Source organism: Gorilla gorilla, chromosome 2, assembly GCF_029281585.2.
Source record: "Gorilla gorilla gorilla isolate KB3781 chromosome 2, NHGRI_mGorGor1-v2.1_pri, whole genome shotgun sequence".
NCBI classification, from domain to species: domain Eukaryota; kingdom Metazoa; phylum Chordata; class Mammalia; order Primates; family Hominidae; genus Gorilla; species Gorilla gorilla.
In genome coordinates, this window is record NC_086017.1 from 157,672,919 (window position 1) to 157,736,569 (window position 63,651).

The 63,651-nt window shown below is 37.5% G+C and overlaps 1 protein-coding gene and 1 pseudogene across 4 annotated transcripts; one reads left to right on the forward strand and one right to left on the reverse strand.

The window, feature by feature from the left end:
• Positions 1-3,326: 3,326 nt before the first annotated feature.
• On the reverse strand, positions 3,327-33,081 carry PLSCR1 (phospholipid scramblase 1). Of its 4 annotated transcripts, XM_004037810.4 has the most exons (9): positions 32,574-33,081; positions 24,663-24,688; positions 21,593-21,673; positions 16,739-16,956; positions 13,741-13,783; positions 9,974-10,194; positions 9,685-9,846; positions 5,146-5,307; positions 3,327-4,240 (listed from the first exon to the last, which is right to left on the reverse strand). In XM_004037810.4, the coding sequence occupies exons 2-9, from the start codon at positions 24,673-24,675 to the stop codon at positions 4,184-4,186; spliced, it is 957 nt and encodes a 318-aa protein (XP_004037858.1). In that variant the 5' UTR covers positions 24,676-24,688; positions 32,574-33,081; the 3' UTR covers positions 3,327-4,183. The 4 variants fall into 4 exon arrangements, with proteins under 4 accessions (XP_004037858.1, XP_063560356.1, XP_063560357.1 ...); XM_063704286.1 differs by lacking the exon at positions 24,663-24,688 and having other exon boundaries at positions 32,574-32,969; XM_063704287.1 differs by lacking the exon at positions 16,739-16,956 and having other exon boundaries at positions 32,574-32,962.
• Positions 33,082-59,551: 26,470 nt separating this feature from the next.
• Positions 59,552-59,665, forward strand: LOC115934087 (uncharacterized; annotated as a pseudogene).
• Positions 59,666-63,651: the final 3,986 nt, after the last annotated feature.

Below are 63,651 nucleotides of genomic sequence, written 5' to 3' on the forward strand. Positions count from 1 at the left end.
TTGTCACCCAGGCTGGAGTGCAATGGCGCGGTCTCGGCTCATTGCAACCTCCGCCTCCCAGGTTCAATCAATTCTCCTGCCTCATCCTTCCCAGTAGCTGGGATTACAGATGCCTGCCACCATGCCCAGCTAATTTTTGTATTTTTAATAGAAACAGGGTTTCACCATTTTGGCCAGGCTGGTCTTGAACTCCTGACCTCAGGTGATCCACCCGTCTTGGCCTCCCAAAGTGCTGGGATTACAGGCATGAGCTACTGCACCCAGCTATTGTTCCTCTCTTAAAATAGCTTGCCACATTTTGACACTATAAAGCTAAGATTAAAAAAGGCTCTAACGCAGAAGCCAGAGACTGTGTTCCTCCCTGTGCCTTAATTTCCCTTAATCTACACTTCTGTGAGATGAACATCATTCCCTAGCTTGGCATCTTGCATGGACTTTTTTTTTTTTTTTTTTTTTTTTTTTGAGGAGATAGTATTCTTGCTAGGGTTTAAATGGATTTTACTTGCTATTCAAATCACAATACAGAAATTTACTTTAGGCCAAATATTCCTCACTGGCTTTGAGACACTTCTCTGTGTTCTGAAAACCATTGATCTTTACCAACACATAGCCCTTTTCATTTTTTACACTGGTTCTACTGCAGGAACCTGCTCAGGTCTCTGAACCTGCATTAGAACACTGAATCTTCATACTGACCTTATGAGGTAGATAACATAATCAATTGACAATGATACTATTGACAACTAAGGGAAATTAAGGCACAAGGAGGAACACACAGCTTGAAGGAGACAGTACCAGGTGCAGGAACATGGCCCTAGAAACTCAGGCGGTGTATGCTGGGCTAGAGACAGTAAGGGAGAGAGGCAGGACACGGAGGGAAACCCTGTACACTTATGTGGCACTTTAAGCTCTAGGAGCACTTCATTGTGCCCAGAGACATTTTAAATCATTCCATTCTTAACTGATGGCAGGGATTCTCTACAGAGGCTTTTCTAGTTACCCTAAAGTTACAGTTGTTGTTTTTGAGCCCAAATGCAATTAAAGCTTTAGTACTTACGCATAGAGTAGCTAGCTAACTTGATGCCGGGAGCCCAGACACTGACTTTCTGGCAATTTAATTGCCTGTGGCTGGTGCTTTTTGTTTTTTCCTCTCCCAGCCTTGTCTCTACTTTCACTTACACTCCCCTCACTCCTCAACCCTCCCCCCAAGAGGTACATAGGAGAGGTACTGACATCCCTTAATCTTGTCTTCCTTCCCTCCCTCCCCTCCTTCCTCCTCCCTCCTTCTCCCCCTTCCTCACTGACCACCTACCTAGAACTTCCTTCCCAAGATCAAAAATATACCTCCATGCCCCATCCATTGCAGCTTTTCCTCCTGAATATTTTCCCTAGTCAGGGACACGCAGTGACTTTCCATTCACTGTTATAACTCACATGGTAGAAATAAAAAAATATGCAACATTTCCTCAAATCTCACTGAGATTACAAATTAAACTTTGAAAAACAATTCCTGGTATTTTCTTAATTAAATATCGAATTTTTCATGTGTGATTATTTTCTGTATGTAATTATGTAATAAGATATTTGTCTAGTATTTAAATAGGTTCTGCAGAAGATATGTGGGGTTTTGCTCAGATCTTCTTTGCAGAGTTGAAGAAAGAAAGAAATGTTTAGATCAGTTTAGTTTTATTTTGCTTAACCAAAGATCCAGAATCCTGTTGAGAGAGTGAGAAATAATGAAAGTAAAATTTAGCTGTCACAGAGATAATGTCAGTACTCTAAGCCTTATTTTGGGTTAGTTTTGGCACATTATGGCCAGTTTGGAAATCCTATGCCCACCCTCTTCTGTAAATGGCATAACAATGCCATTGGGATTCAGCTATGCAAGTACCTCCACTTTTCTTGGCATGCCATCTGTACCAAGCACATGCTTTAGGTGAGTTCCATGGGTACACTTCATCACTGGAACTTGGCATCTGGTGAATTGTTTAGACTTGTGGGAGATCATCTAGACTTGACTTTTCCTGAAGATCTCCTGCATACTAATGTTCTCACCGCTTGCCATTTGGAGCTATTGAGGTCTAGGGCACTAACACCATGAGGAGAGCTGCTGTTACAAGAATTGTGCTGAATATGAAAGAGGGACTCTTCCACATGCCCTTATTGCTTAAGCATACTTTTCCATTGCATGAAGAATATCGTGGGTTGTTCATGTCATCTTTCAACTCAATCTTCATTACAAAAGAGATTAACTAAATTCTTATAAGCTTCTGACAGGTGGAAATCCTAGTTTCCAACACTGGTACAGATTTTACTACAAAGTGTCATGTACCTTTGCTCATTTTTAAAGGAGATTTGAAAGGAAAAGTCAGTTAAATATGATGGAGACAGGAGGCAGAGAAATTCTAGGTAGAAAAGGGTGAGTCCCCAGTGAAAACCCTACCCTCAAGCTGAAATGCCTGAAACCCCGGCCCAAAGTGAGAATTTATATCCCCGTTTTCCTGCTTGAATGTTGCCTTTTCCTAAACTGCCCATGGCCCGCCCTGCCTGCAATCCTGTGCCTATAAAGACCCAAGACTCAGTCAGAGAGGAGTGGAGACTATGGCTGGACATTGGAGAGAAGCAGCTTGACTTCAGAGGGGCAGCTTGACTTCAGAGGGACAGCTTGACAGTGTAACTTCAGAGAAGAATCCAGCTGGAGATGGCCAGACTTCAGGGGAAGATCACCTACCCCACTGTCCCCTTTTCAGCTCCCTTTCTCACTGAGAGCCACTTTCATCAGCAATAAAATCCCCCGCATTTACCATCCTTCAGTTTGTTTTGTGACCACATTTTTCCTGGACACCGGACAAGAGCCTGGGAGCCATGAGTGCCGATATAAAAGGCTCTCACATTCGACCTTTGCCCTTGCTGGTGGAGGGCAGCTGTCCCACATGACAAGGCAAAGGGCCCACTGAGCTGTTAACACTTAAGCCACCCACAGACAGCAGAGCTAAAAGAGCACTGTTAACACATCTTCTGGGGCTTCAGGAATCGCAGTCAACCCCACCTGGTTGCTACCACAGGGCCTGCACAGAGTTTGTTCCTGCCCATGCCAAAGCGGCCAGCCAGTTCCAGTGCTTGTGCACTCCAGTTCCTGCCTTGTTTGCCTGTGCACTCCCTCCCAGGAGGAGTTGAGAGTGGCAGGCTGAGTACACAAGGCACCCCTGTCTCGAGTCCTGTGAAGGGGTCAGGGAAATATCCTGCTTTGAATGTACCATCATTTAACTGAATGAGTGCTCAAAATACCATCTGAACACATTTCGTTTAAAAACAAAAATCAAATATACAAAAAAATCAAGTTTTTATTTCAAATATTTGAATCTAATAGATCATTATTTAGGTTTATACTCTGTGAATATATATATGATATTGTATTTAATTAATATCTGAGTAATCTCAATTACCATTTTCTAGGAAGGATAGAGTGTAAGAGCTAAACATTTCATGTAGAAATATTAACTTTCAAAAGTTATAATACCAGAGTTTTAGAGTGAAGGAGTATTTAAAATGTGTCTTTCTTTGGGAGAGATTTTGTTCTTTACTAACAATAATTTGAAAATTGGTAATTTAATATCTTGCGAATATGAAAATATTATGGTATAGATTAGCTTCTAGAAGTTAAGTGTAGCATGATTTCTTGAAGATTAAAAAAAATTTAACTTTTTAAAGATAATATGCATATTGAATATTATTTGAACATAATAGTAAAGAAAATTATCTTTGAACTTTTTTGAATATATGGCATTTGCAAAATAACATTAGCTCTTATGCATGAAATAAATTGTAACTAGATTTAATAGGACAAGATATAATTTATATAAAAATTAATAAGGCCTTAGTTAATATTTGGTAGTAAAATGGACAATGAATCAGAGATCATAATTCAAAGCAGTTTTTCATAGGAAGTTTCATTAATAAATGCAAAAACTCATATGTCCTTTTTCTCAAATTCACAATGAGTATTAAAAAATGTACAAAAACCTTTATAAATCAGTTATACAGAAGATAAACTATAATTTGAAAAGCAAAAGTATACAACCAGAGCTACAGGCATTACAGCTTAATTCATACAGGTATGAGTTTAGATAGTCTCAATCAATATACAGACTTCAGATTTCCTGAGGAGACTTTCACTAATCCACTACCACACTCCTGATTTTTGTTCCTGGCTGCCAGTGCTTTCAAAAAACATGAAGTCCTAGATAAAAACAAAAGTATACAAATGAATTTTCAACAACAAGACAGAGATCAATTATCAGATGCAGAAATACTAAGGGATCTAGTGAAACACAGTAACATATCTGTTAAAAAAATTAAATGTAATAAGTAAATATACAAAAGCTCTATAATTATAAAAGTTCTACCTTTGGCTTTCCATTTTAATAATAAATTCTATAATTCTATTCATTTATTGATACCTGTATGAATTTAATTAATCTTCCAGTCATTTTCTCTAAATGTTACTTTTTCTCTATCCCCATAATTCTCATCTTTGGCTGCATACTGGAATCACCTGGAACACTATATGAACTTCGAAGTTTCTGATTTAGTTGAACTGAGGTATGGACTAGTCCTTGGGGTTTTTAAAGGTCCCTAGGTGGTTCTAATGTGAAGGCAATTTCAGAATCACTGGTATATCCAATTATTTCCTGTAATTTGGTAGTTAGGTCTACACACTTGAGTGACTGTACACTCTTATTGTACTTCATACTCCTATATTAGATGGTTTAATTTAATTACTATGAGTCGTGGTAAAGTTTCCTTGTTTCACTAAATTTTTTCCACATATGCCTACTTTCAACTTCTTCCTCAAAGCATCTAGGAGATGCCTGATTTAAGGGGAGACTAAAATCTCTCCTTAGTACATCTCCTTAGTCCCCCTCTTGCCATGTGAATATTCATAGACTCTTCAGGTGGAAACTAGTCACCTGTGACCCCAGAGTGTCAGGATCAAATAGAATTTCAGAGCTAGGATTAAATGGGAATCCTGATTTAAAATCTATAAATTTTAAAATGTCATTTTGAAATACACACTTTACTGAATCATTGCAGAATGAACCTAGAGAAAGCATCTATAATCAAGATTAATAAGAACAGACTTACAATGAGGAAACAGGCACCAATCATTACAGCTTTCATTTTAACATCAAGGTCTAAAGGGAACTGGATTCCAAAGTTATCAGCGTCTGTAAATGCCTCTCTCAAAATTCCAGTCCAGTGCTTGGAAATTTTGCCAACCACACACTGTTCATCAAGAGATTTAATCTAAATTGAAAAAAAAAAAAGTATTAAATACTTTTACGAAACTTATAGCAAAGGTACTTTCAAATTTGAAGTAAGATGAAACAAATATGGTAGTAAAATTATGCACCATATGTAACCCTCATTAGATAACTGGAGGCTCCTGTATCTATTTATAGATATATGAAAAAAACTGTTTCATTGTATGGAGAAATTATATTTCAGAAAGTTTTTCTGAAATATTTAACAATTTCTATTTTATATTAATATAGACATTAATAAATTATTTGAATTGGCCCAAAAGAAAATTTAAGCAAAAAAGGATATAAATATGAAATGTTTCTTTGATGACATTTCTAGAAGCCATCAGGAAGTTAATGAACAAGACTCCTATTAGACTTCTGCTTTAGGAGAAGCACAGTTTACACAGACTGAAAGATTAAATATGATGAAAAGGCTTATTACCACCCACTGTGAGTTGCCAAACATGAAATACTAAGCACCTAGAAAAGATTGGCAGTTTGGAGTAAAGGCAAATACCAATAAGTAACTTGATGAAATGCCCCACGCCAAGGGTTAAGGTTAAGAGTGAATAACTAGTGGGGTGTGAATAATAAAAGATGAAGAGTGTATGAACAAATGAGCTCCAAAGTAGAAGTTTCCTAATTTTACAATTCTGCCTGAGGAAAGCCCAGGGCCATCATATAGGGTTGAATGGACTTTGCTCAGACTAAGGCAACTCCTCTAGGAGGGCAGGTGGGGACTGAATGTAGCTGAAATTCACAAAACTATGTACACATATAGTTGTATTAACAGAGGAGTGTCCTTTTCAGCTAAATAAATGTGGGGAATCTAAAAATACTTGACTCATTTTATGTGAGTACAAGTGGATAGTTTGTAAAATACTAGAAATAAACATCTAATATGAAACCGATAGCATAATACTGTTCATCAAATATTCATTTCATTCCCTCTCCTTCTGTAGGGCCAGTATACTTCCTGTTCCTTCATAATTAGGCTTGGCCATGTTACTTGTTTGAACAATGGGTGTTAGCAGATATGACAAGAGTAGTGTCCTTAAACTTGGCTAAGTGCTTTGGCCTGGCTTATGATCTTCAGTGACAAGCCACTAGAAAAGCATGACTCAGGTAGCTGCTGCTGCTACAGCCATACAACAAATCTACCTGGAGCAGACTGAGGTTAACATGCAGCCTAAGTCAGTGCTTAAATACATCCACTGAAACACAGTTGACCTACACACCCATAAGCATGAGCATAAACACTTATTGCAAGCTGCTGAGTTTTAGGGATTATGTGTAATGAAATACTACTGTGGTGAAATAAACTAATACAAATCCTTTCTTGTACATGTTAGTATTTTTCTGCTAATAGCTGTCATTGAAGCATTTGAAGCTAGTAATGAAAACTCTTATGTTTTATTTTTTAATTCTGAAATTTAAAAAAATGAAAAATGTAGCTGACAACTTACTAGCCACCGTAAACTCAACACTATACAGATAAAGATATTAACATTTGCCCTTTTTGATTACTACAGCAAGAAATTTAACAAAGTAGAGAATACATTTTTTATGGCAAGGATAAGAAATGCAAATAATGATCTTCAACCAATAAATTAGCAGGACTAGATAATTTTTAGCTAAATTGTAGACATTTTGGAATAGAAAATCACTATAATAAAATGTCAACATTTGGAAATAATAAATTGGTATTGTATAATGTTAAACTTTCAAATCCATGAGTGCAATACTAATTGGTAAAAGCATTCTAAAAACCATAGATTCATCTCACGATGCAAATATAAATGCAAAATACTGAAATATAATGACAGCATATAGGATCTAGGTATGTAGCAAAGAAATATAAAAAGTGTATCATGAGTATATTAATAGTTGCTGGTAAGCTATTTTATTTACTTACTAATGATTTATTTATTTACTGTTATTACAGCCAATTTTCATGTAAAAAAACTAAAGCAAAGAGAAGTGAAAGAATTTGTTAAAGTCACATAGATAAGTGTTGGGAAGATGGGTTTCGAACCTGGGCATCTGGCTCCAGTGTCTATACTCTTGACCATTAGGATTGTCTGCTTTTTAAAAACATATTTATTGAATACTAATGAAAATCTAGTTGAGAGGGCAGGAAAAAAAATCTGTGGGCTATAGTTGACCATATAAAATTTATCACTACTCAGGATCAATTTCTATACTTTGAGATTCCTGAAACACAACAGTGGCAGGAATTCAGATTTCAAGCTCATAGACAGAGCTGACTTGGTATGTCAGTTTCATGTGGCCATATCTTTTCCCCCTACCAAGAGTCCTTGAAGGAGACAGACTCTCTTATCACCTATATTGGATAAAAGGTCTACTAGGCTCTCTCTTACTCACCATTAAGATAACCTTCTTAGAGATTCAATTACCATCTGTTTGCTGAAAACTCTCCATTCTTTTCCTCTGCATAACTAAAATCCAACATGACCTTAATTCAAGTCATTAACTTCCCATATATATTTTATATAATCAACTACAGCTCATTGATTATATTTTGCTGATCCCTGACCTAGATGTGTATTAGTATTTGATACCTTACTTTTTAAAAAGCAGACTATCATAATGGTCAAGAGGACACAAATCAAGTGTTTTTCCTCCAAGATTCTTAACTTGGCCAATGTAATATCAGAATAATAACACATCAAGTTTATCTCCAAAATTTTTTTCATCCTCAATTGATATCAAATCCATGAATTAGTTCCACATAGTACACCTATGAAATGCCTCTTGAGTTATTCTCTGTTTTAGAATGACTCCTGCCCCTGCTGTGGAACAGGCTTTTATCTCTTTTATTACTTCAAGTTTCCATGCCCAGTGACACCCTGGTGGATTTTATGTTCCTTAGTGGTCCCTCATACTGATAATTTCTGCTTTGAGGTGTCAAAGTTTCCATTGTCAACTCTATGGAAAATTCTTCAAGTGACTATTTCTCAGTTCTTTCCATGAGAGTACCTTGATATCATCATTCTAGATAAATAGAAGAAAAGTTAATTTATTACATGGAATGGATGCTTTAAGGTATCCATCAAGAAAGACTGCCAGATGAAACATAAATTCTTTAGTATCAAATACAAGGATTACACAATGTTTTTCCAGTGTTTTCATTTATTTACTAAAAATAAAATATATGCCAGCCAAACTTCTGTTAACATTGTTCCTTGAATGAGAAATTACTTTTCACTTCTCTGGATGTAGGACAGAGATTCCATCCCTTACATGAAGAACTGCTATTATGCATACCCCTACATAAAATTTTTATACATGCATATTATGCACACATATACATACACGCATTATATAATCCCCTTATAAGAGCCTTTTTAAAGTTTCTATATCACATCCTCCTTAGAACTGCAAATCTCTGTCATTAGATTATGAAGTCAGTGGGGGAAAGGATTCATCTTTATATAGCTAAGGTCTGACGGAGGAATAAAATACCATGTGATTAAAGAAGGCAGGCAGATCACATAAATGAATGACACTGGATATTGAAAAACCTCAGTAAGGGGTGGAGACAGTGGTAGAGTTCCCATGTCATTATTACAAGGGGCAGCCCCACACATCTTTGGTAGATTTTTACTCTTTTGTTGGAAAGGTGGGCCCAGTTAACCCAATTTTCTGATTTTCCAAGAGAAACAAGAAATCAAGATTAAGTTATAAAACCTTCTGATTTTTAAACATTTGCAATGAAAAAATTTGGATTGTAAAAGTAGACCATCTGTTGTTGAAGAGCTACTCTAATGAAATTCTACAATGTATTACAGTAAATATACACATATTAATATGTTGCAGCTTCTAGTGACCTAATTTAATATAGGGAAAAGGAGAGACCACAGAGAAGCATAATTGGGTAGTACATATTATACTAATTTTCTCAAAACTATCTTTGCATAATTGGGCTTCTTGTAGGAATTCAAAGATGTCAGACATTCTGAACATGGCCTTGAGCACTGGCAGATGATATTTCAGATTTAAGAAGGATCCATATGCTTTGGCAATCAGACTTAGATGGCAAGGTTAACGTTCTGTTTAAAATGGATAATATACAGTATCATCACATAGAAACCACCACGTTTAAGTGAGGGATGATTTGCTTATTTTTATTTGACTACATGGGTCTGCTTCTTTTTTTTCCATTTCTCATGACCAACAGTGACCTTTAATCAGAGTGATAACTACCACTCTGCCCAAAGTTAAATAAATGAGAAAATCATCTTGCTATTGAGACATTGGCACACAACACTTATTTAATGCATTTATAACGTCCTGCAAAATTACATTCTTCTTATATTAGGAAAGCAAATCTTATAAACATTATGACATCTCTTACCTCAAAATTAACATCTCCACAACAGCTGCACACAACACATGGACCACTTATTTTTAGTACATCCTCTCTTTTCTCATTTTGAATTGTAAACTTTGGTAGACATGGGTGCCAGGTCTGAATAACATAACCTATTGGTACACCAGGAGGAGCTTGGATTTCTATCTACAAAGGCAAAATAATATATGTAAATGTAATAATCATAATGCCTAGGTTCGATGAAAGGTTCAATGACAGGGCAGAAATTCTTGCTGAACTATTTTACAAAGTGCTCTGGTAATTGATCACAGACCTCCTGAAGGCAGCAGGGACAACAACAGCTGCTACATCTTAGTGGTCTCTCCAGAGTTATGACTTCTTGACCCATATTATCAATAATCCTCAAGGTAAAAGGTCTAGATGGCCCACAGCAATTTCGGGTACAGCAATCAGTATCTTCCGCTGCAAAGTAAACCCTCTGTCCAAAGCTGTTCTTAATTTCATATTTGTTATTAGTTTCAAAACCTGTTAAAACTAAAAACATAAAAGACGAAATCATAATCACCTCTATGTTAAAAATATTGAATCTATCCAGATATTATAATATCTAGCTATGCCAGTTTTAGATGATACCCCAAGTGGCATAAGGAGAAGGAGAAGAAATGATGTTTAGAGATGATCCAGGCAGAGAAAAATGGCAAAAAAAAGGAGAGATTACCAATGTATAGAGAAATTAAGTCCTTATGCCGTGGGGAAAAGAAAGAGAGATCAGATTGTTACCATGTCTGTGTAGAAAGAAGTAGACATAAGAGACCCCATTTTGTTCTGTACTAAGAAAAATTTTTCTGCCTTGAGATGCTGTTAATCTGTAACCCTACCCCCAACCCTGTGCTCCCTGAAACATGTGCTGTGTCAATTTAGGGTTAAATGGATTAAGGGCTGTGCAGGATGTGCTTTGTTAAACAAATGCTTGAAGGCAGCATGCTTGTTAAGAGTCATCACCACTCCCTAATCTCAAGTACCCAGGGACACAAAACACTGCGGAAGGCCACAGGGACCTCTGCCTAGGAAAGCCAGGTATTGTCCAAGGTTTCTCCCCATGTGATAGTCTGAAATACGGCCTCCTGGGAAGGGAAAGACCTGACCGTCCCCCAGCCCGACACCCGTAAAGGGTCTGCGCTGAGGGGGATTAGTAAAAGAGGAAGGAACGCCTCTTTGCAGTTGAGATAAGAGGAAGGTATCTGTCTCCTGCTCGTCCCTGGGCAATAGAACGTCTAGGTGTAAAGCCCAATTGTATATTCCATCTACTGAGATAGGGGAAAACCGCCTTAGGGCTGGAGGTGGGACGTGCTGGCAGCAATACTGCTCTTTAAGGCATTGAGATGTTTATGTATATGCACATCAAAAGCACAGCACTTTTTTCTTTACCTTGTTTATGATGCAGACATTTGTTCACGTGTTTACATGCTGACCTTCTCTCCACTATTATCCTATTGTCCTGCCACATCCCCCTCTCCAGGAAACGCCCGATAATGATCAATAAATACTAAGGGAACTCAGAGGCCGGTGCTGGCGCGGGTCCTCCATATGCTGAATGCCAGTCCCCAGGGCCCATTTTTCTTTCTCTATACTTTGTCTCTGTCTTTCTTTTCCAAGTCTCTCGTTCCGCCTAACAAGAAACACCCACAAGTGTGGAGGGGCAACCCATCCCTTCATTATGTGAGACACCGGAAACAAGTTATATTTTCTTAATTCCATAAATGTCTGTCAGAAGAGAGACTTTTCTGCTGAGAGTTGGGGCAATGCTGTGGGTGGGCACTGTGGTGCTAGGTGTATAGATAAAACGTCCACTAATGCAGGATAGTTTTTGTGTAATGTGGAGGGGAATATAAGAGGATTGCTGTTTATGTGCTATGAAATTTTATATTAAATCAATTGGTTTGAGACTGTCTTATAAACCTTACTTATGTCTTATTTTTTTGCAATGCTTTTGAAAGAAGGCAATGTACACGCATAAAAACCGAGGGAGTAAAAATGAAAGATGAATTAGAATGTCACAGTGGATCCAGGGCATCCTTATTCAACTCAACAGTAGTTGTTCAGAAGTGGGAGGTGGGTATTAGACAAAGGTGTTCGGCAACCAAGACTTCAACTCACAGAATATCTAGACCATGGGAATCCTAAGTGAACTCTGCACCTTTGCTGGGCTAATCTCTTCATGAGGGAAACAGATGGCTGCAAAATGCTGATGCTCACATGCTTTGTGTCAAGGGCTTTCCATATCTAACCATACATTGGAAACCTCTCCATATTTAAAGCCAGAAAGGAGCAATAACTGTCCCATTTGTACATAGCCCTCAGTAACTGGGGTCATAGATGTCAGAAGCCTGGCTGAAATAATGAGTGATTAAAATAAATACATGGAGGAAAAATCACTCTATAATGCCTATGTGGAAAGACTCTTGAGTCGGATAAAGACGGCCTTCACAAGTCTTACCACCATGAACTCCTTTAAGTGTCCTTGGTGGGACACAGACAGACCCTGTACTCTGCATTTATAGGAACCACCTCTGATTTCAACATCTGAAATAGTCAAATGTTTGATGAGAAAAAAGTTAAGCTGATTTTGAGAGGACATTCATTATCTAATTAATTGTTACATTAAGTAGCTTAATCTCAAAAATCTCCAGCTTATTTGTAAAACAACATTGGTTTACATAACCTTTAAGTTTCTTTTCATTTACTTTAAAAATGTAAACAAATTGTTTATATTTTTATTGTCTTCTGTGTTTTGAATTGAGAAAAAAAAAAGTAAGTGCCTAGTTTATGCTCAGATTCTAAAAAACTGAGTAATCTTCATCTTTTTTATACCACTCATGAAAAAATAACATAGACTTTCAATTTTGGAGAAAAAGAAACAAAAAAAAACTGGAGACATTTCTTTTTTGAAAAATAAGCATAATTAAAAACTATTAGATTTGGAACTTTCTATTTCATAATTAACACATATTTAACAAATATTTATAAAGCCTATAAATCTACAAAAAAAGATAAATAGTGTGCTGTGTAATGTTTGGTTATATGTCTGTTTGGATTTCATAGCCTTACTAATATATACTATAAAATGTTAAAAAATTCAGAATACAAAGCTCTCTTCCAGAGAAAGCTTTGTTTAGATACACTAAAAAAAATCAAGTAAATTATAAATAATAATGTGCTTTACAAATAACTTCAATGTAATAGATGACAATTGTATATTTTAGCCAAATCCATTATTCTGCTTATACAATTCATGTTCTAATTTTTACCAGTGGAAAGAAACTTTGGAGACAGGTGAAAATGAATTTAGCAGACATATTCCTAAAAACTGGAGAGTTTTTATTAAACCTTTTTTATCTAGAAGGAAAACACTATGGTCCATAAATCTATCCGGGGTCTTCTTCCCCTGGCAGCCATTATAAAACATTAATTGGCTTCCTACGTTTATTTTTGCACCTAAGGAGCCCTGGACCCAAGGAAATGTCAGGCCATTCAGCAGGAGCAGGAGTGCTCTTCTGTGAAGCCAAGCCTGCAGGCTAGTTGGTCAGCATCCTCCAACACTGCAGTGGCCTGCATCTGACCTCGTATACAAAGGTTTTATAGGGTTCATCTTAACTCCCAAGAGAAACTGTGGGCACAAATGATAATTTTCCCAAACTTCGTCATCCAAATAAAAAAGATAACTTACTTTGGAATGTGGCTCTGTGCCATTCTTAAGCTGATCACAATTATGGAGAAAATAGCTTAAGTGGTAGAAGTCAGATAAAAAGTGATGTATGAAGAGAGGAGCAAAATAAGGGTTTTGATTATTTTCCTACTAAGTTAATGTCAATATCCTGAGGGCAGGTGCCCAACATAACAGCATTTTACCTTTCGATTCCTAAATTTTACAAATGAATTGCTGATAACGTTTATTATTGTAAATAACTGGTTTAACTGTCCTATATAAGTGAGAGTGTTATATTTGTGGAGGTCAATGTGCCTTTATCTGCATAAACTTCTACTCTTTATAGAAACAAGATTAAAACAATGAATACATACCTTCCAGAAGTTCAATTTGCTGATGAATCAGTATCTGATCTATCTATAGCAGGAAAAAAAAATAAGTGGTATGTATATGTCAAATGAAGGTTTTTATAAGCTAACCAAATTAAAATTCATGTATTTATATTTTTTAAAGTACATGTAATCAATTATCAATATTTAACAGCTTATATTACTTTTTAGTGTAAAACTGAAGTTAATATTTTTAATTAATAAAATATTTATTGCGTTCATTATTAATGTGGAAAAATTTAGGTCAAATGAAATTGATTTATACTGGAGTACCTTTAAAAATCAGAAAATTGAGGTGGCTCATGCCTGTAATCCCAGCACTTTGGGAGGCCAAAGTGGACAGATCACGAGGTCAGGAGATCGAGACCATCCTGGCTGACATGGTGAAACCCTGTCTCTATTAAAAATACAAAAAATGAGCTGGGTGTGGTGGCAGGTGCCTGTAGTCCCAGCTACTTGGGAGGCTCAGGCAGGAGAATCGCCTGAACCCAGGAGGCAGAGGTTGCAGTGAGCTGAGATCGCGCTACTGCACTCCAGCCTGGGCAACAAGCGTGAGACTCCATCTCAAAAAAAAAAAGAAAATTGATACAAAATGGCCAGTAAGTTTATGAAAAAATGCTCAACATCACTAATCACCAGGGAAATGAAATTCAAACCACAATGAGATATTATATTAGTCCAGTTAAGAATTTTTATCAAAAAGACAAAAAAATAACAAATAATGGTAAAAATGTGGAGAAGGGGAAATCTGTTGATGGGAAAGTAAATTAGAGCAGCCATTATGGAAAACAGTGTAGCGGTTCCTCAAAAATTAAAATTACGGCCACCATATGATTCAGCAATCCCACTACTGTTTTTTTTGAAACAGTATTTTTTCAAATTTTTCAAAATTTTCAAAACAAAAATTTTAAAGGAAAGGAAATCAATATGTCAAAGAGGTATCTGCAATCTCATGCTTATTGCAGCACTAACAGTCAACATATAGAATCAACCTAAGTATTCATCAATAGATAAATGAATAAAGAAAAATTCATTCTTAATACACACAATGGAATAAAAATCAGCCATAAAAATGAATGAAATCCTGTCATTGGCAGCAACATGGATGAGCCTAAGGGACATTATGTTAAGTGAAATAAGCCAGGCACAGAAAGAAAAATACTGAATGTTCTCACTCATACGTGGAAGCTTAAAAAAATTGATTTCTTAGAAGTAGAGAGTAGAGGCCGGGCGCAGTAGTTCACGACTGTAATCCCAGCATTTTGGGAGGCCAAGGGAGGCGGATCACAAGTTCAGGAGTTCAAGACCAGCCTGGCCACTATGGTGAAACCCTGTCTCTACTAAAAATACAAAAACGAGCTGGGTGTGGTGGCAGGCGCCTGTAGCCCAGCTACTTGGGAGGCTGAGGCAAGAGAATAGCTTGAACCCAGGAGGCGGAGGTTGCAGTGAGCCGATATCGTGCCACTGCACTCCAGCCTGGGTGACAGGATGAGACTCCATCTAAAAAAAAAAGTAGATACTAGAATAGTGGTTACTAGAAACTGTGAAGGGTAGGGAGGAGAGGTATAAAGAGAAGTTGGTTAATGAATACAAAATTACAGCTAGATAGGAGGAATAAACTCTAGTGTTCTATAGCTATGTAGGCTGACTATAATTAACAATAATTTATTGTATATTTTCATATAGCTAGAAGAGAGGATTTGGAATGTTCTCAACACTAAGAAATGATAAATATTGAAAGTGATAGATATGCTAATTATCCTTATTTTTCATTACACATAGTACATGTGCATTAAAATGCCAGACTGTACTCCATAAATATGCACAATTATTATGTGTCAAAAACAATTCAAAAGGTAGAAAACAATCTTCCTTCTAGAAGAGGCTGAAGAAATATTGGTAACTTTTTTAGCCATCAAAGAGATTTTTTTTACAAGTTTCAAATTTGTATTAAGCATACTTAATATCAACCTTTGTCATATGTGATAACATCCTTTATGTATTTTATGAGACCCTGATTTTTAAAATATCTATTTCTATGTATTTCTTGCATAATATAATAACGACCAAAAATTCCTATCATTGTGCCACTTAAGCGCATTGTGGGAAATTAAGTTACTAAAGAGAGTGCAAGAAAGAAATGATTTATGAAATGAAAACTGGTTGAATATCACAAGAATATTTGTTTGTATGTGTATAGACTGGACACACAGAGTTTCTTGTTTCTATTTGACCTACCTGATTTCTAACACCAATTAAATGTTAAACCTCTTATTGCTGAGATTAATTATAATTTAGTGCAACAAAATCCAGGACATTTTACTCCTTTATTAATGGCATTTATAAAATTGGGTCTTCCAAAGAACAAAAGCAGCATCATAAAAATGCAGTTTTATTAGTTACAATAAAAAGGTGAGTCATATTACACATAAAATATTAACCCCTTGTTTGGGGCCACTTATTGAAACTCAACAATAAACTTTATTTAAATTTTCTTCCAAATTATAAGGCAATTATTCAGTATTGAGATTAAAGAGCACTTCGCTCAGTACCAAAGTTTCGGGATTAAAAAAACAGTCTTGACTCTTTAGGTTCTCACCCCAGAGTGAGCTATATAACCTCTCTGGACCTCAGTTTCTTCTTTTGAAAAATGTAGCACCTATACGTCATAGACTTTCAATAAGGATTAAATGAGTTAATACACGTATCAGGCATACAACAAAGACAGGAAACAGTGCTAATTAAATGTTTGCTATTGGCCATTATCATAGATTGTATTTAAGATCATAGAAAATACAATTTTCTAAGGCATTTGTATTTTGCTTTAAAATTGAACCTGACCTAGAAGAATTAGAGTAATCTGTTAGCAGAAAATACAGTTTTGCTATTTCAGACTTTGGTGAATTATTCATTTGTTAATCTGGTTAAGCAAGCTGGAAGCACAGTTCTGTTTTTTATGAGTATTTTGTGTCTTTGAAATTACCTGACTTAAATATTCTAATCCAGGTGGACAGTTTAATGGAGGCGGTGGTGCTGGCATCCATGGTACCCCTGCAGCTCCAACTGGCTGATTATATACTGGCTGATTATACACTGGCTGATTTGGGACAGGAAAGCCAGCTGGGCCAGGACCTGAATGGCCGGCTGGTGGGGGTGGGTAGCTGACCTGGGGCCCAGGGTAGCCATTATATCCTGGAGGTCCTGAAATACAAACAAGTGAAATGATTTATAACTGCACCAAAAATGGAATCGTCAACCTTTTTAGGGTTATGCCATCTATCTATAAGTTGACATTTCAGCGTAGAAATCTGTATCTGTGATGTTTAATATGCTTTTCTCTTTCTGAGATTTTTCAGTGAAATATCTGTGGTTGCACATCCACTTCTATTTTGATGATAGTATGCGGTGAATAGCCTTACCCTTACCATTCAAAACTCAGATGGAAAATATGCTTTAATATCTGAGAAAATGAGAGTAAATAACCATGATCTAGAGTCACCTACATAAAGATTCTGGCAAGCCTTCAAGGGAAACAAACACGGCATTGGTAGAAGGCCCAAAATAATAGCTTTGAGTCAGCATTTCTAGGGACAAAGTATCTTGTGAAAAATGATAATTCTGAAATTCTAGCAAATGACTTATAATATATGTATAGAACTGGGGGTAGTTTTGCCCCCTCTCTGCCAGGGATATTTGACAAGATCTGCAGACGTTTTTTTGGTCACAACTGGAGGGGAAGATAATACTGCATCTGGTGGGTAGAGGCCAGGGCTGCTGCTACACATCTTAAAAGAGCCAGAACAGCTTCTTAAAAATGAAGAATTGTCCAGCCCAAAATATTATAGTGCCACTGTTGAAGGTGAAAGTACATCATTTCTTTTTTTTTTTTTTTTTTTGAGACACAGTCTCGCTCTGTCACCCAGGCTGGAGTGCGGTGGCACCATCTCTGCTCACTGCAAGCTCCGCCTCCTGGGTTCACACCATTCTCCTGCCTCAGCCTCCCAAGTAGCTGGAACCACAGGCGCCCGCCACCACGCCCAGCTAATTTTTTGTATTTTTTAGTAGAGATGGTGTTTCAGTGTGTTAGCCAGGATGGTCTCGATCTCCTGACCTCGTGATCTGCCCACCTCAGCTTCCCAAAGTGCTGGGATTACAGGCGTGAGCCACCGCGCCCATTTGTTTAGTACACGTCATTTCTTTTAGTACATTCCAGATGCCTGCTTGGGTTAATCCTTTGCCTTATGTTTTAATCCATAATGTATTGCTTTCCTAAGTCCTTCTTCATTAAAATAAAATTCTATTATAATATTTAGGTTAGAAATTTAAATTTCACAATTTAACATCCTTTGGTCTCTGGAAAATATAATTTGAGAAACAAGGATGGCAAAAAATTGTAAGAGGCAGAAATTTAATAACAGTAAAAGTACTTCATATTCTCTGCGAATGTGTGATTACAATGAAGATTTATATACCTGTTTGTATGCTCCACAGAGTAGCAATTCCATAGCAGTGGAATATAATTTCAAAGGACTGTATTTCTCAATATTTTAACATTAAAGCCTATGCAAAATGTAATACTTAGAATAGGAAATTTACAAATTCTTTTAAATGGATCATTTATGATAAAATTCATTTGCCCTTCAAAAATAAGGCTTAGAAAAACAGAATAAACCTCACAATAATGCATCATAAATATAGCTTTTATAATTTATTCCTTTATGATGAATGAATATTTACAAATGATCATAATGTGACTGGCTGTGTTGTAGAATATGAGGATACAATTCTCAAGGAGGCATCGTGCTGTCAGAGAGCTTACAGTCAACTTCTGGGAGAAAGAAAACACATTTAAAACAAAAAAAATTCATATGGATGTGATGGAGAGAATGTATGCGGGCGAGGGCAGGGTATGAGGCAGGTACTTTAGGTAAATATAATTTATATCAAGGTCTAAAAGATGAGAAGAGAAAAGCTTTATATAAAGATCTAGTGATAAATGCTTCAGGAGGAAAGAAAGGCAAATAGAATACCTCTGACTTTGTAATGAATTTGACAGGCGTAAAAGAGAGAGGAATGTCATAAGAAAGAAGACGACTAGGAAAGGCTGTTAGCAAAGCGACAGGAAGCTGTTCATCAAAGGAGGCCTTAGTAAGGAGTCCGGATTTGGTTCCAATTATGATTGGCAAGTACTGGAGGATTTTAAGCAGAAGAATGAGTTCCATGGTCTTATTTATATCTTACAAAATTTTCAGGAGTGGAAAAGCATTAGAATTTACAATGGAAAACACAGATGCAATCCCTGCCCATCATTGTTTAATGAGAGAGACAACTTTATATCCCCACCTATTCTAGGGAACTATAATACCAGTGTAATTAATTGATTAATTAGAATTGGAGATAAATGCTTTCAAGTAAGAGACCACGGTTTTATGACTAGAGATGCCAAAGGTCGCTATTGAGATGGGAAGAGAAAAAGGGAAGGAGTAGGAACAGCTGCCCTGAGGGGTCACCTGTATGCTGAGATCTGAAGGATGCACAGGAGTTCAGGAGGCCAGAGTCACAGAAAGAACATTTCAGAGCAACGTCCTGGGACAGTAACTAACATAGGCCTTTAAAAATCTGAATAGCCAGTCTAGCTGAATAACAGCAAGCCAGGCTCAAGAGGAAGTTAAAGAGAGAGCATGGAAAAGGCCATCCTGGGTTTAGTGTTAGCCTTTATCCTAAAAGTAATAGGCCACTAATAAAATAGGGGCTATACACTCTCTGTAATATGAGCAGATTTACATTTTTAAAGATCACTGGGGTCAGCACAGAAACCAGACCATAGGCAGACCAGTGGGGATATGGAGATGTGAGTTAATTTCTTACATTTTTAACATCATCATAATTTTCCCCAGACTCTGAAAGTATGATTGATTACTCCTCAAATCAATGAATTAAGCATAAAGAATTACCTGAAATTTGAATACTAGTATCATTTATGTAAAGACTAATTGATTTAAAATATTTTAAATATGTTAGCAAATACTTGTCATTTACTATTTGCAAGCATTGTGCTCAGTGTTTTACATATACTCTCATTTACTCTACAAAGCAACCTACATTGAAAATATCACCCTTATTTATAGATAGGAACTCTGAGGCTTTGAGGTACTGCAACTTGTTTAAACTACCACATAACTATTAGTTCAGAAGGCAGAACCTGGTTTACCAGCACATTTACCTATACGAAATTTTTTTTAAAAGCAGGCAGAACTTGAAGCCTGATACAAACTTCCTATGCCTCAGCTTTCCCACATACATAATGGGGATAACTGACCGTATTTACCTCATAAGAGTATTCTAAGAATTAAAAGTGTTAGTCCACATTAACTCCACATTTAAAACAATGACCAAAGCATGGTAAGATCTCAATTTTAAATTATCCTTACTCTTAGCATCATTGTTATCTTAAGACTTGTGCTATATGTAATCTTGGACTTGAGAAACAAAATCAAGCTGTAGAGAGATATATATCTATATATATAAACAAACTCTCAAGTCTGATTATATCTGAACTGTATTATTTATGTATATCTACTTTTAATTAGTGATAGGGTGGATTAAATCATTCTCTTAAGTGCCTTGGATGAATATTATAGACTTACTAATGATTTTTCAAACACCAACCCTACAAGAATTTAGAGCAGATGTTCTCAACCCTGGCTTCACCTTAGAATCACTTGGGGTGTTAAAAGATTACTATTCCTTGAGTCCCACCACTGGAAGCTATGATTTCATTTTACTGGAATAGTGCCTTTGCACTACTATTTTTAAGTGCTTCTGGGTGATGATACTTCAGTGCAGACAAGGTTGCCATGAGCCACCACTTGAGAGTCTGAGCTTATCTAGCTCATATTCTTTCAGTTGCAAACATCTGGATGAGATCCGGGACCCGCAGGGAGGTTTCTTGCTAGGCAATTAAACATGACATTCAGCTCCTAAGCACATTTGTTTACTCAGAGAAGAAAACACAGTGGGGTACATCCTTCTATCCAAACCACATTCCCTTTGATCCTAAATCCTCAGGATGCTCTTTCAAGACGTGGGTAGCCTGTCTGCTTGTAAATCTGGACATGCCATGGACTTTGCTATTTTTAAAGTTCTAGTAGTTTTGATAACTGCATTTGCCTAAATGAAAATCTCTGAATTCTTTCAGGCATTGGTTGAAAAGAAAAAATGTACTCAATTATGTATGTAGTCAAATGACTCAATTACTTTTCTTAGAAATACAGGGTGGAATCAGCATATATATAAAAATAAGGCTTTCATATACATTATAAAATTAAAATGAGAATTATTCCCAGGTAACTGAATTTCTATTACTTTCAGTTTTAAGCAGTCTTACTATTTTGATGTGACTCTCACTGAACACATGCCAAGCTACTACATGACTCAGTTTATCAGAAATAAATTTCCTAAATGTGATTAAATGATCATAATTTTCAGAACAGATGGAGGATCAATAAAATATTTTACTTAACATTTGTATTTTAGGACGTACAGTCTTGTATTTCATTTGCTAAATGTAAACCTAATGTTGTTTTTACTAGCTTTCTTTATACCTTTACTGTCCTCTATAAATAAAAATTACTTCTGTGGAAAATGATAGCCAAATAAAAATAATCAAGAACAACTAGGCTGCCAAAATTTTATTAATATAATTTAAAAAAAAGAACTACTAAAATAAAAACAAATGCACAATTCTCTCTCTCTCTTACTCTTTCTCTCTCACTCTCACTCTCTCTCTCTCTCTCTCAATTAATTTTACTTTTTCTTCTTTCAGCAACTACTTTACCTTGGAATGCTGTCGGTGGATACTGAGGAGGATACCCAACTGGCAAGTTTGTTTCCGGGTGAGAAGCATTCATCTGTGGGTCTGCAATTCAAGGAGAGGTAAATAGATGTCTGATTAAATAAAATATATATTAGAAAGAAACAGTGTATTGTACTTAGATAATTGTAACTTGTGTGGTCTTATGCTGCATTGAAATAGGGAAAGTAAAATTTTCACTTAACATAAGCTGTGCCTGTTATCAGAGCTAATTTGCAACTAGCAAATTTGTTTCAAACAAATTCTCCTTTAGATAAAATGAGACAGTTAAGTTACTGGGGCTGAATTACCAGTTTTTGAAACATCCCTGATGAATGTTCAGTTCCACGTTTTGTTGATAATAAAACAAAGATAGCTTTAAAATTACATATAGACTACGAAGAAAGAGATAAATGAAATTAATGGGATGTGAGGATGGTAGAATTATGGATAATTTTAAAGATATCTATCATCATTGCTATAAGAATTATTATTTTAAATATTTAAAATAATGAATATACTTCAGCATTTATATATGTTATGCTTACTCTGGAACTACACCAATGAAGTTGAACCATATGAAATTCCCCAAATATGACTGTTTTTGACCCACAAAAGCCATGTTTAATTACAATACACTAGCATATTAAACTTTGTTATTTGCTAATAAGGCTTGAGTAACCTTAATATATGCACAAATGGTTCAACCTCCTAAATATTAATATTCATGTCTATCTAGTCATTCGGTTACCTACCGCAGCCAGTCTCTAAATATTTACTGAGCATGTCCTGTGTCACCCTTGAATTAGGCTCTGTGGCTACAATGGCTCTGCTTTCATACAGCTTAAGGTGTAGTAGACACTACACTTATCTCCTTATCTGTTTCCTTATGAATTACTAACTGTAAATTCAAAGTCTTTTGTTTTAGAATCATGGAGACATGGCATCAATATAGAAGAACATATAGGTCAAACTTTCACTGTAACACATTTTTCTGTATGTGTCTCTATTATGAACTTTCAAAGACCACTCAACTTGTGAATCGTGTGGTTTTATCAGGAAGACTGGATTGTTTCCCCCGCCCCCTGCCCCGGCCTTTCTCCTTCATAAATAGCTTCATCATGACTTCAGCGGAATCCAGTCCATGGTGATTGTGTAAAATCAGGCAAAAAAACCACTCTCCTACTCGTTCAAGACTAGCCTGGCCAACAAAATGAAACCCCATCTCTACTAAAAATACAAAAATTAGCTAGGCATGGTGGCACGCGCCTGTAGTCCCAGCAACTCAGGAGGCTGAGGCAGGAGAATCACTTAAACCTGGGAGGCAGAGGTTGCAGTGAGCCGAGATCGTGCCACTGCACTCCAGCCTGGGCGACAGAGTGAGACTCCATCTCAAATAAATAAATAAATAAGTAACACAAAACAACAACAAAAAACAAATGAGGACTTTTCCCTGGACAAACATTGCAACATACCCTGTGATTTCTGAATCATCACAAATCTCTGAAACTCCCCATCATTCTTTCCCATCCATTCTCTTCTATTTCTCAGCGTCAAGTGACTGACCTAACTCCCTAGTTCTCTAGCTAATAAGGCCCTGCCTGCAGCCCCTACTCCCAAATTAAGTTGGAAACAACAGCATCAGACTCAGAATAGATTTCAAGAAAATATTTTGCAAGTCTGAAGTAAAGATCTACCCTTGACAGGTATGTCACATTGTGATACCTCTTAATAAGCAACATTGCTTGAATACTATAACATAGAACACACACACATACACATATACAGGAACAGACAGACTCAAGAAATCACGAGCTCACAATCTCTGGGCTTTTGGTACCAAAGCAATGATTCTGATTTCAGGCATTCCAGGGGGAATTCATACAAGGAGAATGAGTGAATGGGCAGGTGTTCAAGTAGAACAAAGAGCATGTTAATTATGGTTTGATTACTGCATTTTTGAAATGCAACTTAAAATGGCTTATAAGAAGTACAAGTCTATCACATTGTCTTAAAGATACTTTATTTTTATGTCTACATGTATGTATATATACATATTTACACATTTATTCACATACATATACACATTTTATTTCTATTTATGCAAATACATTCATACATACATACAATTATATATACAAAACTGAAGAGTTAAAAGTTGACTATGACCATCACCAGATACATTTTTGTACATTGAGTGGAATCAACTTAAAGCCTGTGGCAAATAAAACAGTGTAATGCTATATAAATTTACATTTAAAAAGCTTTGAGTTTTGTAAGTAAAAAGAAAATCATAAAACTTCACATGGGAAAAGCAAGGAGTCTAGTCCTGGAGATTATTTCATATATCTAATAAGGGTGACACTGTAGTGACAGATAAATATTTTTTGTTACCTCAACAAAGATGAAAGAGAGAATAAAGAAAAGCATCTCAGAAAAACAGGATTTAATTTTTGAATTTAATTTTCCCTATGTAGTGGAAATTTTGAACATAATTTTCCCTCTGTTCTTCAGAACCTTGATATCTTAATAAGACAGTCTTTTATTACTTGCTTGATAAATATCCATCTTACTTAGAATTTTCTTGAGAGAAAAAAAGCCAGAACATAATGACTGGTATTTACTTAAAATACAAACATGTGTCTGTGATGAAATATACATTGAGGTGTGTATCTGAGGAGTTTATGACAATGAACTCAAATCTTATTATCTGTTAATTAGTATGACTTGAATAATCTTTACACATATAAAATACATAAAGAGAATATTGTTGTGGTTTAAATATATGTTACAGAACATATTTCCCAATAAATCTAGCATTTCTTAGCTTTCCAAAAGGCTTTCTTATTTTTAATGAAGAACCTAATGGTAGTGCTATTTTTGTACATCTTCTCTATAGTCAAAATACTGAACTAGACATTGTATTCTGGAGCATAAACAACAGAAAGCAAATTATATACTTTCAGACACTGAATAAAACATTACGACAAATAACAAGTTACCAACAGATTAACATTATAAGGAGGAAAGTAAACATTTAAAATAAATTACTTACTTTGTTTGTCCATGATTAAAACAGTTCTGAAAAAGAAGATCTGACATTAACACACTGTCTACAAGGCCACAGGTCAAATATAACAGTTGAATCGGGATACTCTAAAACTGCACAGTCACATTCATAGGATATTCCTCTTTATTCATCCAGCCCAGCCTTACCTGGTCATTTAAGCCCTTTGTGCTTGACTGCATTCCCCTTGCTGTGTTTCTGAGTAGGAATTTAGAAATTGTTGGTCAGCTCATGATGGTGAACACATTCTAAAGCCTTTTGGGAAGAGGGTCCAGTGAGGCAGAAAGCCATAAAGACACACTATGAGCTAAGACTCCAAGTAGTAACCAAGCTAATAACATCAACCTTCACAACTTGCACAATCTAAAGGAAACGCTTGGTTCAGTTCCCAGTCTCTGGACTGGAAATGCTTGGCCCAGTCTCTGGGCCCCAGGAATGTTCCAGCAGGAAAGCAAAAAATGTTAATTATCAGGTCACACTACTGCAATTATCTTGGGAAATGTAGGTCTTGTGGACCTGTTCTTTGCAAATTTGAGAAGGCCTGAGACGACTCCGTGCATTCAGAGATTTTTTTTTTTTTTTTTTTTACCAGAAAACCCACTCTCAGGAGTTGTCACAGCCATAGCACCTTGACCACCCAAGTGAAACTTTGTACTCGGTATTTATACAGAAACATAAATTGCAGCAAACATTCTACTCAATATTTCTGCCTTCCAGTGCCTTGATCCGATCCTAGTTTTTCCCACTACTATCCTGTCACTACTTTTTCCATCTCCTGTAGATCCCGATGCCCTGCATCCCTTTTAGCGACAATGCATTAGGCAAAACTCTGTTACCCAACATTTTTATCTTGGACCCATGCACACTAACACAAACTGCCCTTCCCCTTCCCAGGCCCACTCCAGTGCTGGCTACCCTTTAAATTATCTTACTGTGCAATCCTAAGTGGTTAATAAGTCAAGTGATCCCTCTACATGCTCAACTAAAATCTAGACTTCCCAAGAAGAAACCGCCTTCCTCCTTGCTGTTTCAGAATTATTTTTTGGCCACGGGTGGTGGCTTATGCCTATAATGCCAGTATTTTGGGAAGCTGAGGCAGGAGGATCACTTGAGTCCAGAAGTTTGAGACCAGCCTGGGCAACATGGACAGACATTGTCTCTACTAAAAAAAAATTAGCCAAGCATGGTGGCATGCGCCTGTAGTCCCAACTATTTGGGAGGTTGAGGTGGGAGGATTGCTTGAGCCTGGAATATTGACGCTCTAATGAAGTATGATGTCATCACTGCATTCCAGCCTGGGTGACAGAGCAAGGCTGTGTTTCAAAATAAAGGTTTTTTTGTTTGTTTGTTTTGTTTTGATTATTGCCAACTTTAAGCACAAAATTTTATAATCAACTTAAAGTCTTAAGAACATTCCAATTATAGTCAACTCTTAATTATACATACTCAAGAAGTTAAGCAATGGTTGAATAATTCAAAATGGGTTTATGTGGTCCTGAAATAAATCAAAAGATGTGTTTGTGTTACTAACTTCCCAGATTTTCTTAGGACAATAGGAATCTCAGTTTGCATTAACTGGTCAGAAATTAATGCTGTAGACCCCATCAAGCCAGAAAGGTAGAAATATTAAAATTTATACTTTTCTGCTGTTAATCTATAAGGTGAGCAATAATAAACACATGTAACCAAAGTAGACTAAAAGTTTTCAAGACTACATTTGTTTTAGATTCCATCATATGAAGAACTGTGTAAGACTAAATTCATACATAAGAGGACATGATTTTTGTCAATCTCACATTTCTACCATCAAAGACTATACTTTAAAATGCCAATTTTCTTAAAATATGCTAAGAGTACTTTAACAGATATATCAGAAAAGATTAATACATACCGAATTAGAAGTAGGTAGTATCCTTTAATTAACACACTGGGCTACACATCTCTAAAGTCTTTACCTGCCCCTTGCTTCTTATAGGATACCTCTCTATAACATGCTTAGCTTAAAAAAAAATTCTATGGCCTTTAACCAATTTTAACAGAAATTTTAAGAAACTAGTGTTTCAATTATTCTCACCTTCCCTACAGGGTCAGAAAAGCACTAAATAATGTCTAAGGGCAAATCCTAAATAAAATGTAAGAGAAGAAACTTAGGCAAGTTTTTATTTTTTATTTTTTTTATTTTTTGGCAAACAGACTACTCAACTGAAAAAAATTCATAGTTTCTGGATTGCAGATCTATACATCTGAAATAGAAAATATTTTTGTCATAATTTTAAAAATAATTTTTCTTAGCATTTAGATGTTTTAGGCTTTCGAGTCCCATGCAAGCCAGAAATAAAGGATGTGCTGCAAAGATAGGGAATTCATAAACCCATGCTATGCATCCTGGTAAACAGTGGTCCCCAACCTTTTTGGCACCAGGGACCGGTTTTGTAGAAGACATGGACCAGTGAAGCAGGAGATGGTTTTGGGATGATTCAAGCACATTACATTTATTGTGCACTTTATTTCTATTATTATTACATTGTAATATATAACTAAAGAATTATACAATTCATTATAAGGTAGAATCAGTGGGAGCCCTGAGCTTGTTTTCCCGCAACTAGACAGTCCCATGTGGGGGTGATGGGAGACAGTGACCGATCATCAGGCATTAGATTCTCATAAGGAGTGTGCAACCTAGATCCCTCACACATGCAGTTCACAATAGGGTTCTTGCTCCTATGAGAATCTAATGCCGCTGCTGATCTGACAGGAGGTCGAGCTCAGGTGGTAATGTATGTGAGCGATGGGGAGCAGCTGTCAATACAGATGAAACTTTGCTCACTCTCCAGCTGCTCAGCTCCTGCTGTACAAGCCCAATTCCTAACAGGCCACAGACTGGTACTGGTTGGTGATCCAGGAGCTGGGGAGCCCAGCTGTTAAGAATCAGTGGAGGATCTTCAGCAGGGAGTGTCATGAGTTTCAAGTCCTTGCCAAATGAATAACAACCATGAATACACATGGTATTTGCCTTTCACAACGTCAGAGATCATTCTCTCCTTGCACAGAAATACCGGAAAGGAAAAGAAGCAGATTCTAAAACAATGACAATTTGTTCATATTTGCTCTTTTTCTTCCCACTTGGTTACATTATTTTTAATCTTAAAAGATAAGTTAGTGAGGATGAGACTTACTGGCAAAACTACTGCAGTATAAAATCTGGGTCTTTGCTTTACTATAGGTTTTAGAATTTTAGCATTTATATAATATCTCAAGCATTGAAAATGGTATGTAATAAGCTCTGGTGCAAAATGTTAAGTGTTTATTGTACCTGTACATGTGCCAAGTAGATAAGGCACTGTGTGCCAGGTCACTAAAGTCATCCACTATGTGGATGCCTACATTCCTGTTTGCTGTTATAATGATCCTTTGGGTTTTCTCAAGCTTAATAAGTCTATTCCAAGAAATATATCACTCAGTTTGGGGAATAACTGGGTGTGCCCTGAATGAATTAATTAATGAGTTAATTAATTTAGCATGATAATTCATAAATAATGGCTTCTACCACACTTATTTCATTTTTAATTTCAGAAATACTCAGAGAAAGGGAAAATCATCTTTATGCTGTACCAAAAAATGTAATAAAGTTATGTTGTATATTGTACCATTGGAATAATAATTACTCCGGTATGAACACAGAACTTCAAATATAATCTGATTTTTTCTAACTCTGTTAACTAAGACTTTGGAGGAAACTGAGGCATCATATATTATTTGCATACAAGTACACCTCTGTTAAAATTTTTCTATCAGAAATCATAAGTTCCTATTGCTTCTCTGGACTATTTGATAACTGTAACCTCTACTACCACGAAGAGGAAGACACAGCACAGGGGATTTCCAGTTCTGGCTTCAAAATTCATATTACAGTGAAACTCTTTTGACCCATCTCTCGAGGTCCTGAAATTTTTATCTTACTGCTTTCAAAAAGTATTACTGTAAAATCTGGAACCCAAAGGGGAAGCATACTTAATTTTGAAAGTTCCTAAAACTAAAATTTGTTTACCCACACCAGATTTGGATTATTTATTTAAATTTACTTGTTAATTGCCTAAGAACAAGCTCCTTCCCTCATTCCCTCAAAACAGAGGATAAAGCATTTCACATTCTCTTCAAGCCCCAAGATAGGGATAAATGTTTTGAATTATGTTAGCAAAATTCTACTGCTCTGAAAACAAGAATTCTAGGTCCCTAACTTCCTCCGAATAACTGAGAATAAGCTACTAGACTAGAGGGAAGGTAGGAATTTCAAGTAGGCCAGGGGAACATTACAGAGGTAAGTCACAAATCAAGTAACTTCCACGTCATTTGGGTTATGTTTGTATGTAAACTTTGTACCTTTAAAAATGTTTAGTTAACATCTAAGAAGAAAAAATATTCATCTGTTGAACTCCAGTTTTGGTAAAAGTTAAGCTTAGAAAAAATTAATACATTTAAGCAAATGGGTGGGGCAAGCAGGTGGTGAGGCTTTGAGTATACAGCACATCATACTTGTAAGATACGGGATGAAACTGAGGTGACTGTGGCTGATTATAAATGCAAAGTACCTTGTAACAAGGAGTCATTCCATAAAAATCCTCTTGTGTATTTTATGCTTAACAAACAAAATAAATATGCGTAAAACCAGTTTAGGATAGCCTTTTATATTAAACCTTGAATAAAAATGTAGATGATACTAGGACCAAGTGAGATGATAGTGATCAAGTGTTCTACAAAACTAAAAAGTAAACCAAAGAGACAAAGGAAACAAATACTGAATCAGTTATTCTCATTTGATTGCTTTACTACTCTGAAAAGCCTTTCCTGACAACCCAGAGCTCCCTCACAAATTTGCTTCCTTTCCTCCTAATAAATGGTGAAACTAAACCCATAGAAATAAAAGTGATTTTAATAAATGTGATACAGCTTGCTAACTAGCTGAATTAAGATGATTAATAATTCATATTCTTTGCACCGATGTCTCTAATTCACTGAAAAAAGGAAGACGGACATCCTTCAGTGAAATTTGTCAAAAGACTCTTTTAAGGTTATCTTTCTCATGTAAGACAGAAAAGGCTTGAATTTCAATTTACTCTTGTGCCACTTAGCTTTAACTAGGCCAGGTGCTATGGTTAGAATGTGTGAGCTAAGTTCATGTGTTGGAAACTTAATTTCCAATGCAACAGTGTTGGGAGGTGGAGCCTAATAAAATATGATTAGTTTATAAGCACTCTACCTTCATGAATAGATTAATGTCGTTATCTTGGGAGTGGGTTTGTTATTGCCAGAGTAGGCTTGTAAGGAAATCAAGTTCCACTCTCTCTTGCTGTCTTGCCCTTCCACTTTCCACCATGGGATGATGCAGTAAGAAGACCCTCAGAAGATGCTGGTGCCTCCATACAGTCATGCACCACAACAACAGATCACACATATGATGGTGGTCCCATAAGATTATTTTTACTGTACCCTTTCTATGTTTAGATACATAAATACTTGACATTGTATTATACTTGCCTACAGTATTCAGTACAGTAACATGCTATACAGGTTTCTAGCCTGGGAGCAACACCTTATTCCACACAGTCTAGGTCTAGTAGCTATCTGCCACCTCACTGGTCATTCCTTTTCTTGAATGAGCCAAGTTCCCTCCAGCCCAGGACTTCTACCTGTGATGTTCCCTCTGTCTATAATGCCCTCCACCAACCCACTCACCCACACATCTATAGACTAGTTGATTTGAGACTTCCCTCAGCTCTCAATCTGACTCTCCTCAACACCCCCAACCCCACCACCCCAGCCTAAAGAGTAGGCTGGCTATAGTATCCAGGATTGTGTAAGTAAATTCTATGACGTTCTCACAACCACAAAATTGCCTCATGATGCATTTCTCAGAATGTATTCCTGTGTTTAAGCAACACATGATTATGTTGGACTTCCTAGCCTCCAGAACTGTAAGAAATAAATTTCTGTCCTTTATAAATTACCAAGTCTCAGGTATTCTTTTACAGCAGCAGACAACATATGGAGACACCATTTTTTTCTAATCACTTCTTAAAAGAACATATGGAAAATTGAAGAGTGCAACTATTAAGTTCTGATTAAAAAGTGTTTTGGTTTTTTAATTTAGCACTATTCAGGGCAGTGCAATAGAGTGTGTATATACACAGATACACATATATACATACAGAAATTCTTCCTATATAAATATTCACTAAATATAAAGCTTGTGTGGTTTTTAAGGAATTAATTGAAGGCATAGAGCATGCAAGGCACTATACCTGGCACTAGAGCACAATACCTAGACACTAGGGGAGACAGACAATTAAGAATTAAATATATTATTAAAAATAAGTGCTATAAATAAAATTAATGTTGCTATAAGAAAGGGTTATGGGGCACTAACTTAGATGGTGGTAGGGGGTTTAAGAAAAGTCAGACTAGGAGATGAAGGAAGTCTCAAATCAACTAGTCTATGGAGGTATGGTGGGTGGGGTGTTGGAGGGCATCATAGATAGAGGGAACTTCATAGGTAGAATTCCTGAGCTGGAGGAACTTCCCTCATTCAAGTAAAGGAAGACGAGTGAGGTTACAGAGCAAAAGAGGGAGACATTCTTAGAGATGAAGATGGAGAAGTACATAAGGGTCTGCTCACACACATTTGATGTCTCTCCACCTGTATGTACTCTAAGCTCCTTTACAGATCTAAAGGCAGTTTGATCTATAAACCAGCTATTTTACATGCCACTTTTCTATCCAATTGCATAAATCCACTCTTTCCCTTTATATGTCTTTTTCATTTCCCCGCATTTTCTCGTTGTTCAAAGCCCTACTACTGTTGTAAACAGGGTGGCATTAAGAGAAAGGTTTGCTCTTAGAAAAAGTTCAAGAAGGGAGCCCCCAAACTGCCTGACACGTTTAAGTGTCACTTGTAGTAACCATGTATCTCAATGTGATAAGCCAGAAAAAACAACGACTGCCTGTTCCTGGAACTGGGAAGTGGCCATGCCAAGACTTCCAGGAATAACAGTGCATGAATGAAACCACCTGGGAACCAGAGAATCAGCTTGGAGAAGCAGGAACTCTGTCAAATATTTAAAATAATAAGAGCTAACTTTCACTGAGTACTTTCTGTAGTGCCAGGCACTGCTCTAAGAATTTTACTTTAATGCTCTGTAGCTCATTTAATAGTTACACAATTTCAGAGATGAGGCAATGGAAAGAACATATATAAGAAGAAAGTGGCTGACAGTCCACAGATGTGAAGCAGTAGAGGCCGAATTTAAAGTCGGGGAGCCTGACTGGAGCTAATGGTCTTAGGAACCGTGCTAGATACTGCCACTATCTTTCCTAAGCTGGTATTGTAGAGCGCCTAGCATAGACGTGGGCTCCTGGCGGACTTCATTGAATACTTACTGATAAATGACAGCTTGCAGGCTGTATTAACCGTCCCTTCTAATAGCCCCACTACGCTGGCACATGCTCCTGAGCCCAGACTCTACCCAGGATTCAGGGCCGCTCTCTACCTGTAAAGCAGTGTAGCTAAGGGGAAGCTGAGCCCCGCGAGGCGTTTTCAGGCAGGGCACTCCTTGTCATTCGAATGGTTCTGGGGTGAGCCCCGGTGCCGCTGGGCCGCCTGGGGCCCCTTGCCGTGTACCTGCTCCACTTCCAGGGTCCCTTTCAGAGGCCTCTTGCATTTCTGGCCCCAACCTTCACCCCACATCCTCCACCCCCAGAGCAGCAAACACAACCTGCGGGCCCTCGCGCCGGTTCCCCACAAGTTGCCCTCCACACCTGACCCCGGCCCTGGCCCCAGCGCAGGCTCCGCGCAGTTCCCGCGCCCAAGTCCCCAGGAGGCGGCAGAGAAAGCCGCCGGCGCACCTCTGGCTGCCGCTGTTTCCGCTCCCGAGCGAGACAAGGTCCAGAGAGCCGGGGCCAGGCGATGGCTTCCTCTTCTGTGCCTCTAGACTGCCGGGCACAGCTGCTGCGCAACCTTCTCAGAAGTCAGCCGGAAAAGAGTCTGGGAGTAACCTTTGCGCCAACACCCGCGGCTCCTAGTTTCGTTTCCTGAATCTTACGTACACAACGCGGCTTCCTTTTCCCGGTTCCCGCGCTGGCGCCCGGGGACCCGCGGGACTACTGGAGGGTGAAGGAGCTGGAGGAGGGACTGCGCCCACCACCTGGTGTGAGGCCCCTCCCCTACCCCCGACTTGCTTTCTTGCTCATTGGAGAGACTCCAGAGACGTTTGTCCGGTGGTTAAGGAGAGGAACTGGGACTCCGACACTAACTGGAACTGGAAAGTCATCAGCTGGGGAGTGGCCTCCCCCGGGAACTTTCTTTACTCTTGCTTTGACCTCCATCCCTCGGAAGCCCGTGGCTTTTCAAGGCGAGGGAGTAGAGGCAGCTTAAGACTACAAATGAGGAGGGGCCAAAATTGTTTTTCTTTATGGTGCCTTTTCTTTCTTGCTGTCTTGCTCTTTCTTTCCTTCTATTAAATTATGTGATATTATTTTTTAATTTTTAAGCAGTTATTTGAATGTTTTCGAGCTCACTTTTTTTAATAAATATTGTTCCTTTTTAAACTAAAATAGTTTTTATTCTGTGTATTTAAGTTATTTGTATGACATATCCATCAACTCCTATAATTACACATTTCCCCCCTTGGGGCAAGACCAGCTATAAATCTACTTATTTAGCATAAATCCTGAATACCACTATCATTAACTATAGCCCTCATGTTGTACATTAGGTCTTCCCATTTGTTCATCCTACGTGTTTGTAACTTTGTATACTTTGACCTAAATGTCCCCATTTCTCCTGACCCCACTCCAACCTGGATGACCCTGGATAAACCAGTGGTCCCCAACCTTTTTGGCACCAGGGACCAGTTTCACGGAAGAGGATTTTTCCATGGACCAGGGCCGGGTGGCAGACGGTTTCAGGATGATTCAAGCACATTACATGTATTGCGCACTTTATTTCTATTATTATTACATTGTAATATATAATGAAATAATTATACAACTCACCATAATGTGGAATCAGTGGGAGCCCTGACCTCGTTTTCCTGCAATTAGAAGGTCCCATCTGGGAACGGTGGGAGACAGTGACACCGGAAGTGTGTTGCTTATGTCCAGTCTACTCCGTAATCTTGTTTTGGTTGCTGTCACTGCAGAAAATCCTGCTTCACAAAGATAGGATGTTGGAAATGGAAGCAGACTCTTCAGTGCTTTTGTGGCAATCTCAGGATATCCCATCTTGAGTTTAATCCAGAACATGGGATTTGAAGCTGTCTCAAACATACTTTTAAGGCCACCATCATTTGTGATCTCAAGCAATTGATCCTCTTCTAGTACGGACAAAATCGATTCACCTGACTTACTCACAAATGGATCATGGATACATTCATTCCCAGTTCAGGGTTCTTTTGTGGTTGGGAAGTAATGCTCGAACTCTTTTGAAAGCTAAGATAGGTGATCATGCATCAGCTGAGAGAAAGAAGCTGCTGGCTCAGTCTTCTTCAAAATCTCTGCTAATGTTTGAAACATGTCAAAAATCTCAATGTTCATTCGTTGCCCCCATAATTCCAGTTTGGCTTTCAATGCAACCAATTTATCTGCTTCCTTGAACACAGTTGTCCTTCTCTCCTGAAGCGACAAATTGAGTTCATAGATCGAGTTGAATACATCACACAAGTAAGCAAGTTTTGCAACCCTTTCTGTGTCACTGAAATGTGCCGCCAATGGTGACTGATTTTCTAAAATAAATCTCTGGAGCAGCTCTCATAATTCAAAAATTTCAGCCAGTGATCTACTTTTAGAAAGCCATCTCATTTCTGTGTATAAGAGAAGACATGCATGCCCGGTGTCCATCTCCTCACAGAGCTGCACAAACAGATGTGAGTTAAGAGAATGTACTTTAATGTGGTTGATTATTTTTGTCACATCCTGCAAAACGTTGTTAAGTTCAGGTAACATTTTTCAGCTAGCCAGCATTTTTCTGTGGATGACATAGTGCATAGACTCACATTCTGGTCTCTTTGACCAGAGTAGTGAAACCAGAAAGCCATCCAGTCATGGCAGCCACTCCTTCCATGCATATACCTACACAAAATAACCAATTCAGTTTTCTTGATATGTAATCATTCAAAGACAAATAGTTCTGTGGTTTTGATTGGCAACAAAAATTCACATAATATATCCTTGTGCACATCTTCCTGAAAAATATATCACACACAAAAAAGCATTGTTGCTTTGTTGTCAATATCAGTAGACTCATCAACCTGGATTGCATACCAATTGCTAGAGAGGATTAATGGTGACTCATTAACCCTCTCTAACAATTGTACCTCGATATTCTCTGCTATTTCATCAATTCGTCTAGTTACGGTGCTAGCCGAAAGAGGAATATGTGCTATTTTTTGAACTGCAGCCTCTCCTAAAAGTTCCCAACAAATGTCCTTAGCAGCAGGCAGGATCAATTCTTCACCAATAGTAAAGGGCTTCTTAGCTTTAGCAATGCAGTTAGCCACTATGAATGATGCTTTCAGTGCAGACACATTTGATGACATGGTGGCCTTCAATAATTGCTTCTATGTGTTCTTTGTGTTCATGGTTTCATGGTTTCTGTTTTTTTTTTTTTAAACAAAACAAAACAAAAAACTCCAAAGGCTTGTCTTTTAATGCAGAGTGCTTGGTCTCCATGTGGCAAAGTAGTTTTGCAGGTTTCATGGCTTCATTGGGCAGTTGGTCACCACATATTATACAAAGCAGGATTGGAGAATGTGAACCACCTGTTGCAACGAACCTGTAATTTAAGTAGGACTCTTGGCATTTTCCTTTAAGTGCAGCTTTCTTTTTGTTAGCAGTCTTAGAGTCTTCTGTTATCTCACCTTTCGGTTTTTCCCCATTTTCAAAGACGCTGTCCAATGATGTTTGTTTTTCACTCACTTTGATGTTTTTAACAAAAACTTTTTTTTTTAACAAAAACCCTTGTTTTTCACAAGGGTTAGCTTGTGGGCTTAGCAAAACTGTGACTAAGACAAGTGCACAGTGTGGAAAAGAGGTGCAGATGAAAGTGGTAAAATAATGGGTGGGCCATGAACAGACTAAAATAAGTGTTGGATTCTGACTTAAAGCCTGCCACCAGATGCAGCTATACAATCGAAGTACATCAATTTTCCACTATAAAGCCTGCCTCCAGACACAGCTTAATTGTCACTTGTCACTTGCCCCTCACTGATAGGGTTTTGATATGAGTCTGCAATCAATGTATTTATTATGGTCTCTGTGCAGTCAAAACTCTCTGCTAATGTTAATCTGTATTTGCCGCTGCTGCCCGATGCTAGCATCACTGCCTGAGCTCCACCTCAGATAATCAGGCATTAGATTCTCCTAAGGAATATGCACCTAGATCCCTCACATGTGCAGGTCCGTGGCCTGGAGCTTGGGGACCCCTGCTATAAACCACTATTGTATATATTTGACCTTTTCTTAATTTCATATAAGTGAGATTGTGCAAAATTTTTCTTTCTTTGTCTGGCTTATTTCATTTAGCATAATGCCTTCCAGGTCCATCCATGTGATAGCACCTGGCAGAATTTCCTTCTTTTATAAGGCTGAGTAATATTCTATTTTGTGTGTATCTGTGTGTGTGTGTATACACACAACATGGAATATATGTATCTTTATTTATACAGTTGTCTATTGATGGACACCTAGATTATTTCTATTATCTTGGCTATTCTGAATAATGCTGCAATGAACATGGGAGTGCGGCTATCTTCAGGAGACGGTGATTTCATTTGCTTTTGGTATATACCCAGAAGAGGGATTTCTGGGTCATATGGTAGTTCTATTTTTAATTTCTGTAGGAACCTCCATACTGTTTTCCATAATGGCTGCACCAGCCTACATTCCCACCAACAGTGTACAAGGATTCTCTTTTCTCTACACCGTTGCCGACACTTGTTATCTCTTGTCTTTTTGATAATACCAATCCTAACAGGTATGACGTAGTATCTCATAGTGATTTTGATTTTCATTTTTCTGATGAATAGTGATGTTGGGCACATTTTCACATACCTGTTGGCTATTTTTATGTCATTTTTGAAGAAGTGTCTATTCAAGTCCATTTCCCATTTTTAAATTGGGTTATATGTTTTCTTGCTATTGACTTGTATAAGTTCTTTATAAATCTTGGAAACTCAACCCTTTTCTGATAACATGGTATGCAGATATATATTTTTCCAATCTATAGGTTGCCATTTCATTTCGTTGATTGTTTCCTTTGCCCTGCAGAAGTTTTTGATTTGATGTAGAAATAATATTGTTAAAATTTTCATACTACCCAAAGTAATATATAGATTCAATGCAAATTTGTATGAAACCACAAAAGACCTCAAATAGCCAAAGCAATTCTGAGAAAAAAATTGAAGTTGGAGAAATAACACTTCCTAATTAAAAATTATATTACAAATTTATATAAAACAGAATGGCACTGACATAAAAACAGATATGTAGACCAATGGAACAAAATAGCTCAGAAATAAATCCAAACATACACAGTCAACTAATTTTTCACAAGGGCCCCAAGAGAACACAATGAGGAAAGGATGGTCTGTTGAATAAATCGTGCTGGGAAGACTGGATTTTCACATACAAAAGAATGAAATTGAACTGTTGTCTTATACCACACAAACAAATCAAAAACAAAATGGATAAAAGACCTACATGTAAGACCTCAAACCATTAAACTCCTGGAAGAAAATATAAGAGAAAAGCTCCTTGACATTTACCTTGGCAAAGATTTCTTGACTATCACACCAAAAGCTCAGGCTACAAAAACAAAAATAAATAAATGGGACTATACCAAATGATATTTTAAATATGTTTTGAAATCAGATCAACCAGATTTGTTTAGAATGTTTATTTTTCCAGCCCTGCAGCTGGCATAGAGACATGTAATAAATAAATATTTATTGAACTGAATGAATAATTAATTTCCTTTAAAATTTGTTATTTACAAAAGTAATGTGATTTTTTTCAAACAGTAAAGCTGCAAATGCAGAAAAGAAGTGAAATCTTGTCGTTTTCACTCCCTAGTTTTATTCCCATTATCTTGCTAACCAAGGTTAACACATGTTTGAAGATTTACTAAGAGAAGTGAGAGGAGAGAACAGGAAGGTGGAAAAAGAAATTGAGAAAACATGGTGGAAAAAGGAAGAAGGAAAACTGAACCACCTAGGTTTGATCTCTTTCTCTTCAACTTACCATCCCTGTGACCTCGTGAAAGTTACCTGACAACCTCCGTGCCTCTTTATGAAATCTATAAATGAGGGTAGTAATAGTATCTACTTCATAACATTTTTTGAAACTTCAGAAAGTTAAAATACATAAAAGGTTTAGGGTGGTGCCTGCCACAGGGTAAGAATTTGCTTTGGGTTTACCTTCCTGACTAATGGACTTCTGCTGCAAAAGGGCAGGAGGCTGTAGAAATCCAGTAGCTTTCATTTTCTATATTTTTCAACCTCTCCTTCCCTGATGAATAGTGTATTTTGAATCCCAAAACTTTTCTGTCAGTTTTACACAGAAGAAATCTATCCTTCGCTTAGGGTGATACCACATTCTCTTTGTGGAGGTAGTAAGTTAGGCTGGGTGAATTGGCTTGTGAATAGACCTTCAAGCATCCTCGATTTACTTGCTAATTTATAACTTTGTCTTTTTATTTGACATCACTAAGTCCTCAGCCTCTTTGGATTTCTGTGGAGTTAAGGTGGATCTCCTGAATCTCATTTTCCTTTTTACACACTTTAGGTTGTGACTTTCTGAGTCTTACAAAATCAGTTTCACTTTTGCCTCTTCCATTTTCTCAAATTTGTTGAAATCTCACTTGCTACAGTAAATTCTCATCTTTTCATAGTCTGTGTGGTGTTTACAGCTTTTGGGTTCTTTATTTTGTTTTAATTGTCTTCATTTTCATTTTATTATAGTCTCTGATGAAAAGTACCATCTTTAATTAGAAAACATCCAGATACCGTATAAATTATTGTTTGCCTAAATAAAACTCAGTATTTGCTTTGACATAGTAAAATAGTGCTTCCCATATTTTAATATGCATAAGTATCACTTGGAAATCTAATTAGAACTAAATTTGCAGAGTCCCGCCTTTAGTGTTTCTGATTCAGTAAGTCTGGGATGTGCTTTGAGAATTTGCTTTTCTAACAATTTTCCATAGGACTTTGATGATTCTTTTCAACAGACCACATTTTAAGAAGCATTTGCTGAAAGAACTCTATTTTTGTCAGGTATTGTGTAACAGTGCATCATAAGAGGAGGGTCATAGCACAAAGGATGAATTTTGAGTAGTAGACAATCATAGTGACTCTATTCTCCTTTGACTGACTTGTGTAATTGAGGGCATATGCAAATGTAAGCAGTAAACCCTTTCCTAGAAGCCCTCAAGAAGAGGGCTTTTGTGTATGTGTGTGTGTGTATATATATATATATATATATATGCATGCATACACACATAAATACACATGCAAGTATATAATATGCCTCTTTCTCTCTTATATAAGGCAGTGACATATGGAATTATGACAGTTATCTTCAGATCACAGAATATGGGAGAACAAGTCTTAAGGATGGTGGATCCAAAATGTTCTACATATCTTTCCAAGGGCACATGAGGCACTGATGACCTGCTACACTCATGCAGGACTCACGTAGCTTCAGATGACTCATTACGTGAAAGCTGGCTTGTGGTTATAAACTCTATAGATATTTCTCTTTGCTCTTGACCTGATTTCATATTCAAGCAAGCTTCTTTATTGCTCTTCTCTTCTGCATGGTGGGGTTTCTTTTTAATTTTATACTATGGTTGTAGTTCTTTATGATAATGGCTTTTTGTTTGAGCTATCAAAGTTTATTTGTAGTCAAAAATCATTGTACTACTGAGGTTTTATTTGTATTCCTTCTAAAATCTTTATTGCACTTAACTCTCTTTTCTGGCTTAGAATCAATACCTCTAAGACTCCCACAGCTCCAAGGAAGAATTGATATAACAGAGCTTTACGGGAAACAGCAGAAGAAGGAAATTTTCACTTTGAATCACTAGTCCTGACAACTGGGTGCCTGAATGTCACCTAAATTACAAAAATCTTCCTCTTTTTTTTTTTTTTTGACAGAGTCTTGCTCTGTCGCCTGGCTGGAGTGCAGTGGTGCTATCTCGGCTCACAACAACCTCCACATCCTGGGTTCAAGTGATTCTCTTTCCTCAGCCTCCTGAGTAGCTGGGATTACAGGCATGCACCACCATGCCCAGCTAATTTTTGTGTTTTTAGTAGCGATAGGGTTTCACCATGTTGGCCAGGATGGTCTCCATCTCCTAACCTCGTGGTCCGCCCGTCTCGGACTCTCAATTTTTTATTAATTGACATTGGGCCAATTATGTTGGGTAATGCTGGGGACATTACCATCAACTCCAAGACTTTAATAACAAATAAAATTTAAAAATTAGGCTATAAAACAATTACATGGAAATGTTCCTCTTTGTAAGTGGAGGACTCTGCTTCACAGCATCATTTAGGAACCCAGGTTAATGGAAGCTCTGGCATCTTTAATATATGGATTCCCAGGTGGTTCTGGGCTTTGACATTGAGTCTGCAGTCAAGACGGGAGAAAAGGATTGTATATGGGAGATTTTTATGAGCCACACATGAAATTGACACATATTTCTTCTGGTTCCATTGTATTGGTCTGAACTCAGTTGGATAGCAGCCACACTTAATGGAGAAGGAGGCTGGAGGATGCTGTCTAGTGTCTGCCCAGAAATACAAAGAAATATGTTTGTGATTAATTAAGAAATATTTACACCATCTTCTGAAGATTTTCACTAAAGATTAAGGCCAAAATAAAAGTCCCTCTTTAACAAACTGTAGCCGGATATATGATCACAAGTATTTATAAAATCTTAAATCCTAGTGCTGTAACAAAAACACTTCCAGAAGTTTGTAATAACAATCATTTTTAGTAAGCCAGATTTTCAATACCCATGTTTTTTAGTCCCACTGAGAAAGAGAAAATGGACATTTTAGAGTAATAATGCATAGAAATTAGAACTGAACCTATCAAGATTTTCCAAGCACCATATTGCAAGAGAAAAATATAGAATACATAAGGAGGGTATTAATCCAGAAATAACGTTTCTGTGCTGACTTTGTGAAGGAAAAGCCTTCTCAACTAAGTTTTGAAAGAAGAGTAGAAGATATTCACAAGCAAAAGACAGCAACACAAGCAAAGGAAGGCCATGGTGTATTTTAAGAATACAGGCAGTTAAGTATAACTATAGTGCAAGATGGAGCAAAGTATGGAATTTACAGAGACTCTGGATCTTGAGGAAGAGACAATTAACTGTGGATCAAAATTATTGTTCTCTCTTCCATGGAATACAATTCTTGCTGAGAAGTGGCTGTCTAGCCTGGGACTGTATTTCCTTGCATATAGAGGTGTGGTCACATGACTGAATTCTATCCAGTTAGAATGTGAGAAGAAACAAATGTTTAAGTTCTAAGCAAGAGTTTTTAATAGGTGAGCCTTCACTGCTATTTTCCATCCATTGGTTTGATGCAGAAGATGATGAACTCTTAAGGGATGGCTGAACTACAAAACAAAGAATCCCTCCAACCTGAAATTCCACATGAATAAAAGCCGTCCATTAGTCAAAACTCTCACCTTGATAGTCATATCAGGGAGAAATAAATTCTATTGGAAAATTTGTTATAGCAACTAGCACTATCCAAACTAATAATCCCTGGAAAGATTGGGAAGGAGTCACTGGTGTAAGGCCATATACCATGGAGAGGACATTGGCTTTCATCTTCAAGGATAGATTGAAAAATGATATAATTTTAAGTATCATAAAGACATTATTAAGCTCTTGTTTTAGAAAGACTAAATTAGTGACATTGTGAAGAATGATTTGTATGATAGGAAAAACAAGCTGCTAGATCACTTTAGTTGCAATTCAAAATCAAAATAATGTAATCCTGAACTAAAATAGTGAGGTGATGTTAAGTAAAATTAAAAAGGAGGGAGGTCTCTAAGGGATTTTAGAAAAAGAATAAACAATGCTTGGCCACTCAATCAATGTAGGGGAGAGGAAGGAAGAGAATTGTCTTAAGAATGTTTCCACATTGGGCAATTGATAGTACACATACACACACACACACACACACACACACACACACACACACACACACACATATATGTATATATGAGGGAATGCAGAAGAAGATTTGGGGGGAGAGTCTGGTTATATTAATTTAGTTTGAGAAGCTTATGGGACATCAAAGTGGGAAAAACTGATAGCTTGTTAAGATAATCTTGCCTACCTCTTAGGAGTGAAACAGCTGTATGCACAGTAATTGAACCCATGGTTAGACAGAGCAACACTGCTGAAATGTTATTGCATGAAGAGGAGGTTCAAGTATGGGAAATTGGGACACCCGTGTTTAAAGATCATGGGTTTGTTAACCTTTCCTAAAGCAAACTGAAAGGGAAGACCAAGAAAGATGTGTAAGAGAGCAGTGTGGTTTTTCTGAAACTAAGATGTGACAGACTTACATAAGGAAGTGATGAATGGTGTCACAGATTGCAAGGAAATAAAAGAAATTGTAGCTGTGGTGGTCAAGTCCTGCCTCACAGTTCACATAGTATCATGTCCTTTTGTTTGCACCTAATGACAGTGAAAGCGTGCTTGCATATACCTTGTGGTCAAACACAGTGTCTAATTGACTATGCTCCCCATCGCCCAGTTCCATAAAGAAAAAAAAGTCAATAATCGGAAGATATATCCCACAATGTTATGCCACAATCTGAAGCCTACTGTGCCGATGCTATCTGGATGGAAAGAAAGTAGGATCTCACAGTGTAGTTTCTGGATTTACTAAAGTAGTTGTCATTTTTTCTTCAGGCAGGGGAGAGAAAGAGAGAAGCATTCTTTTAGCCAGCAGGAAGGGAGTGAGTATGCTGTTGCATCAGGTTTCTCTGGGAGGAGGCACAGGCTGAATCTATCTATGAGGCTAGCCATTTGCAGCTATGGTTTTATCAGGCACCACCTGATGAACTTGACGCCTTCATTTATTCACTTTGCAAACAATTATCACTTACTACAAATCCAAACCTCCCAAACCAAACAAAATGTTTAGATTTGGGGCCTAAAGGTTTCTACTTATTTAGCCAATTGTTGAATGACCACCTTAAGAGACAAATATTATTAGGTTTAAAAGAAAAAAAGCTAGAAATCGAAGCAAAAAAAAAAGAATTTTGATAGATTTCTTCTCACTTTTAGTTCAATATTTAAAAGTTTATATGGGCTCTAACAATTAAAAGGCCACTACCAATTACAGAAAGGTCAATTTTATTTAAATAGTGGGGGTAGAAACGATATTTCAGTGGTTTGCAGAATAAAAGGGAAGATAATGAAATACAAACAATAAATTTAGAATTTTTTTAAAGTTACTTCAATTACTATTAACCAAGCTTACTCAAAAGACATTATAGGCAAATATGATCACTAACCATAATATGTAATGAAAACCTAAAAGGGGGATCACTTCACCACGAATCCAGTGAACTCAACATTTATTAATTGGAAACGTAAATTTTCCTGGAGGTATCACAATCAAAAAGAAGGGAAGAGGCATTTTAATATAAAGTTCTGAGACCACTTTGAAACCCTATTAACTGAAGATCCTAAGATTCAGATACGAGATGTATTTGTCAGGGTTCTTCAGAGAATCAGGACCAACAGGAAGCATACAGATGATACAAAGGATGTATTGTGAGAGAATGGCTACTGGGATTATGGAGGCTGAGAAGCTCCATAATTTGCCATCTGCAAGCTGGAGACACAAAAAAGCTAGTTGTGTAGTTCCGATCCAAGCCTGAAGGCCTAAGAATCAAGGAAGCCAATGGTGTGGGTCCCAGAGTCTAAATGCCTGAGAACCACAAATGCTGATCTCTGAGGGCAGGGGAAGATGGATGCCCTAGCAGAAGAAGAGAGGGCAAAATCACCTCTTCCTTTGCCTTTTTGTTCGATTTAGTCTGTCCTTCAGTGGACTGGATGTTGCCCACTCACTTTGGTGAGAGAGACCTTTACTCAGTCTACTAAATGCAAACAATAATCTCTTTGGGGAATACCCTCACAGTCTGTAAGAGATAGAAAAAACAATTTGTTTTTCCTATTCTCACACACTACTCAGCGCTCAATTTCTGACAATGGATGTTTATGGGTTTTTCTTCACATGCCAAAAGGACACCAACTGGGTGTCCTGTAATTCAATTCAATTCTTACACTGTCCACCTGGAGTTAGAGTCAGATCCCGCAAGTTAAGGGATCAGTCCCCAAAAAATGCCACCCCCACTTCTGATGCCAATCATGAGGAATAGGTTGTCACTTATACTTCTTACCAACAGGCTGTAAATCAGGTTCGCATGACCCACTCCTAGGTTTGACTAATTTGCTAGGATGGCTCACAAAACTCAGGGAAATACTGGCATTTACTGATTTATTACATAAATGAAGGATATGATAAAGGATACAGATGAACATATGAAGAGATGCACAGGGTGAGGTCTAGGGAAGGGAGAATGGAGTTCCCATAACCTTTCTGAGTGTGTTACCCTCTAGGTTCCTACATGGATTCAGCAGTCCTGAAGGTCCCCAAACCCAGTCCTTTTTTTGGTGGCTTCATTATGTAGGCATGATTCACTAAATCATAGGCCATTGCTTATCTACACAACTTTCAGCCTCTCTCCCTGTGTTCCCAGAAGTTAGAGGTTGGGACTTTAAAGTTCCAACCTTCTAATCACATGATTGTCTCTCTTGGTAACCAGCCTCCTCCTGAGGCTATCTGGGAGCTCACCAACAGTTATCTCTTTAGAACAAGAAATGTTCCTATCATACAGTAAATTCCAAGGGATTAATGAGGGTCTCTGCATCAAGAACCTGGGTCAAAGACCAAGAATCTAGCAAGAGATGCACCTAACACTCCTATTGTTCAAGAAATTAAGAGAGTTTTAGGAGCTCTGTGCTGGGATCCAGGGGCGGAAATCAAATATGTACTTCTTATTACCTCACAATATCACAAATCACACCCAGAAAGAATTTTACCAAATTTGCTTTTACATGAACATTGATTTATATATCTACTTCTAGGATAAAATACATGAAAAATAAGATGTTTTTATTCGTGAAAGCTGATATGTACTTAGATTATTAAGCTTTAAATTAGATGGCTAAAATGATTTTGAAGAAGTAAAGTAGTTTTGATAAATATAGTCTCTATGTATTTGTAAGCACATCTATATAATTTTTAAAATAATGAACTTAATTTAAAACTCTTCCTTACAAACACGAGGCCAAGGAACACCTGGCCCACCCAGGGCAGAAAACAGCTTAAGGCATTCTTAAACCACAAACAACAGCGTGAGCTATCTGTGCCTTAAGGACATGCTCCTGCTGCAGATAACTAGCCAGAGCCAATCCCTTTATTTCCTGTAAGTAATACTTTTAGTAAATCTTATGACTGGCTTGCTGTCAATAAATATATGGGTAAATCTCTGTTTGAGGCTGTCAGCTGTGAAGGCTGTGAGACTCCTGATTTCCCAGTCCACACTCTATATTTCTGTGTGTGTGTCTTTAATTCCTCTAGCACTGCTGGGTTAGGGTCTCCACAACCGAGCTGGTCTCAGCATACAAATATTATTTTCATATGTATAATATTAATACAAGGAAATAATAATAGCATGAAGAATTTGAAAAGGAAAATCACAAATAAACTATTCTATATAGATGTCATTTACATAAGATGTTACTTAAAGTGAGAAATTAAGATAGCAATTTTCCAATGATTTGCCTTCTAGTTTGTACTGTCTTAACATGTTCAAAAATTATGAAGTAGTAGGATGAAAAATAAAAAAGACTTTATTTATTGTGACTTAGTAGAAGACTCATGTTCAGTGTTCAGAATATGTTAATGCTCATAAGGGACTAGTGCAATAGTGACATGAAGAACAGAAACGGCAAACTGCCAAATCGAGGTGATGTTTCTAGGGCAATATATCATATACCTAAGCTTTTCTTGAAGCTGCTTGCTATAGTTTGGATGTTTTTCCCCCAAATCTCATGTTGAAATTTAATCTCTAATGTTGGAGGTGGGGCCAAAAGGAGGTGCTTGGGTCATGGGGGTTGATCCTATGTGAATGGGCTTTGTGCCATCCTTGCAGTAATGAGTGAATTCTCACTCTGCACTTCCCTCCTCTCTCTCTTGCTTCTTCTCTCATCATGTGATCTCTAGAAACACTGGCTCCCCTTCCCCTTCTGCCACGAATGGCAGCAGCCTATAGCCCTCACCAGAAACAGATGCTGGCACCATGCTTCTTTTGCAACCTGCAGAACAGTGAGCCGAATAAACATTTTTAAAAATATATAAATTATTCAGTCTCAAGTAATGCAGCGGACTAAGTAATTTCTAAATTCAGATATTTCTAAAATGTTTGTGTTCAAACCAATGCTAGGCCCTTTAGGTCAATTTTATTTTTAAAGTGCAAAATTGTTAATTTGGCAAGGAAGTATGTAGAGTTAGACATATGTATAAATAGAAGGCTAATTCTACAGATTATTGTTGTTTTCTTAATTACCTTTTTATTTTATAAAAGCTCTATATATTACAAAGTAATAATAAATAGAACTTTTTTAAAATATGCAAATAATAAGAATTTCTAAAACCTTACCACATATTAATAACCTCTCAAACATAATGGTGCTTCTTTCCAGTCTTCTCTGTGTGTGCAGTCTATTTGTATTTTTAATAAAATCTCCTCAGACTGTTGATACAATTTACTTTCCTACTTTCCAACTATACATGACAATTGGATCCCTACAAATCTATTTCAAGGTTTGCATATTATTTCTTCTAATAATTATATCATAATATATTTAAGCATTATTATGATATATAACATGGTGAGCACCTTATACATCAAATATATGAGCATCTAGAATTATTTGTGTGAGTTAGAATCCTAGGAATAAAATTACTAGGTAATCAGTCCTGTAGTGAAACAAAATGGAACTAGTGTACAAGGACAATGAAGAGTCTGGTATCTATTTTATCCACATAGGCTTGCAGATAGAATGCAGAAATAAATATGCAACAAATAAGCTTTCTATATTTCAGCAGTTAGCTTGGTGGTATGAAAGTTGTCAGAATAAAAATGGAATCACTAATGACTCCATTAGGAAAATCCTGACAAATAAAGCCTGGAAAGGCCATGAAGAGAAGGTTCTCGTGCTTACATGCCTGATAGCAAAAAAAGACTCTACAAAACCACAACCTTGCACAAAGGCCACCACAACCTTACACAAAAAGTACTTCTGCAAAAAAGTCTGCCCAGCAACTTCCTGTCCAACCTCAGAATGGTGTTACCCTTCTAATTGATCTTTGTAGCCAAGGATAATTATTTAAAAATATTTATGTCACCCTCATTTTTTTCCGTTAAAAATTGTAATCCTCATTTTTTTTTCCATTAAAAACCTTTGTCTTTCTTTACCTTCCTGAATATGAGCATGGTTTACTACAGCAGGCATACTCTAATTGCAATGCTGTATTCTCAAATAAACATCTTGTCTTTTAGAGAGCCTCTCTCTTTGCTATTTATGTTGACAGCAGTGCTACTAGTTTTAGGTAAAACATTTTATGGCATAGTCTGGGCTGAAATTTAGCAGTTATGTGCCTGCATGCAAGTTATACAAATTTGTTGACACTTTTTTAGTGGGTTTTTTTTTTGTCATTGTTATTGCTGTTCTAACAAATTACCACAGATTCAGCAGCATGTAACAACACAAATTTGTTGCCTCACACTTCTGTATGTCAGAAATCTGGGTAGGCTTGAGTGGTGTATTAGTCAGGGTTCTCTAGAGGGACAGACCTAATAGGATATATGTACATATATGAAAGGGAGTTTATTGAGGTGAATTGACTCACACAATAACAAGGTAAAGTCCCACGATAGGCCGTCTGCAAGTTAAGGAGTAAGGAAGCCATTGGTAGATCAGTCCGAGTCCCAAAATCTCAAACATAAGGAAGCTGATAGTGCAGCCTTCAGTCCTTGACCAATGACCTGAGAGCTCCTGGAAAACTATTGGTGTAAGCCCAAGAGTCCAAAAGCTGAAGAATTTGGAGCCTGGTGCTCGAGGCAGTCTGATGCATCCAGCACAGGAGAAAGATGAAAGCTGGAAGACTCAGCAAGTCTGCCCTTCCATCTTCTCCTTCCTGCTTTATTCTGGCTGTGCTGGCAGCTGATTAGATAGTGCTCACCCAGATTGAGCGTGGATCTGCCTCTCCCAGTCCACTGACTCAAAAGTTAATCTCCTTTGGCAACACACTCACAGACACACTCAGGAACAATACTTTGCATCCTTCAGTACAATGAAGTTGACAATCAATATTAACCATCACAAGTGGGTTCTCTGATCTGGGTCACATGAGATTGAAAGCAGGTCTTGGTCAATTGGGCTCTTACTAGTGGGAAGCCCTGGAAAGAATCCACTTCCAAACTCCTTTAGGTTGTTGGCAGAATCCATTACCTTGAGTATGTAGAACTGAGGTCCTGGCTTCCTTGCTGGTTGTCAGCTGGGGAACCATCCTTAGCGCCATAGGGACCCCTGCATCTCAGGGCCAGCGATTTGTCTGACCTCCATCTCTGATGCAACTTTTTGACTGCCTCGTCTGCTATTTAGGCCTCGTGTGATTACATTGAATCCCCCCTGGATAATCCAGAATGCTATTCCCATCTTAAGGTCAACTGATTGGTAGCCTTAGTTAAATCTAGACTAGTGTTTGATCAAATAACCAGGGTAAGGAAAACTTGGAATGAAATCCTTAGAATTCCATCAATCACAGCATCTATTCTAATTGCTTGGCTCCCATGCCATCCCAGTGATACTTTTGGTTATCTTTCCTGAAAATAATCTAATCCTGATAGCAGTAAGATATGTCAGAACCTTGGTTGTCAGCACTATTCCTCTACTCAGCATTCATGCTTGAGGGAGAACCAGTTATAATCCTGGTATGACTAGGTATTGAACTCCATTGCAATTGCAGCTGTTTTATCATATGGATGGTTCTGAGTCACCCTCAGCATTCTAGCAGAAGTTCCGCAAGCTAACTCCTTATCTGGGAGGCCAGGTCCTTAAGAATCAATCAAGATAAACTTTACCATCTGTCCTGCCTATAAAAATGCTTGTTTGAAGTCCTGAGATTTGGAAAAATGGTGCTTTTTTGGTGCTTAACCTAGTTCTCACAGGTAATAATTTGGTACAGGTCTGCAGTAGCTCCAAATGACCCCAAAAGCTGTCAGTGTCATATGCTGTGGAAATACTTATTTTGGATTAGAGTTTGTGAAAATTCAGAATCCATTTTTTGGAGAAGACTTGAGACCTTTAAAACATCTCATTTACCCCATAAATATACCTACTATGTACCCACAAAAGAAAAAAAAAAACCCCTTGAGACCTGGAATAACCATAGAATATGAGTTACAGAGGGACCTCCCAAAAGAAGTGCATTATCTCCCATTATGATAGAGCTGAGTCACCTTTGCAAAGTACTTTGAGAACTCTGTATTAGTCCATTTTCAAAATGCTATAAAGAACTTCCCAAGACAGAGTAATTTATAAAGGAAAGAGGTTTAATTGACTCACAGTTCTGCAGGTGGGGGAGGCCTCAGGAAACTTACAACCATGGTGGAAGGTAAAGGGGAAGCAAGGCATGTTCTTCACAAGGTGTCAGGAAGGAAAATGAATGTAGGAGGAACTACCAAATACTTATAACACCATCAGATTTTGTTGAACTCACTCATTATCATGAGAACAGTATGGGGGAAACTGCACCCATGATACAATTACCTCCACCTTGTCTTTCCCTTGTCATGTGGGGATTATGTGCTTTACGGAGATTACAATTCAAGATGAGGTTTTGGCTGAGGACACAGCTAAACCATATCATTCTACCCCTGATTCTACCCCTGGCCCCTCTCAAATCTCATGTCCTCACATTTCAAAACACAATCATGCCTTTCCAACAGTCCCCCAAAGTCTTAACTCATTCCAGCATTAACCAAAAGAGCCAAGTCCAAAGTTTCATCTGAGACAAGGCAAATTCCTTCTACCTATGAGCCTGTAAAATCAAAAGCAAGTTAGTTACTTCTTAAATACAATGGGGATACAGGCATTGGGTAAATACACCCTTTTCAAATGGGAGCAATTGGCCAAAATAAAGGGGCTACAGACCTCATGAAAGTCCCAAATCCAGAGAGGCAGTCAAATCTTATAGCTCCAAAATCTCACATCCAGGTCATGCTGATGCAAGAAGGAGACGTTCACAGCCTTGGGCAGCTACACCCTTGTGGTTTTGCTGGGTACAGCCCCCCTCACAGCTACTTTCACAGGCTGGCATTGACTGCCTGTGGCTTTTCCAGGTGGACAGTACAAGCTGTCAGTAGATCTACCATTCTGGGTTCTGGAGGACAGTGGCCCTCTTTTCACAGCTCCACTAGGCAGTGCCCCAGTGGGGGCTCTGTGCAGGGGTTCCAACCCCCAGTTTTTTTTTTCACACTGCCCTAGCAGAGGTTCTCCATGAAGGCTCCACCCCTGCAGCAAACTTTTGCCTGGATATCCAGGTGTTTTCATACATCCTCAGAAATCCAGGTGGAGGTTCCCAAACCTCAATTCTTGACTTCTGTGTACCTGCAGGGCCAATACCAAATGCAAGCCTCCAAGGCTTGGGGCTTGTACCCTCTGAAGCAATGGCTTCAATTGTATGTTGGCCCCTTTTAGCCACAGCTGGGACACATGGAACCGGCTTTTGAGACTCCACAAAGCAGTAAGGTTCTGGGCCCAGCCCGTGAAACAACTTTTTCCTCCTATGCCTCCAGACCTATGAAGGGAGGGGCTGCCATGAAGACCCCTAACATGCCCTGGAGACATTTTCCCCATTGTCTTGGTGATTAACATTTGGCTTCTTGTTACTCATGCAAACTTCTGCAGTCTGCTTAAATTTCTTCCCAGAATTTGGGTTTTTCTTTTCTATTGTATGATTGGTCTGCAAATTTTCCAGACTTTTATGCTCTGCTTCTTTTTTAAACATAAGTTCAACTCCAAACCATCTTTTTGTGAATGCTTAAAACTGAATGCTTTTAACAGCACCCATGTCACATCTCAAACCCTTTGCTGCTTAGAAGTTTCTTCTGCCAGATACCCTACATCATCTCTTTCAAATTCAAAGTACCACAGATCTCTAGGGCAGAAGAAAATTGCCACCAATCTCTTTGCTAAAGCATAGCAAGAATCACCTTTATTCCAGTTCCCAACAAGTTCCTCATCTCCATCTGAGAGCAAATCAGTCTGGACTTCATTTTCCATAGCACTATCAAAGCCATTCCACAATTCTGTAGGAAGTTCCAAAGTTTTCTACATCTTTCTGTCTTCCGAGCCCTCCAAACTGGTTCAACCTCTGCCTGTTACCCAGTTCCAAAGTCGCTTCCACATTTTCGGGTATCTTTTAAGCAGTACCTCACTCTCTGTGGGTACCAATTTACTGTATTAGCACATCTTTCACACATAAAAAACTGTCCATGACTGAGTAATTTATAAAATAAAGAGGTTTAATGGACTTACAGTTCTGTATAGCTTGAGAGGCCTCAAGAAACTTACAGTCATGGCAGAAGGGTGAAGGAGAAGCAAGACACCTTTATCACAAGGCAGCGGAAAGGAGAATGAACCCAGGAGGAACTACTAAACACTTATAAAACCATCAGATCTCATGAGATCAGGAAAACAGCTTAAGGGAAACTTATTCTATGAGAGAAACAGCATAAGGAAAACTGCCTTCATGATTTAATTACCTCCACCTGGTCTCTCCCTTGACATATGGGAATTATGGGGATTACAATTCAAGATGAGATTTTGGGTGGGGACACAGTCAAACCTTATGGAACTCTTTTACAAATTATATATAGTTTTTTTTTGGTTTTTTTTTTTCACAAAATCTCACTCTGTTGCCCAGGCTAGAGTGCAGTGGCATGATCATGGCTCACTACAGACTCAACTTCCCAGGCTAACTGATCCTTCCGGCTTAGGTTACCAACACCTGGGACTAAAGATGTGGTCCATCATGCCCATCTAATTTTTATGTTTTTGGTAGAGATGGGGTTTCATCATGTTGCCCAGGCTGGTCTTGATCTGGTGGGCCCAAGAGTTCTGCTCACCTCGGCTTCTCAAAGTGCTGGGATTACAAGCATGTGTCCATCACACCCAGTGTATGATTATTTTTCATAGAAGAAATTAAATATTTTATTTTGAAAAAGAGTACAATTATCTCTTGGAATCCTTGGGGGAGTGGTTCCAGAACCTCCCTCAGATATCTCAATTTGTGGATGCTTAAGTCCCTTATTATGAAATGGTCTTGTATTTGCATGTGATCTACAAACTTTTTCCTCTACACTTTAAATAATCTCTAGATTATTACAATATCTATTAAAATCCATAAGTTTTACTTCATTTGTGTGGATTCTACATAGTACTCGGCAAAGCAAATTCATGTTCTGGTTTTTGAAGTTCTATTACATTATTTTTTTCTGAATATTTTTGATCTGCACTTGGTTGAATCCACAGTTGCAAAACCCAGGAATCCAGGGGGAAAATCGCCTTCATGAAATATGAAACAGAGCATAAAAGCTACCGAGATTAGCTCCTTCTGAATCAGAGCAGCATGGTCGGCTCACCCTGTAATCCCAGCACTTTGGGAGGCCAAGGCGGGTGGATCACGAGGTCAGGAGATCGAGACCATCCTGGCTAACATGGTGAAACCCTGTCTCTACTAAAAATATAAAAAATTACTCGGGTGTGGTAGCGGGCGCCTGTAGTCCCAACTAGTCGGGAGGCTGAGGCAGGAGAATGGCGTGAACCCAGGAGGCAGAGCTTGCAGTGAGCCAAGATCACACCACTGCACTCCAGCCTGGGCAACTGAGCCCTGCCTCAAAACAAAAAACAAAAAACAAAAAAACAGAGTAGCTTTGCTTGCAATGGTTATTTCTCTTTTTACTGGCCAAGGTAAACCCATGGCCATCTCACAATAGGATATTTAAATTTAATTTTCTCTTTTATTCTCTTCCTTTCTCTCTTCCTCCCTCCCCCTTTCATTTCTTTTCTTCCTTATTTTTCTCCTGTTTTTTTTTTTTGATTAAATTTCTGGCAGGTTTTCTCAATCTATCTTTCTGACCCTAAATTAATTTTAAATTTTAGTATCCTATTTTCATCTCCCCCTGCCTCCCCCAAATATCCTTTTAAAAAACAGTTTTGGCCAGGAGCAGTGGCTCACGCCTGTAATCCCAGCACTTTGGGAGGCCGAGGTGGGCATATCATGAGGTCAAGAGATCCAGATCATCCTGGCCAACATGGTGAAACTCTGTTCTCTAATAAAAATACAAAAATTAGCTGGGCATGGTGGCGTGCACCTGTAGTCCTAGCTACTTGGGAGGCTGAGGCAGGAGAATGGCTTGAACCCAGGAGTTGGAGGTTGCAGTGAGCCAAGATTGTGACACTGCACTCCAGCCTGGCAACAGAGTGAGACTCTGTCTCAAAAAAACAAAAAAAAAGTTTCTTATCCTTGTTAGGTAGATTTTTTTTAATATTCCACAAGATATTATTATCTTATTAATTGAGATTTTTCCCCAATTTTTTTTCTCGCTACTCGCAATGTCTCTGTTTATTTTATGTTTTGATTTTTGTTCTTCTGAGGATTTTCTTAAATGTCTGGGGATTTTCAGATAGTATATTTATATTTATGCCAGAGGAAGTAAAATAGCAGATCTCAGCAGCAGGGCTTGCCCATCAATTTTCCACACTATATGGTGATTTGTTTAAAATGTGATTTTTTGAGGTATTTCCAAAGTTTGTAGAGGTTTCTTTTTGTTCTTTAACTATTTAATTTCTCCACAGAGCATTTTTTATGTTCTATTACCAGTTTTTTTTGGTCTCCTAGAAATATCATCAGAATAGTGAATATGTATTATTTAGTCCTCCCAGGTGTCAACCAATGAATAACCTGTTTATCTATTGAGTAGACATAAAATTTGGAAGTTAATACAACTTAAGATTTTGTTTTTAAGTTACTGAGTGACACTCATATTTTGATATTGCCCAAACCCATTTTATGTTTTATAATATATGTTATATTTATGTGTTCCAAATTCTAAAACTACAGTTTAGATATTTTACTACTGAAGCAAAAATAATAATAGTGTTTGTAACATCCAAGATGTAATATCACTGTATTAGTCTGTTCTCACACTGTAAATAAAGGCCTAACTGAGACTAGGTAATTTATAAAGGGAAGAGGTTTGATGGCCTCGCAGTTCCACATGGCTGGGGAGGCCTCACAATTATGGTAGAAGACAAAGGAAGAGCAAAGACACATCTTACATGGTGGTAGGCAAGATACTTTGTGCAGGGGAACTTTTGTTTATAAAACCATCAGATCTCATGAGACTTATTCACTACTATGAGAACAATATGGGGGAAACCACCCCTGTGATTCAATTATCTCCACCTGGCCCCACCCTTGACACCTGGAGATTAGTACAATTCAAGATGAGATTTGGGTGGGAATGCAGCCAAACCATATCATTCCACCCCCGCCCTTCCAACATCTCATGTTCTCACATTTCAAAACCAATCATGCTTCCCAACAGCCACCCAACTTCTTGACTTATTACAGCATTAACTCAAAAGTCCACAGTCCAGAGTCTCATCTGAGACAAGGCAGATGTCTCAGAGCCTGCCCTCTGCCTATGAGCCTGTAAAATCAAAAGCAAGTTAGCTACTTCCTAGATACAATGGGGGTACAGGCATTGGGTAAATACATGCATTTCAAATGGCAGAAATTGGCCAAAATGAAGAGGTTACAGGCCCCACACAAATCTGAAATCCAGTGAGGCAGTAAAATCTGAAAGCTCTAAAATGATCCCCTTTGACTCCATATCTCACATCCAGGTTATAGTGATGCAAGAGGTGGGTTCCCACGGTCTTGGGAACTCTGCCCTTGTGGTTTTGCAGGGTAAAGCCCGCCTCCCAGCTGCTTTCCTGGGCTGGCTTTGACTGACTGCAGCTTTTCCAGGTGTATGGTGCAATGTGTCAGTGGATCTACCGTTCTGGGGTCTGGAGGACAGTGTCCCTCTTCTCACAGCTCCACTAGGCAGTGCCCCAGTGGGGATGCTGTGTGGGGGCTCCCACCCCACATTTCCCTTTCACATTGCCCTAGCAGTGAGGGCTCCACTCTCGCAGCTAACTTCTACCTCAACATCCAGGCATTTATATACATCCTCTGAAATCTAAATGGAGGTTCCCAAACCTCAATTCTTGATTTCCATGTACCTGCAGGCCCAACACTGCATGTAAGCCACCAAGACTTGGGGCTTGCACCCTCTGAAGCAACAGCCTGAGCTGTACGTTGGTCCGTTTTAGCCACAGCTGGGATGCAGGGAACCAAGTCCTGAGACTGCATAAAGCAGCAAGGCCCTGGCCCGGCCTATGGAAACCATTTCTTCATCCTAGGTCTCCCAGTTTGTAATGGGAAGGGCTGCCGTGAAGGCCTTTGTACTGCCCTGTAGACATTTTTCCCATTGTCTTGGTGATTAACATTTGGCTGCTTGTTATGTATGAGAATTTCTGCAGCTGGCTTGAATTTCTCCTCAGAAAATGGGTTTTCTATCACATTGTCAGGCTGCAAATGTTCTGAACTTTCATGATCTGCTTCTTTTTTAAACATAAGTTTCAATTCCAAACCGTATCTTTGTGAGTGCATAAAACCAAATGCTGTTAACAGTACTCAAGTCACCTCTTTAACACTTTGCTGCTTAGAAATTTCTTCTACCAGATGGCCTAAATCATTTCTCTCAAGTTCAAATTTCCACAGATCTCTAGGGCGGGGGCAAGATGCCACCTGTCTCTTTGCTAAAACATAGAGAGTCACCTTTGCTCCAGTTCCAACAAGTTTCTCATCTCCTTCTGAGGCCACATCAGCCTGGACCTTATTGCCCATATCACTATCATCATTTTGGTCAAAGCCATTCAACAAGTCTCTAGGAGTTTCCAAACTTTCCCACATTTTCGTGTCTTCTTTGGAGTCCTCCAAAGTGTTCCAATCCTTGCCTGTTAACCAGTTCCAAAGTCACTTCCACATTTTTGGTTATTTTTACAGCAGCACCCCACTACCCTGTACCAATTTACTTATCAGTCTATTTTGATGCTGCTAATAAAGACATACCTGAGACTGGTATAAAGGAAATTTATAAAGGAAAGAGGTTTAATGGACTCACTGTTCCACATGACTGGGGAGGCCTCACAATCCTGGCAGAAGATTAAAGAAGAGCAAAGGGACGTCTTACATGGTGGCAAGAAAGAGAGCTTGTGCAGGGGTACTTCTATTTATAAAACCGTCAAATTTCATGAGACTTATTCACTACCAGAAGAACAGTATGAGGGAAACTGACCCCATTTTTCAATTATCTCCACCTGGCCCCACCTTTGACACATGAAAATTATTACAATTCAAGGTAAAATTTGGGTGGGGATACAGCCAAACCATTTCAATTATTGACGCATGCAGTGCCATAGCTACCCCTATGTTATGGACATACATTTCTGTCAATTTATCTCGGTAAATGTTTGGCTTTCTAGGCAGTTGCCTGACCTTGTAGTTACATAAAACTCCTGTTTGTTTGTTTGTTCATTTTACATGGAAGGTTGTAATGGATGATTGACATATTCCCCATTTTGAAATTTCAATGATGAATATTAGTCAAGTCTTAGATATTACAAGTATCTGCTTAAATTTTTCATCTGGTATACAATAAGACAATTGATGTTTATGGAAATTAATTATATCCAAAGCACAGTGTTCTTGACACCATGGGGAACAGACACAAAAATGGTTCTGAGCCAAATCCTGCCCAGAACGAGCTCACAGTCTAATAAAGAAAGTGGATCAGAGACAGAAAGTAAATAGCTGTAATACACAGTAGAATATGGTAATTTCATAATGAACTTACCATTACTTTTTTTTTTTTTTTTTTTTTTTGCATGAAGTGAATGGAGAAAGTAACACACACTGGACAAAAATTAGAGAACAATTTTGAGGCAGAAACTGTGCTGACATTAAAAGATAAAGTAAATCAGGCATGGTGGCTCATGCCTGTTCAGCACTTTGTGAGGCTTACTGAGAATTGGTTGAGGACAGGAGTTTGAGACCAGCCTGAGCAAGATACTGAAATCCCATTTCTACAAAAAAAAAAAAAAAAAAAAAAAATTAGCAGGGCATACTGGCATGTGTCTATGGTCTCAGCTATTCAAGGAAGATGAGGTGGGAAGATTTCTTAAGCCCAGAATTCAGGGCTGCAATAAGCTGTAATCACACAACTGCCCTCCAGCATGGGTGACAGTGACTTCCCTGCCTCAAAAATAAAAACAAAAACTAAATATGAAGAGCATTTGGACAGGTAGAAAAATAGAAAAAAAATGTACTAAGGGAGAGGGAAAAGCATAAACGAATGCAGGAAAATCAGAGTGCCTCAAGCATAGTTAAATCTGAATAAAGTTAGTCAGGCTGAGATTTAAAGTTAAGATGTAATTCTTTTTGCTTCAGAATTGAATTTGAAAGGTGTTATACTCATATTTCAACTTTTCAACATTGAGGTTTCCCTGCCTCCCTCTCTTGTAGGCTAATACATGTGCAGGTTTGCTTTTGTTTTCTTGTTCTTGTAATTGTGCATAAATGTGTGAAGGGCAGGAATTAAAATCTGCATCCTGTGTGGTGATTTTTGATAATTCCTCAGCCCTCACAGCTGTTCAATTTGCAGTTTGAATAACTGAAACATTCCATCTTGCAAAGATATTTACATTTTGGTATTCTCTGGAAGCCACAACCAGGCATAAATACAGTGAGTGATGTGCCTATATAAATGTCTGTTGCATTCATAAATGCACATGGTGGACCCTATTTTGTGAGAACAAAGGGATAGAATTAAAAGTTGAATATCAAAAGTTGAAATACGTTTTACCTCCTACAATGAAAAAGAATCATAAGTCATACCAAAGAGTTTACTCTAAGAGTGAGTCACTGTAAATCTTTTTATAATTATTGAATGCATGTTTTAAAAAATCCATTCTACTTTACTTATGGTATTTATTTTTGCAAAATCAATGTTATTTATAATACAAAGCAATACAATAATGTTTTTGTACATTCATCTCATGGAAAAGTTGAATAGTTCATTCATAGTGGTTATTAAAGACTGTGGGTAAGAAGGAGATAACATTAATTTCCTATAGCTGGAAATGTTTTATAATGTATATATTTGATAGAATTTTTATTTGTTTCAGAAAAGTAATATTAATATCTAAGAAAACAGCTAGCAGTTTGTCAATTACTTGTGACAGTTTGTGAATCATTCATGTGGATTATACATTTACAATTTTTCTTTTCTTTCTTTTATAGTGTTATGAAATCAAACAAAAAATTAAGCTTCTGTTTTATTTTATTTTGCCAATACACAAATCTGGCTCCTAATTCTTGTGCCAAAGTGCCCAGTGACTGGTGCATTTATTAATTATATGTAAGCAAAACAGTCAGCAACTGATTATACATTTGTTTATGTGAAATCTACATGTTTTGACTACTTTTTTTTGTTTTGGTTAGTGATGTCTTCATTGCTGATATTTACCTTCTTTTGAAAATTAAAAGACATAATATTTAAAATGTGTGGATTATGCTTCTTATTAGAACTTATGTTAAAATATTTCCTGGAAAGGGAGTGAAAACTCTTAATTCAAATAGAAAATGAAAATTTTCTTTGGATTATTATACTAAATCATAGCCTTTCCAGGAATGCAGTAATATGTTTATATTGCATGTGTAATTTACATTTCCTTTTATTTATTTTTCAGACCCTCTTGTTCTTCCTTAATGGATGTATTAATTTTTCAAATTCCTCAAAATGCAGTAGAATTTTATTTTTAAAGTTTTTATGTTTTTTGATTTACATTTGTTTCTTCATTGGTCAGCTATTTTTTGGTTGTCTTGGTTTTCTATGCTTCATATATGTAGTGGTTCTTAGTTCACTTATATTTAAGAATGGAAGACCAGTGACTCTTGTTATTTTTCTCTGTCGTATATGTCCATTTTTCTACTAGGTCTCTCCCACTAGTAGGACTAGGATTGGGAACCAAGGTAGAGACAGTGCTTATCACAATTAGGGTGAGCAGATGAGGAGATCACTCTTTGGATGCTAAAATAAGGAGAGTGCCATCCTTTGGCATGGGAAGCCATTCCAGAAACTTCAAAACCTTAGTTCTCCCTGTGAAATTAATTAAGATTCAATAAGAGTACTAATTTGGATTCCTGAAAGTATAATGCTGGGCTGCTTAGGCTTAGTGTTCATTGAGGTAAGGAAGAGACTAGCAGTGAGGTTGATGTGGGACACCTGACTAGCATATTTCATTAGACAGACTTTCAATTAACTCTGTTTTGAGTTGTTCTTCGTACTCCCACCTTGCCTGGTATTGCTGTCTTTGAGCCAGGTAGCTCCCTGGGATAACGACTTTTCTCCATCATAGACTGTTCACATGTGCACATTTAATCTGAATGATAGGCTCACATATTCCTCCATCTATCAGTGTTCCAATATGACTTGGAACTTCAGCCTAGAATTTATGAATATCTTTTTAAAAATATTCTGTGCTTGCTTTGGCAGCACATATACCAAAATTGGAACGATACAGAGAAGATTAGCATGGCCCCTGCACAAGGATGACATGCAAATTTGTGAGGTAAATTTGAGAGGTTGTTTTTTCTATCAGCATTTACATTTGCTATAATTGTATTGTGGACTTAGGAGAGAGGAGAGACAAGTTATTTTCAGTGAGCCATTTTGAACTTTAAAAGGCACTTTCAGACACTTGGTTTTAAAAGATCAATCCAGGCCAGGGGCGGTGGCTTACGCCTGTAATCCCAGCACTTTGGGAGGCCTAGGAGGGCGGGTCATCAGGTCAGGAGATGGAGACCATCCTGGCCAACATGGTGAAACCCTATCTCTACTAAAATACAAAAAAAAAAAACAAACAAAAAATACCCACAAAACAACAACAACAACAACAACAACAACAACAAAACAAAACTGTAGTCCCAGCAACTTGGGAGGCTGAGGCAGGAGAATCACTTGAACCCAGGAGGTGGAGGTTGCAGTGAGCTGAAATCACACCACTGCACTCCAGCCTGGCAACTCATGAGACTCCATCTCAAAAAAAAAGAAAAAAAAAAAAAGATTAATCTAGCAATTATATGGAGAATGGACTGTAAGATGGAGAGGCTAGTGTCAGGGAGAATAAACAGGCTTAGGAATAAGATAGTGACAGTTGTGAACACTCAAGAAGAAATAATTTCTTCCCTTAGAATGACAGATACAATTTTAATGTAAATACAATATGTCAATATCCAGACTACATTCTGTTCTAAATTATTTTCTAATTCTATAATTAGGTTCTACATAATTAAAATTTTAACTGCTAACTTTAATAGATAAATTATATTTTCTAAAATCTAATATGGAACCATGACATCTGGCTTTGCATGCAACCCATATAGAAGAATTTATTGAAAGTTAGAAGCTCTAATTCTTTATCTAATTCTTCATTTTTCTTTGTGTTTTTTCTATAACTCCAGAAAAATTATATCTGAGCTTAATCTTTTAACTCATGATCAGCATAATGTTCAGGCTTTTGATTCTGGAATAAGTACCTCACTCTTACCAGAATAACAGGTTTATTAAGCTGTTTTTATATTATTATTCTCTGGGCTTTGCTTATATTTCCAGTAATTCCTCTGCAGCAAAATAAAATAGTCCCTGCTTCATTAGGACCTGGCAGTGCTACCCTCTGCCAGATCATCGTGGTTGTTACTACCTTTTTATGTTAATTCCAAGTTATTTTTGTTACATTTTTAAAAGTCAGCCATTTTATCTGCTTTCTTGCTTTTCATTTTGCCCAGATGCGTTAAATTAGGACCCTCAACAAAATAAATTTAAACTGCCTTCTCCAAGGCCTAATATTCTAAGATCTAAATCCAAAGAAAATAACTAAATCCTATCTTTTTGTTAACTCGCTGTAGCATTTAGCCTGGTTAATCACTGCCCACTTTATAGAAATCTCTCCTCTCTTAATTTCTAAAGCATCAGACTTTTGTTTTTCCTGCTCTTCTCCAGGCAATTTTGCTCTGTCCCTTGTGGACTCTTCTATTCTTTAAAGTATGGTGTCCCAAGGCTTTCTTCGACTTTTGACACTTATCTTTTCCTGCTATATAGCTTCAAGGTTTTATGTCATGCACTCATAGTTTAACTTTCTAAGTTCAAAACTTTAAGCTAGAGCATTCTCCTGGCACGTACTTGCAAATTTTCTGGACTTTGATGTTCCACAAACACCTCAAGACCAATACATTAAGAAATGAATTCCACCTTCTCAACTTCTCTTCTTACTGCACTTACGTGCTGTAAAATGAAATAGTAATGAAAGTATTATAGTATGCATTGATGGTAAATTAGGTACCAAGTAATTTCAGGGTATATATTTTGATGAAAGGACACATACATCCTCATAAATTACACACCTACAACGTACCCATAAAAAATAACAATTTAAAAAACTTTTGAAAAAGGATGAATGTATCTTTCCCAGCTTGAGTACTCATGTTGGATTGATGCCGTATCAAATCAAATCACCACTGAATTTTGTGAAATAAAATACTAACAGTTGAGATTCAAGTATGTTGGGTAGTGTGATAAATCCCAGGAAAAGTTATACATCTTTATGAGTTAGACATTCTGACAAATACATCAATGAAAAAATGAAATAGATATGTATCAGAGATGGGTTCATTTAGAAACAAGTGAAAAGAAAGGTTGACAGTAGTCATGTAGAAAAGAAAGACATTATTTTAACAAATTTTACTCTTAACTTTTTTCCTATGAATTCAAATGTCACAAGTTTTTCCTTATGAGGCAAATCTGGATAATTGTTTTTAAAAATAGTTGTACTTTAACAATTGCGTGTGTATGTGCCGTGTGTGTGCTTATATGTATTTTTATAGCTATATATTAAATGGGTTTATTGTTCAAAAAATTAAAAACACAGAATTATTTAAAGTAGTATTTAATTCCCCCCGTTATGCCTGACCCTACATTGAAATAATTACTGTCAATATTTTGGTATGTATTCTAGATTTTTAAATTTTAGAATGCCCTATTTAGTGTACATGTAATTATATTTGTTTATTAACATTTTAAATGAATTATTTCATTTCATTCAATTTCATTTCAGAGTTCACGTGCTATGAAAAGGGTTTGTTTTTCCTTTACCAACAATATTACAGATACTTTTTACCCCTGCTTCCTTCCCTTCCACCCCCATCTGCTTGGCTACCAATCTATCTCATTTTTTTTTTTTTTTTTTTTGAGACGGAGTCTTGCTTTGTCGCCCAGGCTGGAGTGCAGTGGCGCGATCTCGGCTCACTGCAAACTCCACCTCCCGGGTTCACGCCATTCTCCCGCCTTAGCCTCCCTAGTAGCTGGGACTACAGGCGCCCACTACCACGCCCGGCTAATTTTTTGTATTTTTAGTAGAGACGGGGTTTCAGCGTGTTAGCCAGGATGGTCTCGATCTCCTGACCTCGTGGTCCGCCCGCCTCGGCCTCCCAAAGTGTCTATCTCATTTTTAAGAGGAGACAATTCCATTCTATGTTGAACAATAATTTATTAGCTAAATCACCATTGGTGAACATTAGTATGTCTTCATTTATTTTACTGAGAATGTTAAAACAATGTTGCAGCAAGCACCCTGACACATCTTTGGAAGCTTTTGTGATTACTTAGCAAATCTATAGGCAAAGTTGCTTACTCGACTAAAATATACATTTAAAATAAATGCACTTGAAGCAAATTTTCTCTCCTGATTAGTTATATCAATTTACCTTACTGCCAAGAGTATATACTTTCTTGAATCTTTGATAACAATGGATAATTCAGATTTTTGAATCTTCTATTCTGATTCATTTCTTTAATAGAGAATTTGAACATAATTTTATTTTTACTGGCTGTTAATACTTTCTTTTAGTGATTTTTATGTTCCTGTGCTTTTCCTATTTTCTTTCAGTATATTTGTCTCATATATTTGCAGAAGCTCTTTCCTCATTATGGATAAACACTGTGTCTTCTTTTATATTGTAAGCTTTTTTTCAATTGTCTTAGTTTTCATTTGCCTTAGTTGTTTTTTAATTTATCGCATAAGAAGAAAATGTTGAATTTTATTTCTCTATTTTTATATCTAGATTTATATTTGTGTGTGGCCTAAAATCATATTTTAATTTTTCTAAATGGTCATATTAGATAACAATATTTTCAGCTTCATGTTACAGTGTACCTGAACACTTGTGACTTAAGCAATAACACCTTTAATGGTCTCAGCTAAGAATTTTGGAGGTAGGTAGTCCAGGACAGGGAAAACAATTTCATCGTATTTTCAAAGACCCGTGTGCCTTCTATGTTTTTTAGTTTACACTTTTAGAGTATTGGCTTGTTGACTTATTCACACAAGATCAATGCTCTATATTCAGGTATCACATTGTGTTTCCTGGAGGAAGAAGTAATCAGAAAAATAGAGCCAGCAACATCTTCCTCTTTTTACAGAAAAGTAAACGCTTTACTGAAAGTCCTAATAGAGTTATGGTTATGTTTCATTGACAATACCTGACTACATGGGGCCCCTAGATACAAGGAAGCTGAGAAAGTA

Excerpts from the sequence above, each read along its gene's own strand:
- PLSCR1 (XM_004037810.4), bottom strand. Across the intron at positions 10,195-13,740 it reads GCAAATTGAACTTCTGGAAG|TTTTAACAGGTTTTGAAACT; the intron begins GTATGTATTCAT and ends TTATGTTTTTAG. Across the intron at positions 4,241-5,145 it reads TTGGTGCCTGTTTCCTCATT|GACTTCATGTTTTTTGAAAG; the intron begins GTAAGTCTGTTC and ends GTTTTTATCTAG.